The following is a 72089-nucleotide window of genomic DNA, read 5'->3' as shown; positions in this document are numbered from 1 at the left end:
AAATAGCCACCTACTAAAATCGGTGGCTAATATGTTGGTTGCAAACATATTTAGCGACCGAAAATGCATTCGGTTGCAAAAATTTGAATTTAGCCACCGAAAAATTTGGTCGCTATTTGCCACAACCATGGTAGTAGCTATTTCAGTTTCTAACTGTGACCACTTAATTCGGTCGCTAATTGCAACCCTACATATCGGTTGCTAATTTGGTCGTTATTTGTCACAATCAAGGTGGTAGCTGTTTCAGTTCCTAACTGTGACCTCTTAATTTTGTTGCTAACTGCAACGCTAAATTTTGGTTGCTAATTTTGGTCTGTAATTGTCATCATTAAGGCAGTAGTTATTTCGGTTGCTAATTGTGACCACTTAACTCAGTCGCTAATTGTAAGTCCAAATTTCATACGCTAATTTGGTTGCTAATTGGTTGTATTATGGTAGTGGCTAATTCAGTTGTTATTTTGCGTCTACCTTTTTTGGTTGCTATTTTGGTGGCTAAAATTTTTCAAATATTTGGTTGCTAAATTCAGTGGCTAAATTTAGTGGCTAACTATAATGAATAATTTTACTTTTTTAAATTATTTTTTTCAACGAGACCTATTTATATAACAAAACATGCATATATAAGACATAATATATAACAAAACCTGCTAATAGTCAAATTTTACATAGTAAAAAAATATATCTGAAGAAGTAAAATACATTTTACAATCCATAACAATACATATTTCACTCCATAACAAAAGTGTAGCTCATTTTATAAAAGGGTACAATCATTGACATAACAAATAGAGAAAGAAAGTCTTAAATCATGAATGCGGATCAATGCCATCATAAGGAGAACCAACATCATCAGCATCAACATGAGAATCATCTATTTGGGTACTAGTAGAAATTTCCAAGTGTTTAACAACTTGTTGGAGAATGATCTCAATTTTCTGTAGTTTTAAATTGGTCATTTGTAATTAGGGATGAAAACAGGTCAGGTCAGGCCAGGCTTTACTCTAAACAGGCCTGGCCTGTAACATAATTATTAGGTCTGAGCCTGACCTGTTACCTGTTAAAGGCTTTATTTTAAGCCTGGTCTGGCCTATTTAAGTGGCCTGGTCTGGCCTGAAGTCTGTTTAAAAAAATTAATATTAATAAAAATATAAATATTTTATTATTAAATTAGTTTATACATTTTTCTAATTTCTATCTATGTTCTTAATAATTATTAAATAATTATAATAATATTTATATAATTTTATAAATAATTTTTAAAATATTATTTAAGTATTAATTATAAATATTTTATATTAATAAAATTTATATTTATATTTTTTATTTATTTTTTAAAATTATATAAATAGTAAATATTTTAGTTTTATTTTAGAAACATATTTTGTTTATTTAAAGATATCTTATATTCAACAAATAAAGTTATAGTAAATACATAAAATTGATAAAAAAAAATAACATTCACACAGTTTGTTAAATCAATTAAAAGAAAATTATATGTTTTAAAAAATAAATTTAAACTTACTGCAATATATATATATATATATATATATATATATATAATGACAATAATAATAACTATTAAATTAAAAAATAATTACAAAAAATAACACTTATAAAATTTATTGAATCAGCTAAAAAAATTATTATATTTTAAAAAGTAAATAAATATCGTCATTATAAAAATTGTAGATAATAAATACTTATATTATAAAATTTATAGATGAAGAAAAATAACATATGAGCATAAGAAGAATTATTAAAATTTATATTTAAATTAAAATAACTTATATTTCTAAATTTTTATCTTAATTAAAAAAATGTGATAAAACTTAATATAAAAATTTAAACTTAGTGTACTATATATATAAAATGAAAACAATAATAACTATTAAATTAAAAAATAATTACAAAATATTTAATTTTATTTGTCTCATTAATTTGTTATTTTAAATTAATAAATAAATGTAAAATTAACTACACTATAATATTAATGTAATATAAAAAATATTACTGATACAATAAATTAAAACACATACTTATAAATTACATATAAATTGATAAATTGACTAATAATTTAATTAAAACATGTGCAAGTTATAAAAATATATATTATTATATAATTTATTTATAATTATATTATTTATATTATTTGTTACATAGTCTGATTATATATATATATATATATATATATATTATAATAAGTTTTTTATTTTATTTTGTTATTATTATTTTTATAAATTTTTACTTTAAAAAAAAATATAATTCAAATTTAAGCAATCTCTATTTATTATAAATAAAAAAAATTATAACATAATATATTAATATAATAATTAAATTAATAATAATAAAATTAAGAGTATAAAAAATATATTAATATAATTTTATTATTTTATTTTTAAATTTTATTTCGTTTAGTTTTGATTACGTCTTATTCCTGTTCAAAGACTTAACTATTTTTTAAATTGTTTAAATATAATAATTTATTATTAAATAAATTTATTATTTAAAAAGTGTAATCATGTATAAATATTTTTAATATAATATAATTTCTGTTTATTATAATTATAAATAAATAAAATTATAACATAATATATTAATTTAATAATAACTGAATTAAGAATATAAAAATATATTATGAAATAACTTTATTATTTAAATATATTTTGATAGTTCTATTTTTAAATTATATAATATATATATATATATATATATATATTTATACAGGCCGGCCTGTCAGGTTTAACAGGCTTTATAAACAGCTCAGGCCTGGCTTGTTTACTTAAACAGGCCTTAAAAAAGGCCTGTGCCTGGTTTGTTTATTAAAAAGGCCAAGCCAAAACCAGGCTAGGCCACAGGCCCCTGTCAGGCGGCCTGGCCTGTTTCCATCCCTATCTGTAATTCAGACTGCATAGTATCAATGCGTGTGTCCTTTGCTGCTAATTCTGCATTAAGATTGGCAATGATCTGCTGATAGTTAATGCTAGAACTAGGATCATACTGAGTACAAGGAGAGGATGATGTAACAAACTCTTCACCCAGTTGTCCTAACCCATACACATGACCTTTCTTGTTTTTTCCTCCAACAACTTCTAAAAAAAAATGGCATTATCAGCAGCTACATAATGGTCACTTGAGACACATTCTTCACCATGATCATCATTGTCATGCGCATGGGCTTCAGTTCGACGTCGAATAAACTCATCCTAAAAATTTAATACTCTTATTAATCATAATTTATAATAAAAGTGAGGTTAAAATTTTAAAAAGTAATATTTAGAAAGGTATATGCTGCAATGTTTTTGGCTTTGTCATTGACCCATTCTCTAGCTTTATTCTTTTTTGTCTTTCCCATTATATCAAATGCTGTGGGAACTCGCTTAAGTTGCTCAGTTTGCATAATAATACAAGTATAAAGTTCCAATGAAGGAAATTATTAAAAAAAAGATAATTTAAATAATTACCATTCTATCATGATGCACAGCAGCAGATATAGAGTCACCAATGTACAAAGATGCTCCATCATTAACAGCTCTATTTTGTTTAGCAATAGTGCTTTTCTTCTGAAACGCTTCTCCTACCCAATGAGTGTGCAACTCTTCCTTCACATCAAGAGTGATTCAAAGGCCTTTATCTTTATCCCTTCGTAACTTAGACATTATGTTCTTTAAAATCACAGAGCCTTTATGCTAAAAAATAGATCTAATGATAAGATTATGTTGAGAGAGCCATTTGTATGTTTTCTGCAAATAAAAAAAATCAAATAGAGATATACAATAACATATATAGGAGTTATTAATAACATGAAATACAATAGTAATTTTGTTAAAACTATCCCCCTCCCTCTAATATTTAAGATAATCACCCCATAAATATATATGCCTGATAATTATTTTAGAATTGCTTATATGTTAGAGACAATTGATGGGTTTAATATTTACATAACACAATGACTTTAAAATATGTTACCTTAAACTCTTCAAACCACATATTCCTCACTTCTTGTGGCACCTTGGTCCAAGTAGGCCATGGATTATCAAACTTAGACTTGGTTATTTTGGAAATAACCTTTGAAGGACCATCTAAAGGTATATAACTATTGGAAAAAAATAATGATATCATATAATTAGATAGTTATAAAAAAAAATATTTTGATATAATATGTGTATATCAAAACTAACTTACTCATGTTTGGCTCTTGGGGCAAGCCATATCTTCTTATCAGTGGAATCTGTAGTTCCAGGAATTGGTAACAATGAAGTCATACATTACTCTGACAATAATTCTCTTGAAGGAGGCTGTGTGCTGGTAGTTTCAACATCTGTATGTGATGCTGCCGAGCCAGGTGTATTACATATGCTTTGTGGAAAAGATGTTTGAACATAACCTCTAGCACGACTTCGAAATTGATTTCGACTTGGACCTCTACTGTTATTGTCTGCCATCTGTTTCCTTGAAAAAAAAACATAGGTAAATTTTATGCACATTATAAAGATGACATATAATATAATAAATAATTACCTAAGATGACAGTGAATCACTTAAGTCGATATTAATGTCACTTTCACTATAAGTTTCACTATCACATTCAGTTGAGGATTATGTATCATCATTCTGTTCATCTAAATTTTGTTGATTAAATAATTATGCAACATCAACTTCGTCCCCTTCACCACTAAGATCAGCAAGACTATCATCATAAAGATCAGAATCAATTTGCAACATTATATGAAGGTCATCAACAACATGCACTTCTTGATATGGAGTTTCAATGTTAACTTTATCAAACAAGTTATTATTTATTGTACTGCATGCCTTAGTTTTTATGACAACTACCCAATCACGATGTCCTTCTAGATATGATGTGTAACAAACTTGTTCTGCTTGTTGTGCAAAGATGAATGGGTCATATACCTTATATCTCTGTGATTGCTTAAGTTGAACAATTCCATATTGTTTATTTACTTTTGTCCCTTGATATGGAGTATTATCAAACCACTCACACTTAAAAAGTACTATCTTTTTAATGGGCATGCCAGTATACTCCAATTCAATAATATCAGTCAACATTCTATATAAGTCATCTTCTAATGCACCGCGTGTTCCTCGTACGCAGATACCATAATTAGAAGTTTTCATGCCTTCATTCCATGCTTTTGTGTGAAATTTATACCCATTTATGATGTAAATAGGCCAAGACTCAACCCTTCTTAATGGTCCCCATGCCAACGAAATTAATAATGGTTCTTCAATTTGATTTTCTGGATTTTGAACCTATTTATCAAATGTAAAATTAAACATAATAAAAAATTAAGTATAACATTACTTGAATATTATTTTGAAAAATAAAATAAAATAAGTCGTACATATCGTTTGAACTAACTAGGAATATGAGAGGTAATTTCTTGATCAATTTGAGAGTTTGAAATATCATGTTGAAGCTCTCGTAGGAGTTTAATATACATACTACAAATATCAAACAAAATGTGTTAGGAGTAATATTGAAAAAATATATAGCAAAGGTCATCTAATTGAATGTAGTAAGACATTGATCAACTTACTTTAAATATGCATCTACTTCTTCACAATTTTGTAGAACATATAGATGAGCAACTTTCAACTCACGTTCTTCTAAGTAATATTGATAGGATTTGCCACAACTGTGTCCTGGATAATTAAAAATAGAGATTAGAGGACTAGATGAACAACCTTGGCCTTCAAAATTACGTGGAATTATAGTCTTTCTTGAATATATGCTTGATGGATAGTAAAATGAAGCAAAAATAGATGTTTCTTCTACTAAATAGGCTTCACAAATGGACCCCTCTACCCTGGCCTTGTTCTTCACTTCTTCTTTCAAAGATCGCAAGAACTTAAATTTCATGCATTGTAATTTATTAAAACATTTAGTAATAAAGATAAACAAAAATATCTTTATATTAAGATGTTTTAAAACATTATACCTCTCAAATGGATATATCCAACGATACTGAACTGGACCACCAACTCGTGCTTCATGGGGCAAGTGAATTGGAAGATGTTCCATCGAATAAAAAAAAGTTGACGGAAATATTTATTCCAACTTACACAATAACACAGGGATAACATGTTCCATATCTATCAACTTCTCTATGTGCAATGTAGTGCAAGTCAATTCTCTAAAAAAGTGGCTAAGTTCAACAAGTGTTTCCAAATAGTGTTTGGTAAACTATCAAATGCAATGGGAAGTAATCACTGCATGAATACATGACAATCGTGACTTTTCAATATTCCATGCAACTTTGCTTCTTTAATATCAACACATCTACCTAAATTTGATGCATAACCATCTGGAAAATTAAGTTGTTTAATTCACTGACATACACTTATTCTTTCCAACTTGGTTAAAACATATTTAGCTTTCGATTTAATAAATTTGCCACCTCCAACATCTTTTAATTCAAGATCTTTCCTTTTGCATAATTTTGTTAAATCTAATCTTCCATTGACTGTATCTTTTGTCTTACCCTTAATATCCATAACAGTGTCAAACACATTCATAATCACATTTCTCTTAGTATGCATGACATCAATGCTATGACGAAGAAGATGTGTTTTCCAATAAGGCAACTTTCAAAATATACTTTTTTTAGTCCAATTATGATGTTTACCAAACTCGGGTAACTTCTTCCCTTGAGACTCCCATATGAATGGCAAGTGTGAAATTCTCTTCCAAATATCTTCTCCACACAAACGAGGAAGGGGAGAAGACATCTTAACACAACGCCTCTTGAAAGCATTTTTATTCCTCCTATATGGATGATCATTTGGAAGAAATTGACGGTGACAATCAAAGAATGTGTTCTTATAACTATGATTTAAATGACTTACCTTTGTATGTTCCATACATATTGGGCAAGCAAGTCTACCTGCAGTTGACCAACCTGATAACATACCATAAGCTGGAAAGTCATTAATTGTCCACATTAAAGCTGCTTTCATGTTAAAATTTTGCCTTAATGATATATCATAGGTTAGAATGCCATTATTCCACAAACTTGTCAATTCTTTTGAGAGGTTGTATGTACACATCAATCTTGCTTTTGGGATTTGTTGGATCAGGAATGAGGATTGTAAAAAACATAAACTCTCTTTTCATACACATCCAAGGTGGAGATTATATGGTGTTAGAATGACTGGCCAACATGAGTAAGCTTTACCATAATGTCCAAAAGGATTAAACTCATCTGCATATAGTCCCAATTAATAAATATAATAAGTAAATTATGTAAAAAATTTAAATTTTTATTTAACTTAAAAACAATTAATAACTTTTGTTAATATAAAATATTTTTAATTTAAATTAGTTTAAAATTTTCTTAATAAGTAAAAAATATTTAGTGAATAAGTTAAATATTTAGTAGTGAATAAATCATATCATGTTTACTGAATTAATAGAATTATATTTAAAACAATTGTAATTATTTTTTGAGAGTAAATTTACTAATTTTTATTTGAATATTTATAAAATAAAAAAATATAATAACCAATTATTTAATAATTTTAAATATTATAATTTTATAATAGTATTATGATGTTTATATTTAATTTTATATATTATTTTTTTAATAATTTTTATATTATTTAATTTTATATACTATGATAGTTGAGTTATTTTAAAACAAATAAATTATATAATAAATTGTATAATTAATTTAATTTTAATCATATATTTTTTTATATTAAAAATAAAAAAAAATGTAACTACGTAGACAGACTCGAAATCATAGTTAGAGATAAAAATATTACATCGTAAAAAAATAATTTAACAAATAATAGTTATAGTTTTAAATAATAATTATAACTATAAATTTATTCTTCATTAAATAATCATTAATTTTTTTTAATTTGAAGTAACATTTTATAAGTATAGTTTATTTATTTTTTACAATAGTTTTAATTTTTTGTTTTTAAAATATCTGAATTTTATATCATTTTTTATTCAACAAATATATTTTATGTTTTTTAAAATATTATTATTATTTTTTTAAATTATTCACACATAGATTAATTTTTATGTTTTAAAATATTAAAAAATATATATATAAACATTCATATATATTTAGATTAAAAATATAAAATAAAATTTATAAATAATTAACACCTTATGCTTTAATTTTAATAACATATTTTGAATTATATTCATAATATTTAATTAAAAAATATATATTTTTAAACAACTTTATTTTTTTATTTTAAAAATTATAAATTTTATATCATTTTTTCGTATTTGGTGTTTACATAACACTTATTATTTGTTTATTTTAGTCGCTAAATTTGGCAGCTATTTGTCATAATTTATTTCAATTGCTAAATTCGATAATTATTTGCTACGGATTTAGTTGCGAATCTTGGTTGCTATTTACAAAAAAAAAAAAAGGAATCATAAATGAAAATCGTTAAATTAGTTGGTATTTGTCACATTTTTGTTTTGGTTGCCAAACTTAGTAGCTATTTGCCACAATTTTTTTTTACTAAATTTGGTTGTTATTTGTCACTGATTTATTTCAGTTGCTAAATTATGTAGCTTTGCCACCTATTTGCTAAATTCGGTTGCTATTCGTCGCTCATTTAATTCGGTTGCTAAAATTGGTAGTTGTTTGTTACGACTTTTTTTCGTTTCTAAATTCAATTGCTATTAGTCACTGATTTAATTTGGTTGCTAAATTCTGTTGCTATTTATCACTGATTTAATTTGGTTGCTAAAATTGGTAGCTATTTGCTACGAATTTTTATTCGGTTGCTAATTCAGTTGCTATTTGCAACGGGTTTATTTCGGTCGCTAAATTAGTCACTATTTGCTACGGATTATTTTCGGTTTCTAAATTTGGTTGCTATTTGAAACTGATTAATTTCGGTCGCTACATTGGTTACTATTTGTTACAGATATATTTCGGTTGCTAAATTCGGTGACTAATCATATTTTTTCTTGTTGTGGAAGTTTGACCAACTTTTGGTCTTTACCTCTTTCTTTGAGGAATAGATTTTTTTGGTGTCATCCTGCAACCCAAACCAAAAAAGAAATTTTAGTAAAAGTCGCTTAAGCTTGTAGTTTCGCTTAAGCAAAATTATGTTGCCCTTTCTCTTCTCATTCACAATTTGTCACTTAAGCGATGCAATTTCGCTTATGCAAAAATTACAGCAGACACCAAGGTAATGTGAAAGTGACATTTTGTCCAACAACAATGTTTTCAATCAGTCCAACATGAAAATAAATGTTTAAAAATGCATCTATTATAATATAAAAGTTTTTGAAGGGTTATAAACCTATGCAAAAAATAAAAAGTTCAACAAAGGGGAAGACCTCACAATGCAATGGAAGCAATCTAAATCAAACATTGTAACAGAAGATATATAATGTTTTAGGGTTGCATATTGTACTTGAGGAAAGAATATTTTGAAGGCTTTGAAGCTTTGAAAGAGAGGATAGAGGTTTGTTCAGCTGAAGCGAGTAAACAAAGAGGTGAAGTGTGCAAATGAAATGAGAAGATTCAATTTCATGCAAAACCAAGAGTCGCCACTTTCGTTTAAGTGAAAATGCAAGCTTAAGCGAATTATTAAGCGAACATGCGCTTAAGCGAGTTTTGCAGAAGAATTAGCGCCAAATATATGTATAGTGGCGTATTTCTGAAGAAAGTTTATGAAGAAAGAGACTTTCCCTAATCTTGTAATTGATGAAACACTGACTAGATGATATTCTGAAAAGCTTTGATAAAGGAAGTTCATTGGTGAGGAAAATCTTTGACAAGTTCATAGCATTTGCAAGACATTTTAGGCAACTTTTTGGCAAACATCATCTTCAAACAAAGAAAGCGTAAAGGTACGCCTTTACTCCATAAATTTTTTTAATTTAAGATTACAAAAATCAATATTTATCATCTTTATTGTTATGTTATTGGAGTATAGAGATAGTCACAAAGATGAATGTCCTAAGGAAACCAAGTGTCAGGTTAGAGTTCGAAAGTCTTGAACAAACATGGCAACTTTGGTCTAAATATGGAAGGCTAACAAAATTTGGAGTGAGGAAACAATACTTTAACAAACCAAAAGGTAGATGATGTAATTATGGGTTGTAGATATGTTTGTTGCAAAGAGGGGCATAAAAAAAAAGATAAAATGAATCCACAAGTGACAAAGTATCGACCATAAACTCGAACTAAATGTCTAACAAGAATAACATTGTCTTTGCCAAATAATAATAAATATGTCATTTATCAGTGTTGCAACTGGGGTCACGACGGGACAACAACTGCGTAGAAAAAAGGAAGTATGCAGAAATAGAGTTATAATCAGTTTAAAAAGCTGATGACAGGGAGTCGTCACCAAAGTTTATTAAAAAAAACATTGAAAAACTTTTAATAGAAATAATCTTCGAAACCATATTTGGCTTCAGGAGTCGTTTATGCATAAGGAAAGTATTAACACCATACGACATTCGTTGATTAAAATGGTTACCTTCAAATTAATTGTATAAAAATTATTTAAACTTTAAAAATATTTATTTCACTCCAAAAGAAAATAATTAATTTTTTTTATTTTCAAATTTTTCATTATTTTTTTGTTTATTTCTAACTATTACAATTATTAAAAGGTTTTAGTTATATATATATATATATATATATATATATATATTTAAGAAATACAATTAAAAATTTATTTAAATTAAAGGAAAGAATTATTTATGAAAATTTTATTCTTTTTTTTTGTAATAAATAAATTAAATAAAATTCAACTTGATTTTTTTTTATTTTTCTTAAAGTAAAAATTTGTTTTATATTTTTTATTTTTAAATAAAGAAACATAAAATTAATTTAAATTGAGAGAAAGAATTATTTATAGAATATTATTCTTTTTTTGCATTTTTGTATTAAATAAATTTAAATAAAATTTAACTTGATTTTTTATTTTTCTTAAAGTAAAAATTCATTTTTATATTTTTTTAAAATAAAGAAACATGATTAAAAAAAATTAATTTGAATTGAGAGAAAGGATTATTCATAGAATATTTTTTTTGCATTTTTGTATTAAATAAATTTAAATAAAATTTAGCTTGATTTTAATTAAATAAAAACGTAATTGATTACTTTTAGAAATCGGATAATTTTTTTTGAATATATTGATGGTGTATAAAACTTATGGTAATGTTGGTACACATAGGTTTTGACAATTTTTAATGCATAAAAGTAGAGTTACTACATATTAGCATTATAAATTATTGTATTAATAAAATAATTTTGATGTAGATTGATTGATTAGTAAAATAGTAATTAGAAGGAGAATATATATTGATTGATTATTAAGATAATCTTTTAATTAATTATAGGTAACATATTAAAAATTTATATTACACAAAAATTTAAGTAAGGTAGACTCTATCAATTATAACACATGGTGGTAGAGAAGCTACACATTAATATTACAAATTAAAGTCATCATACAAGAAAGTAAATTTTAAAAAATATAATTAACTAATTATGAGATAAAATATGAATATAAAATTAAATTTTACTAACATGGTAAAATTATACAATACAATAAACAATAATGATGTTATAAAGAAAGACAAATAATAACAAATAATGTAAATAAATAATTTAAATGCAAACAAAAAATAAATAAAATTTAAAGGAAGCCAGCTAATGTGCGGATTGGCTAGCTAGACTTAAGGCTGAGGATGGGGCGTCTTCTTGCTGGTTTGACAAAGCCCCCTTCTCTTTGGAGCCTCTATTGAGACTTAATGCTTTGAGCTTTTCTTGCCCTAGAGTGAGCTGTTAGGTTTCTTTGTGTTTTGGGCTTAATGCCCGTTAATCAGCAAAAAAAAAAATCAACAATAAAAATTGGGCCACTAGATCAGCCCAAAACAAAAGTCAAACAAAAAACATTTGGGCCACTAGATTGGGCCAAAAAAGTTAATAGAAAAGTCAAACAAAAAAATTGCGCCATTAGATTGAGCTGAGAAAAGTCAACATTCAAATTGGACTACAGACTCGTTAAAAAAATATATATATAAAATTGCAAAATTTTTCTAGAATTTCATATTTGAGCTCTAGGGTTTTTAAAAATATAAAATGATAATTTTCAGGGGAAGATGATAGAGATTTGATGTAAATATGAGAAAAACCTTTCTTTGAATGATGGATTTATATATGAGAGGGAGAAAAAAAAAGGGATAATATAAGTGTTTTTATAGTAAATGATGATTTGGAAAAGAAGAAAAAGAATGATAGTTGGATGGTGGAAGGTGATGGTTTGGAGAAGAGAAGAGTGATGGAGGAGGGAATAATAAATTTTTTTATGGAGGCAGAGCTCTGGCAAGAACATGGTGGCCAGTGGTGGTTTTTGTAATTTTTTTAAAAATATTATGGGAGTCAGTTGATATATGAAATGCTCATTCAATAGAAGGAATATATAAAAATAAATAAATAAATTTATACAATTATAAAACTTATAAATGTTGCACTTGCTTTTGTTTTATCTCCCTTCTACTATCTTTGTCTTTTCTATATTTTTAAGAAAAAATCTTCTCTCCTCTAATTCTTAAACCCTTTTTTCATGATTCATCTCCCCATCTATTGTTATGGTATTTCATAAAATGCTAGAAATCTGAAAATTTTCTCTTTTATGTATAAAGTAACTTTGGTTTAAGAGTTTGATTATTTGTAATATTTCATTTTCCTAATTAATTTTGAAATTTTCCCATTTTATTAAAATAAAATTTTATTTTATTTCTTAAAACCCTTTGTTTCTATTCTCTTTTTGTAATATTAAGATTCAAACTTTTTTTAAAATAAAAATTTTTAAATTAAAATTGCATTGTTCACACAAATTTTTGAAACTCAAGATGCTTATCTTTTTGAGACACCTACTAATTAGTTGGCAAACACATATCTATAGTGTTTCTATCCAAGTGACTACTATAATTTCTAGTTTATTTTCTAAATGAATCAAGTTGACAATCAATTTTACATTGTTCATCTTCATTAGGCACTATCCTTGTCAAATAATTATATAGTCCATGCTTATTTTCAAGATCAACCTTAAATTAGGGCTATAATGCATCTTAGGGTTAAGAAAATAGCTTACAACATGAAAAGTCCTATAAAAATCTTTGTCCCATCTTTAATTTATAAAATATTCCATATAAGTACATAACTGATAAAGAGTAAGCAAAAAAGAAGGAAATAAATTAAATTAATTATATATAAAAATTCAGTATACAATATAGATCACAAAATTTCAACTAATTTAATGTTTAATTTTAGTAGTTACCTTTTCTTAACACCATTGAAAGTGATTAGAATATTATCTTTAACTTAAATCATTGTCTCAAAGAAATTTCATATTTTTTTCATTTAAATCAATCATTCAAAGAACTTAATAAGAGGAGAGCCTTCAAGCAAGTTATAATATCCTTCCAAAACTCTTTATCTAAAACCAATTGTTCTATAACTCTCCTATCTCTTCTCTTAGCAAACTTGGAGGACTTTCATTCATTATATGTGAACATTATTATCAAAGTAACTCTATTTTCTTGAAGGTACCCTAGAGTCAAATAAGATGTGGTGAAATGAGTAATTTCTAGCCTCACCAAATCTTTGTCTTTGGTAAAATATTGTAATAAAGAAATAAGAATCGTCTTTAAATAGATATATGTTGTAATTTTTCTATCTTTTACAATTATCTTTTTATGAATGAGTATTTTCTTCTTAAAGTCCTCTAATATTAAATCAATGCAATGTGTTGCACAAAAGGGTCCAATACAAGCGTTTCCTTTTCTACATCAATATCTCCTTTGGAACTTTGTAATTTGTTGCATTATCAGTCACAACTTGGACTACATTTTTCTTATCAATCTATTCAACAATATCATCAAGAATTTTAAAGATTTTATCAACTATTTTTTCTATATAAGATGCATCAATAAAGTTAAAAAAATTGTTCATTTATGACTATTTACCCTGTAAGTTTAATATTGTTCTCCTCCTCTTGTCAATTCACATATTAGTCATTAACGTGCATCCAACATTGTTCCATTTAGCTTTATGTTTTTCCAACCTCTACCTTGTCAACTCTATTTCCTTATTTAAATACTTTACTCTAATCTTATGTTAGCTTGGTGGTTTAAATCCAAGACCATGACTAGCAATTAAATCACACATAATAGAAAATTCATCACTTCTTGCTACATGGAATGGTATGACATTATTATAGAAAAACCTCCTAATTGCTTGGCAAGCCTTATCTCTTATAGTCTTGTTGAACATGTTGATTGTTGTTTAGGTGTTTGCACCCTTTCTTTGAAAAATATTTTCTCCTCCAGACATCTTATTCTTTTTAGATTTTCTTTCATTTCCACTACTTGTATCTAAAATCCCCCTTTCAATCTCTTGGGCAACAACACTAGATTTGATTTTTTTTTAATTCATTTTTCTTACTTACTTACAAGTCCATCCTACATTTCCTTCCTCGAACACATTTGCATGCTCCAACATCTTTGGTTGTTTGAACTAAGTGATGCTTCAACCAATAAGCACTTCCACTTATTGTCTTTTAACAATATTTGCATTAAATTCTTCTTGCACTTTCAATTGATTTCATGTTGCCATGCTACGTTACTCTTGTTTTCTAGTGCATTATTTGGCAATGACTTAGAAGGGGCTTGACTAGAATTACAATTAAAGTCATTTTGTTGAAAGAAACACCACAACAATAGCTAAATAACTCCCACAAACACAATCACCCACCTACAATTGAAGTCTTATGCAAGGACAATGTCCAATGACAAAGTAGCAAAAGATGAAGAATAAAATAGAGAGGAGAACAATTATAGAACAGAAAACCTAAAACTGAGAAGAGGTCACACAAAACAATAGAAGTATACCAGCATAATAGAGATCGCGTTACAGAACAAAAGCACCATAGTAGAATAAGGTCGCCAGAGCATAACAAAGTCACTGGAATAAAATGAGGTTGTTGAAGCATATCTGAGTCACCAAAACAAAATGAGGTTGTTGATGTGAAGTGAAAGAAATCACAGAGGGAACTAAACGGAGAGCAAATTTTGAACAATTGTGATTAATTTTGTTTCAATAGGTTTTTACCAACCTAGGTCACAAAATAGGTTGAGTCACTAAGTAAAAATTGAAGTTTTTCAACACAATGAGATTGATTGTGCCTAAAAATTCTACGATTCCACATGAAGATTCCATTAATCTTACTATTATCTGATCTTGCAACTAAGCTAGCATGGAGAAAGTGATGAGGATAGTAAAATTGTGAATATCTTATGAGTTAGCATGCAATTTTGATGGACGTCATACATCAATTGAATCAATAAATTAAAAAATTAGACCAAATCAATCTTCCATAGCTAAATTCACATGTAAAAAATGATAACATAATCACAATTTCAACCAAAAAGATAGTGAGAATAAAAGTCATAATCCATCATTGCTGAGAAATTATGGAGAATCCACTCATATTCCAACACACATCAATCATTCCATTATATATAACATCATGAATTTTACTAATGTGAAAACATGTAATAACACCTTAGACTTTGCAAAACATTAAATTCTTTCAAAAACATCTATCCTAGGACTTAATGGGACAACTTAAAGACTATTTTTTTTCATACTTCAAAAACAATAAAAAACAATCTTAGACTTTCTATTCTCTCTCCAAGATGAGGTAGAAATATATAAACTTTGAGAGATCTTGAGAAAATAAAGAGAAATATTGAGAATTATAAGACAAAAATGTCTAATATAAGAAAAATCATGAATAATGAGAAAGATAAAAAGGAAGTTTTGATGATCATATGCTATTGAATACATTCCATGACAAACCCTTTCTAAAATGACTAGTATTAATGTTTGACAGAAACACATGTAGAGAGGTAAGATCACATGTTACCAACTCCATAATAAATTTATTCACACCATAAATATTATTAATGTTTATTGAATCAATGTCATTGAATTACTTATCTATAAAAGTCAAATTGATTGTTATTACTAATATAGGTATAGTGAGAAAGGAAGTAACTTTCACCACTATTAGCATAGAAAAATCCATAGCCTCAATAATGAAGTACAAAAGAAGAGAAAGTGATCCAAAACCCTTCATCAATAGCCAAAAAATGATAAAAGAAATAATCTTATGTTGCACTAAGAGATAAGGATGGAAAAAAATCCTAAAGAGTTACATAGACCATTGCCAAAACATTTGACAATATCTCAAATAGACACTTGAAGGTAATTATCAAATGGGTTGCATTACATGACTTTTTATATAAGGTTACAACATGATTAAGACAAATCTTATTTGTCATATTGAATGATGAACACAATAGCAATATAATCGTAAAACATAATGAACCCTTGTTTATCTCAACAATTATTGGTTGCACATACAAAAAAATATGAAGATTTTAAATTGTGCAGTTGGGATGATTGATATTATAAATCACACAATGCGGATGACAAATACTTGCATGACTTTTAAAGTTGATTTTGAGAAACTACACATGATCTAAACTTGCATTTTACACTTATAAGATGTATAATGAATTTTTAAACTTGTTAATGATTTAGGCTTAAAATTTAAGCCCCCACATAATAAGTTAGTAGGTTTAAATGAATTGATTTGATTAGACTTTCCATTTAGCTTGCTATAGGTTAGAGTTTTATATATTACATGCTAATTTTGTGAGAAATAGACAAGTTAGATAAGAGCTTGCCTATTTTTTTTTTTCAAACACTCAATCTCAGTCAAGTTAGCCTAACATTTGAACTTCTAAAGGTAATCAATAAAAGGATCTTTTAGCTACATAAAAATAATATTTAATGTTTAATTATTTCTATTATCATACATGGATCATACTTTAATGATTCAAAAACTTTTCATATATAATTTATAGTATTTAAAATCTATATCTTAATAATTGAAGAACTTTCTATAAATAATTTAGGAACATTCATAAAATTAATTGTTATGTGATAAATATGAAATAGTCTTAGTTTTTGGCAACACAAAGGCCAATTAATCATAAAGTAATATATATATATATATATATATATATATATATATATATATATATCACTCTACTTAAAGGTGGAGATATTTGTCTCTTAAAAGTAACAAACTCTTACAAATTATATTATTTAATTTTTTTTACCTTTTTATTTTTTAAAATACTACGATAGATTCTTTAGCTATTCACTAAACTACAAAAAAATTTCTTCGAAGAAAACAAAGAGGGAGATAAACAAATAGCAGGATAAACAACTAGCATAGATAAACTAAAAAGATGTTTGCAAGACAAACAATAAAAGTAATTTGAAAATAAAATATTTGTTAATATAGTCATGCTTAGAAAATATAGATGAAGAATTTTTGTAAAATAAGTTCTTATGAAAAATGATATTATTTGTTAAATCAATTTATTTATCTTATGCAAACTTACATATGATAAGGCTTATTAATTATGTCCTTTTAACTAATATATTTAGTAATTAATTACTTTAATATTTATCTCTTATTTATTGTTTTTCTCATTTTCAATAATCATTTCATTTTTCACTAAAATACTCTTATAACTAGTAATATAAATTCCTTTTGTCTGTGCCAGTGTACTAATATATGCTCTTAACATGTTTTTATTCCTAGTATATTAAAAACGTGTATAATAGATAACATGTTTAATTAATAATAATTATTAAATTTTTAACATCATATTAATTTCATATAGTATATAATAGTTATTATACAATTATTTAAAAAATTGTATTTAGTAATATATATATTTTTAACAAAAAGTATCTATATTATAAAAAAATTATAGAATATAAAAGTGTACAAAAATATAATGCAAAAAATATTTTTACAATCCAAAAGTCCATGTAATAGCCATTTGTAAATGATATTTAATAAACTATTCTAAAAATCTAACATATATTATATATGACAACAAAATAAAGAAACATGTCTAATATTTTTATCTAAAAAAGGATGAGAAACATTCTAGGATCGTATACAAAAGGCATGTTTTATGAAACATTTTAATTGCAATTGTTTGTGTCATTCATGGATCTTGGTTAGTAATAATTATCTTTGGAGGTTATTTCATAATAGTAACAAAAGTCTGCATGGTAATAAGTCCTATCATCAAAGGTATACATTGAATTACTATTTTTAAAAATATGAAAGTAAAAATTTATCTTCAAGAAAAAGAGAGATATATGTCGATGTAACTTTCATTAATTATTGAAGTCATAGCTTCATTTTAATGGAGTGCACTACTAAACAATATTGTCTTGCCATGATTGTTATTGTAAGAGTTCACCTTGTAGGAAATATCAAATGTAACAACATATCAATAATACAATTCAAAGCAACGAGGCGGTGACCGAAAAATATGATTTAGTTTTTATTGTCCATCAACAATAAATGCATATTGGAAGCAAGAGTTTTCATCCTTGGAGACCGTACCATATGTAGTTGATAGATCTATAGAATAAAATGAAACAAAGAGTTAAGTATGTAAAGCTCTCTTTTTTTAATTATGTTCCTTTGTTTTATATATAATTTTTAATAAAATTTAATTAAAATAGGTAAAAAATATGAATAGTTTTAGAAAATTTTACATTTATATAAATCTAAGACTAATTTAAGTTAGTAAAATTTTTGAAACTTTACACATAAGTATCATTCACAGTAAAGATAAAAATTGATCTTCGTAATTTAAATTCTTAACTACAGTCAAATGTAAATTGCAAGTAAAATAAGTACCTATTAAATATTACAAATACATTTCAAATCTATTATTTACCAGAAGGTTTATTAAAATATTATAAATTTTAAAATTGACATTAAAATATTTACATACCATTGTCAACTTTAGATGAGAACTTGATCAAAATTATTACAATCCTTAGAATAATTTAAATCTTAGTAGAGTAAAACTTCCTTACAATCCACCTTAGAATATGATCCTAGGATGGATCAATCTTCTTTTTATTTCTTTATTTTACTTCTTGAAAAATCGTTGTAAGGATAAGTATTACTGCTCCACCTAATCCTCATTTTATAAAACAATCAAACAATATAGAAAACATTAATCCAGTATAGTATGTACTAAAATAAGAATAACTCATTCATAAAAATTTCATCCAAAATTACTAAGACATAAAATTTCACACTCAACCAAATGCAATTATACAATTCTTAAACTCATGCCACTTTGATCATTCCAGCTTCGATGGATCCATCATTTATTGGTGCTTACAGTACTCAGGCCCCTAAATCGCTGCCAAAATGTGTTTCCTAGTCATGAAGGAGCCAACATGGATAGTTGTCGATTAGTTACCACACACGAATACAACGTGTGCGTTATACGATCCCATAGCAAAGTATAGTCACGAAACAAATGTGAGACCAAGTGATGTTTTCGCTTATATCATGTACACATACAAAAACATTCATCACCCTCATTTCTCCCATATTTCTCCAAAATTGACTCCAAACTCTATACCTCTAGTGTATTTCTATAACTATCCATATAGTAAACTTAGCAGTGGCAATACTTTCTCAGATATTCAAACTATCATATTTCACAAATCAGTTCAATATGTAGTAGGTCAGACACTTTTGAACTCAACCCAATCATACAATTTTAAACTACATTAACTTAAAACCATGTACCAAAGATATATTGCTGGAGATCACACTCTCTCGGTCTTAATAAAAATCACACATCCTAAAGTTTAGTATTTCTTATTTTCATGTTTCAAAATATACATTGTTCAAAATTAATAGTTCACATATATGATAATTAATAACAAAAATCATGAAAACTTCTTAAAATATTGTTTTACTTATAGTCCTTACTATAAAGTTCTGTTTTAGGTGAATCTTGAACCTAACCATAGGTTTTTATACCCAAAGAATATATATTTAACATTATAACTTTAAGAAAATATATAGATCTATTATTTCAAATGGATATTTTGAGTTTTTCAAGCTAAAACATATACATAAGACTTAGGATTTTGAATAAACTCCCCTTAACTAAAAATAGGTCTCGTGAAATCAAAGAGATGAGAGACAATGTCTATAAGGCCAGGTTCTCTTCAAGATCCAAAAGAAGGTGCAATGTTTTGGTGGAAGATATCGTCTGAAGACCATGATCTCCCTATATATTTAAAGTGGGAGGAGGCAAAAATGGAGAAATAACAGTGAACTAAAAAGATTAAACTATGAGGAACTTACTTGAGATAAAAAGAATAAAAATATCTAAGCTCGGATTCAAAACAGGTTTAGAGAATAATAAGGTTTTCTATTTAGAAGGAGTGAGAGAATGTAGATAGATGAAAATGATTACTTGCTTTAAAAACATATATTTTTAGAATGTCATAGTCACCTAAATACCCTTTATTTCTCAAGGATTTTTGCTTGAGTAATGGTATTCTCGCTTGAGTGAGAAAACAAACAAAATTTACTACTCTTTGTTGATGTTTTCGCTTGAGTAAAAATCTACTAAAGAGCTACACATTTTTGTCACCTATTTTCGCTTAACCGATAAAGTTTTCATTTGAGCAAAAATACAGACAAGAAATTATGATATATTCTTGCTTGAGTTAAACAATTTCACTTGAGCTAAAAGAGTTTTTATTTTTTTTAGGAAACTCTTTTATCTTGAAAACAAGAAAATATAATTGAAAATTATGGTGTTATAATACTAAATCATAAAATTTATTTCGTATCTCACATAAGACAATACCACTAAAAAAAAAACATACTTAATTAACTACCAAATTAAAAAGTAGGCATTAGATAGTTAAAAAAATAAAGAAGGAATGCAAATTTTTATTAGAATTACAACAATAATTATTCTATGAATATCTTTTTAGCAGCAAAGTTAGACATTGTAACGTTTAAAATTTTAACTGTCTGTTTTATGTTATTAATTGATTTTCTCGATTAATTTACATGAATAAGGTTAATAAGGAACTAATTGAATATTTATTAGAATTCAAATTTATGTTGATTAGGTAGACTAAAATTAGAAATTTAAAGTAGAACTTAAGTAAATGCCAATGAGAAATTGAGTGAATAAAAGATCTTCATTGAGAAACCGATATAGTTTTAGTAATTTAACTTATCATAATAAAATAATATTAATTGTCCTAGATCTAAGGGTGGAGAAGCTGTAACGCCTTATATTTCTTTCCTCAATATATGATAAATTTTTATAAAAATTTAAATGGTAAAATAAATTTTCTTTCAAAACTCTCTAATAAGAAAGAGACATTGAAATGATATAAGGTTCATAGAGTAAAATTTCATTAATTCATAAGTACTTTAGAAAAACAAAGATTCTAGAATTTTCATCAGCAATAAAAAGAAATAGTAGTTTTACAACTGTTTCAAAAGAATGCTCTACAACTGAAAACATTCATTACATAACTCAAAATAACTAAGTCCTATAGCAGTTCTCATCCATCCATGCACTGTGTGCCTAGTACTATTCATCCTGGTTTCCTGAAAAATATTGTGTAAGGGTGAGTCTCTACCCTACCACTCATACATAACATATACATTCTTCACAAAACACATCTTATCATGATTAAAGAAAACATCATGGCATTACATATCACAGTGTCATATAAACCATATTCTCATCTCAACACGTATTACATTACACAGATTCACAATTTCTTTTACTTTTATCCGCGCTTACCGCGCCTTGTGGTACAGTTATCTGATGCCTCTATCTCGAGGTCTTACACATTCATGTAAATAGTCGCCGGATGGCCCAATGCAATACGGATACAACGCATGCAATAGACGGCCCCTTAGCAAAGGTAATGGTTAGGAGTCAAGTCGAGAAATGAGTGTGTGGCCATGTGGTACATTCGACACAATATTCTGTGCATAATCCCGAATGTCACTCACCACCCTACATTTCCCCAAGATATACCATATCGTCTCCATCTTCCACTCTCCAGTGTATCTCTATAACTATTTACATCATATCCTTTTTCCATCTCATAGTCTTTCGAGTATGTTCACATATGCCATTTCTCATGTTCACACATATTTTTCATCATATTTCCACATACTTTTCATCATATACATCAAACCATGGCATATTCACAATACACATCATTTTTACATGAAACACAATATATTCAAACATGAAACATCCATCTCTTTGTATATTTCATATCACAAAGTCATATAATCATATCAACCATCCTCAATATACCTTATCATGCCCTATTTGAACATAATATCACATTTTCACCATGTATTCATTATAAAATCACATAAATAATCAATTATTCTCACTTTTCACCGATTATTTTTCATAAAACAAGGATTATTCCACATATAATCACATACATGACAAGATCTATGGGAATACGAGTAATAAGCATAACAAAATGATAAAGTAGAGCCCCTCTTACCTCAAAACAGAGCTTTTACAAGGATTTAACCGAAGATTTAACTCTAGAACGGAGTTTTTTTCCTAAGAACATCATGAACATCTATAAAAAAAAGAAGAAGAAGAAGAGAAACAAACGGTAAATCTAACTTCAAACTTAGAGAAACTTGAAATCCTTTAGAACTGACGTAGAATCACAGATCTGAAGAGAAATCTAAGTTTAGGAGGTTTAGTATGGGAGAAAATGACGAGATATGACCTTAGAACCTTCGAGAACCTTCGGTAGTAGTGAAGAAATGAAAATTTCATGTGAAGCCCCCTATTTATAGAAATTTTTTTTGAAGATGTCAGCGTTAACGTGATGTAAGTGATGATGTCAGCATTATGCAAGAGATGATGTCATGATGCAAGCAATGATGTCAGCGTGATGTCGCCAATGACATCAGCGTGATGTCGCCGATGACATCAGCATGATGTCATTGCTGACATCAGCATGATGTCATTGCTGACATCAGGGGCTACTGTACATACACAGTTTCTTTCTACTCACAAAGTACTACATATTTTTCTCAATGATATACTATAGGCATGACACAAGGCATAGGATGTTACAGAAGCCATCCACCACACCTTGATCTAATGTCTCATAATTAATCTTGTGGCTCATTTGAGACCACAAGATTTATGAACCAATCAAAACTAGTCAAGTAACTCCATTCATCATGACCACTTGGATATTTGCTCTCCCTCATCCCTTTATAAATTTGTCACTTCTCTCTGTCATTCTCTTCTCCATTTTTCTCCTTTTCTTACTTCCATAAACATTTCTCTCAAGCTCACCTACACTTGCAAGTTAGAAAATGTCACGACCCCTTTTATAAGGAACTAAGAATATTATTTCTACACCACTTACTTATTTAAGATAGATAAATAATAGAGAATATAAGTATAAAATTCACTTCTCATTCAAAATAAAACAAAGTTCCTTACAATAAATATTCAACAGAATAACATAATATTACATTTAGTTCATAATTCTCAAAATAGACAAAATTATACTACATAACTCTCTATATGAGGTCTCAAAATATAAAGAAAAGGACTTTAATGCAAAATTACTCAATTCCAACCTTCTAACACTTCTTCACTGGTCTCTCAGCCTGTGAAGTAGATACAACACTTGCTATATCTGCTCACGTACCAAATACAATCATCGTAGTACACACACTCACAACAGCAGAGACAGAAATAAAAGGGTGAGCTTACAAAAGAAAAATCATATATATATATATATATATATATATATATATATATATATATATAAAGAGAGAGAGAGAGAGCAAAATATTAGTCACAGCAGTAGCCCCATACATTCTCAGTCCATCTAATGCACATCATAAAAATGATTCCAACTGGTTTCACAATCTAAGTAATCTATAAGGAACCGAGCTGGTCCGGGAGTGACCTATTTCGGTATCTGGATCCACACAGCACAACACAACTTAGCTTAGCATGCTCTATCATTACAAGTCTATCCACCTAAACGTGTAACTCAGCTTTATAATGATGCAAGACATATATCTCAGTATGGTGTAGTATAGATAAAATCAAATTCTCAATAGCTCAGCTAAAATAATTCATAATATTTTAGTCAAATCTCAGCATTTTAAATCAATTAACAGTAGTCACAGCATAAAAAATAGCTTTTATGCAAGAGATCTAAGAAAATCATCTCAAAACTTCTTGTAATAACATACCAAATCGTTTCAAATATCATTTAATAGTTAAAGTAAGCTCCCCTTACCTTAGAACAATGATTCACACCAGATCTACAAGTTTTGAGGCAAAATCCACCGAAGATTTAGCTCTACAATGAAGTTTCTCTTACGATATCATTAACTATCTATAAGAAAGAGAAGAAGAAGAGAAACGAACAGTAAATCTTACTTCAAACTTATAGAAACTTACTTCAAATCCTTCAGAACAGGCGTAAAATTTTATATCTGGTGAGAAATCTAAGTTTAAGAGGGTTTAGTATGAGAGAAAATAGTGGTATATACCCTTGGATTTCTCTAGAACTTTTGAGAAGTGTAAAGAACTGAAAATTTCGTACAAGGCCCCCTATTTGTAGGCAAATTTTTTTTTAAAAAAATTGATATTGTTCACAACAAAGTTACTGTTCATGTCAGATTTACTGTTCACTTTTTTTTTTTAAAAATAATTTCAAACTCCATCTAAATCTATTCTAATTCTAAATAATCCTTTAATTAACATTTAACAAATACAAAACATTACAGGTTACTCAAGAATAAATTTACAGGCTTGACAGAAAACATCTTTTGGAGTCAATTTGGTGCTCAAATAGGTAGGGTTCTATCCTTGTTGGTATGTTTATGTAGAGGTGTGTGGCTGTATAATTTATGTTTTGAATCCTTTAATCCATGATATATATGGGTGGTGTTGTTTTTATGATGTATACTTGGATTAATGGTGGGTTGGGTGAATTGAAGGTAGATCAAGTAGAAAAACCAAGAAAAGAAAGAATACAACAAGTCTGAAAACAAAATTCTCTAGGGCTTCTGCATAAATACACTATGTGGACAGAATATTTCACTGTTTAAATATTATGAAAATATTTTTAGTTTAAAATAGACATCTAGATCTTTCCATACATATAAATTATTAAGCCATTGGATTAGTATAGAATTAGTTATGAATTTTTGAAGTTTTTCCTAAGTTTCAAATTTTGATTTTGGGCAAGTAAGCTTGCGTAAGACATAACTCATCCCACATAACCTGGATTGCGGTGAAACAAAATTTTTTAAGAAGATAATATCTATTAATTTATACCATAAAAACTTCAGAGTCAAATTCAATTTGAGTAATTCTCAAAGTTATGCCTAGTGTTGTTGAATAAAAAACAAAACAATCTATAACAATCAACTTTAGAACCTTATAACTTGAGTTCTATTTAACCAAATGAAATGAAACTTTTTGAATATTAAAATTTCATCCCTTAACTTTAAAATGACATGGATATGGTAATCATACACTTAGAGTTCAAATTTTAGTGGATTTTAATATTTTTGAGTGTTGTTCTGAATAATCACAAGACAGGTCATAGTAAAAAGCTAAAATCTTAAGTTGTAGTTGTCAAAATTGAGCTCGGTCCTAATAAGTAGGCTATTGCCCAGGAGTCTTATGGCCAAGAACCCCCAGGGGACCAAGGATAAGAACTTATATGAGAATTAAGCATATCATTATGTGATTTAAAGTATTTTAATTAATAATAGTTTATTTTTATCTTGCTTTCAATTACAACTTTAATTAATGTTAAGTCGCATGTATGATTAATGTTGGGTCTTTTCAACAATTTACTTAATTACTTACATATGTGCATCATAATTATTATGATCTTATGTATTACTAGTATTAAACATAACATTTATCTTTGCTTCAAACCATGTTTTCAATAATCATAATTGAAAGATTTATCTTATTAGTTTACCAACCCTTTATTTAAATAAAAACTGAAACAACTGAGAATGAACACGATGTCAATATAGAAGTACACAGCCCTATTGAGAATTTTAAAAATTATCACACTATTTAGTTTCCTCATTCTCATATATGCACAATGGACACGACAACAATGATCCACATTGAGTTCCCAGATATGTAGCTACATTATGATCTTACCTTTGACTCCCTATATATAGTTGGCTTATGTCATTTTAATAGGGACTTTTTTGTACCTCTTTTTCATTTTTCCTTCGACCCTGGTACTCTATATTTTGCATTATCGCTGTGTGTGACACATCCTACACATGTAGATTATTCAAAACATATATTTGTTTCGCCTTTGTGAGTGATCCCCGGAGATCCGCTTGACACCGAGAGTGACCCATCAGAAGCTACAGATTTAGTATCATCCTCCCCTGGACTTGACAACTATACTTTTGTTGAGCCTAATATGGCCAATAGAATATAACCGGAGATCTTTTATTCACCCTGATGAAGCGTGTTTTTGTATTTAAAAGATTTGTCGTAAATCCTCATCAAAATTTAAATAATTTAATGTAGTACTAGGGTTACCCTAGATTATCTCCCGTGAACATTGGCTATTAATCTTCATTAAACATGTTGAAGGCATTAATTGAACAAGCAATTAAAATGGGGGGGGTTTGTGGTTTCAAATCAAAATAAAGAGTAACAAACAAACGAGTTTAATTAATTCAAACAATAGAAAGCAGCAATCCTTAGTTCATCCACAAAGGTTCTATCCTCATTCCACTCAAGATTTAACATTCATCCTCTCTCCCATGAATTAGGTTAATTTAACAAGCGAAAATCAACCTTATGATCCCAACGAAATTATGCAATTTGTTAGGCTCTAATCTCTCATCCCAAAGTTACGCAACCTTAGAATTAAATCTAGGATTAAGCAATCCCTAATTTAGAATCTCCTTAAACGAATTAGGGTTAATTAAACAATACCCCCTCATTCACCATTAATTCAATTCAAGAGACAAGGAAGAAGTAATTCATGAGAAGAAAGGAATTATATTATCATTAAATTCAAGGAACTTAAGAATCTATGTGAACTTACTAAGGATTACACAAAGTTTAGCCCTCCATAGAAATGGGGGTCAAAAATGCAGTTGGAAAATGCAGAAAATTCATTAACATTAATGTGAAAGCAAGAGAAATGAGAAATCAAACCCTAGGTTAGACCCTTGGCTGTCACCCAAGGTTGCTCTAAGCTCTGGAAAATATCCTAAATTTAGTAAAGAAGAGAAAAGGTTCAAAAAACGTAAGAACTCTCTACCCTAATTGGGTAAAAATCTATTTATACTAAAGCTGACGCCCTCCAAAGTAGTTACTCTCATTCTTTCATAGTAAACACGCGCAGCATCAGTTGGGTTTTGCCTCTCTGGAGTGATTACTATGAATATTCATAGTAATCACGCGCAACACTGGGACATTTTGGACTCTCTGAAGTTGTCACTATGAATTTTGATAGTAACTACGCGTAGCACCTTCAATTCTGCATGCTCTGGAGTGACTACTATGAATATTCATAGTAACCACGCGTAGGTTTAGTGGATTCTGGGTTGCTGTAGTTATCACTATCAATTTTGAAAGTAGTTACTTTCACCTCAAATTCCTCAAAATCCAATAATTCTTCAAAATAAGCTTAGGGATTCCTGCCACATTATTCAAATGATCAAAACATGTAAATAAACTATATAAATTAATGTAAATTAACTAAAAACTAAGAAACCTATATTATTTAGCCTAATTGGAATATTCATCTTATTTACACTAAGTCTATTCTTTTCTATAAAAAATAATAAATGATGTATAAAAATTTAGTAAAATGTGGATTCATCACACCTAATTTTTTATTAGTATTTACTTAAGTTTAACTTTCAATTTTTAATTTTAGTTTACCTAATTAACATAGATTTAAAATCTAATAAATATTTAATTAGTCTCTTATTAACCTTATTTGATTAATAACATAAAACATACCGTTAAAATTTTAGACGTTACACAAACCTTTAATTGATAAGGAAAACCACTCAAAACTTATTACACATAAGATACGAGAGACAACATAAACTAACACATACTCAATAACCTAAATCAACATCCTAGTATGTGAATATCTGTATTAAACAATATCTTTATCTTGAATCATAACTTACACCAAATTAGAGAAAATTTGACATGTGGCAATAATCAAGTAGACATTAAGTAGAATAAGATATTAAGTGTGGCCCTATGGTGTGGATAAAAGGAAAGGAGGGAGGACAAGTCCAAAACATTTAACACTCACACACTCACTCTGTCTTTTTCTCAGAATCAATTAGAATGTCTCATTGTCACTTTGATTCTAATAAGTTACACTATAAAATATGAAACAGATGTAATATAGAAATATAACTACTGGCCATCAAAAAACTTTTACAATTTCCAATTTGTAGCTAAAGTAAACTACGGATTAAAAATTTTCAAATGATTAAAGTATACACATTGTAATACTAAATTGTCTTCACAGAGAAAATTCACAAGAGCAAACACCATTCATTCATAAACTAGAATTTTTAGATAGCAAAACAGAAAATTTTCCAATTATCAGAACTCTAGATAAAAACTACTAGTTTTGGGTTAAAAAATAGAAATAGCAAATGGAACTTAAACAAGCAATTTTTTTTTTTGTAGTAGAATAGAAATTTTGACAGCAAGTAATATTTAAATAGAAATAGAATTAGAACAGTAAAACAGAATTCTAGAACCAATAATAAAGCTTAAGAACATGCATAAATTTGAACATGCCTTACTCCATGAAATTTGACCAATACTATTTCAATAAAGGATAAAACTCATTAAATACACCTATTCCAATTTGTTAATGAGCAAAACATGAATTAAAAATAACCTATTCTAGTTTGATGTTCCTTTTTATAGTAACTTTTGTGTATTGTAAAGTAGAGAGAACTTATAAATTTGGCAAATGGCAAATGGCATGGGAAGTAAATTATGTGAGATTTAACCTTTGTAATAATTGTTATAACATGCATCTACTACTGCCTATCTATGAGTAATAGAAGAAGAATTCACTATGCATTACTTTGATAAGTTCTTAAATATTACACTTCAAAGACAAAGGTAATTTGTATTTAACAAGTATAGAAAATAATGTACGATTCTTTGACTTCTTTTTAATACAAGAAATAGGATGTGAATCAAAGATAGTAATCCACCTATCTATATTCCTGAAAAACTAGAAAATTACCTTTATAATTTAACAAGTTAAGACACATGGACACCTTCACATTTCATCTAATATATTTTGTTCATGAATTTTAGACACGTCAAAAAAACTTTGGTTTCACCATGAATCTAGATTGAAAATCAAACGCACAACATTCCCAATGGTTTCTCAAAATAAAACAAATTAAGAATCAATAATGACGTGATGCTCTCTATTTAAATAAAGTCCTAGGAAATTACTTTTGTCTTATTGCTATTTATCTAGGAATTAGAATTTCAAATCTCTTTTTACTCTTTCAACAATGACATGCAATAGAAATAAAGAGATAAAGAATATTCTGCAAACTAAATTAGAGATCTAAATAAATAAATTCGCAAGCACAGCAAGAGGCTCATTTTAACTACAGTGAAACATAACAACAGTTAAAAATTACTAGTGGCAAAAATATCACAGATAGCGAGCGAGGCTTTACTGGAAGTGAAGCTGCTTACAAGATTGAGCCTGACCAATAATAAAAATGTAGAGATTAAATCACTAGATTTCACAACATTAGGGTTTTAAGAATAAAAAAAAATCATAAAGATTATTATAAATTGTGAGTAAGCAATAGAAGAGATGAGAGTTTGTAGAATGCTGAACTATAGAAGAGGAGAGAATCAGAGAGGTTTGTGCTTGATGGAGAGTTAAAGACTGAATGAATTAAGAAGTAGACATTAGGAATCACTAATAAAGCAATGTTATGTTGGGGCATTTTGAATTAGCTAGGAGAAATGAAGAAAGAAAGATAAGAGTCTTTTAAAATGTTTAAAATATTTAAAAAATGAAAAAAAAAGAATTTTATAGTAATTAAATAACTTGAAAAAATCAAATTAAATTATAAAAAATATATCAATTTGTAACACTTGCATAACTTGCCATAAATTATTATATGAGTTGTGGCACTTTTCATTAATCGCTAGAAATAAATTGCCAATAAAATACATTTCTTAGGTAGTGAATAAGAGGTTGATCCTACGAGTATTCAATGATTTCACTACTTCAATCTTTTTGTGAGGCAAAGAGAGATAAGACGTAATAAGAATTGATGAAGAATAAGTGAGGAATAGGTTGAAGAATATATCCTTAAGAAAAAGATATATAATAAGGTAAGATTAGAAATGTAAGATAAGAAAATCATAAAATATAGATAAGAAATACATAATAAAACAAGAGATATCTCCAATGCAAGATCATGAAATTAAATAAAATAAAAGATATCAAACTTCAATTTAAATATCAAAATTAGAATTGAACACAACTATGCTAGCTCTAAGTTCTCTTAAAATGGCTTAAATTTGAATTCTTCTACTCCTAAAACCAAACTTTAGTCTCTTTATCTATTTGTGTCAAAATAGAAAAAAAATAGATAAAATGAATCAACTAATGAAATTAAATAATTAATAATTCACCTAAAATTCTATAAATAAACTTGTAAAATAATAATTTATCAAATGTACTAAACACAAATTATTTGTTGTGTTAATAGCAAAAAATCTTAAGAACTCCTTATCCAAATTTTTCTTATTCCTTTTTTTCTTTAACTTGTGGATACATTCATAGCCTCTCTGAATAGGGATGGAGACAAGCTAGACCGCTTGACAAGACCTACGGTCTAGCCTGGTTTAGATTTGGCCTGACCTTTTTTAATAAACAAATAAGATTTAGGCATTTTTTTAAGATCTCTTTAAGTAAAAAATCCAGGCCTAAGCTGCTTACAAAGCCTGTTACACTTGACAGTGTAACACCTTAATTTGAATCTTAGTTAAAATAATAATTTCGCAAATTGGATAACCAAATTTACATAAAAGATTTCAAAATAAGTGAAGTGATACAAATTAATATCAATTAACTGCTATAGGACTAATTCAATTACAACATTTTCAAAATAACATCTAAGTCTCATAGCAGTTCATCCGTCCCTTCACTGAGTCCGGCGCTAATCGTCTTGATTACCTGAAAAATGAATGTAAGGGTGAGTACACTACACTACCCAAAAACACACAATCAACGTAGAGTTTCCCCTCCAGAACATTTCCAACACATTAAACAAACACAATCACAAGCAGCAATTCACATCCATAAGCACAATTCATAAACCCATGTATATGCACGCCAACCATACTCATTGTGGCACTGTGATCACAGATTTACACCATGAATGGTCGCCGGTTACCCCTGCCTCACAGATACCACGTGGACAGTCACGGGTCACTCAACAAGGATAGTAGTCAGAGGTCTAGTTAGGAAAAGAGTGTGTGGCCTGTGGTGCACCCGTTCCGCAGTCGGTGTCAACACCACTCCCTCTTTCCAAGGTATTTCTACCGTCCTCATCTCCCACATCTCCAGTGTATCGCTAAACCATTCACAGCACATTACAACGGTGCTAACACACCCATTCACACATATTTCATTCACGCGTGCAATAGTCATGCTTACACACGGCACACGGCCCACATGGCACTCAAATACACGGCACTAGGCCCATATTCATTTTATATTACACGGCACATAGCCCACATTTATTCACAATATTATTAATTCACCAATCAATGACATTCCATCACACACAATCACCCTTATGGGATCCAATTATTCTATCACACATCACATTGCATATCAATTTCCATCAAACACACAATTTCTATCTTCTATCTCAGCCACATTGCATTAATCATCAAAACACACAAGAATTATAATACATTGAGATAGGGTAGAGTCCCCCTTACCTTGGATTAAAGACCCATACGCTAAATCCACCAAGAAGTGCTCCCTCTCACGGATTTCGTCCTAAACACATGGAGAGATTTCATGAGAACCCAGGGAAACCACGAAAACAGAGAAAGGGGATAAAAAATCAAAACCCTAACCATTAAAACTCACCTCCAAGTGTTCCCCACGCGGATTTAACCTTCAATCAATCTCCCGAACGGCTTTGGAGGCAATTAATCGGTGGAATAGAGCTTTGAGTCGAGAGGATTGAAGAGATTTGGGATGGAATTTGAGAAATGAATCTCAAATCCCTAAACCCTTTTTTAAAACCTCTCAGATCATGACACTTTCATTACAGCGAGAAATTCTCGCTGAAGCAACGCCCTCTGTCGCCACAGCAAAAAAATCAAAGAAAACTACACTTTGGTTTCTGCAGAATCTCGCTATAGCGAGACCCTCTCGCTATAGCGAAACTGCACCCAGAAATGCACCCCGAACTGTCGCTCTCTCCCAGCAGCGAGACGTCTCTCGCTACAGCGAGAAGGTGACAGTTTCAGTCCTTTCTCCCAGGGTCCTCTCTCTATTGCGAGAATCCTCTCCCTGCAGCGAGAACAGCCCACTATTACGCCCTACACTTAGCCCATTTCAGCCCTATCCAGTCATGCATACACATAAATACACACATCCACGTACTTAATACACATAAACATCATTATCAAATGAATCAACACACACATAGATATATATACATATATATATAATAATAATAATAATAATAATTTATATTACCAAAATTCGAGGCGTTACAACTTTCCCCACCTTTAAGGAATTTCGTCCCCGAAATTCAATCCAACACATACTAGTTACAAGAATAAACCTGGATACAATTCTCTCATTCTACTCTCTGTTTCCCATGTGGCATCTCCTTCATCACTTGAGCTCCATATTACCTTCACCAATGAGATGTCCTTGCCTCTCAGTTGCTTAACATGGTGATCTACAATCCTCACCAGGTACACATCATACGACAAGTGTTCTCTTACTTGAATCGGGTCAAGATCAATCATATGGGAAGGATACGACACATACTGCCTAAGCTGTGACACATGGAACACCGGATGTAGATTTGAGAGGTTTGGAGGCAATGCTATCTGATATGCAGCAGGACCAATTCTACTCAGCACTTCGAACGGCTCAATAAACTTAGGAGACAGCTTCCGGGACTTCAGAGCTCTCCCTACTCCGGTTACAGGTGAGACCTTAAGAAATACGTGGTCACCCACCTAAAACTCCAACGGCTTCCGCCTTCTATCATAATAGCTCTTTTGCTTGTCTTACGCAGCCTTCATTTTCTCTTTGATCATTTTGATCTGCTCATTCTGCATTTGGATCATATCTGGTGCACACAGAGTCGCCTCTCTGGTTTCATACCAACACAACGGAGTCCTGCAACTCTGCCCATACAAGGCCTCAAATGGCACTATTCCAATACTGGCATGGTAACTGTTGTTGTATGTGAATTTCACTAGCGGCAAGCACTCTTCCCAAGTTTCCTGCCGTTCAAGCACACAAGCCCTCAACAAGTCCTCCAGGGACTGGATGGTCTGCTCAGTATGACCGTCAGTCTGTGGGTGATAAGCCGAGCTCAGTCTCAACTTGGTCCCCAACGCCCGTTGTAGGCTCTCCCAAAACCTTGAGGTAAACCTCGGATCTCTATCTGACACTACACTCGTTGGCACTGCATGCAGTCTGACTATCTCCCGCACATATAACTCTGCAAGTCTTTCCAACTTATACTTCATGTTGATCGGAAGAAAGTGTGCAGCCTTGGTTAACCGGTCCACTATCACCTAGATGGCATCATGATTGTTCTTGGCCTTAGGCAACCCAGAAACAAAGTTCATGGAGATACTATCCCATTTCCACTCAGGGATCTCCAGCGGCTGTAACAACCCAAGTGGACACTGGTATTTTACCTTCGCCTTCTGGCAAGTTAAGCATCTAGCCACATATTCAACCACGTCCCTCTTCATTCCATTCCACCAAAAACTCTTCTGAAGATTCTAATACATTTTAGTTGCACTAGGGTGAAAACTCATCTTGCTCTTATGCGCTTCCTCAAGCAGCATTTGTCTCAGCTCATCCACCTGAGAAATGCACACTCGGTTCCGGAACTTAACCACCTTATTCTCATCACGGTGGAATTCCAAGTCCTTTCCCTCATCCTTCTGTCTCATCATGTCTTGCGGGAAAGCATCGCCCTATTGAGCATCTCGAACGTACACCAGAAAGTTGTTGTGAATCGTCGTCGCTCCGAGATATAAACTCCCCAGCCTCACTTCCATGGCCAAATTCATATCCCGAAATTCCTCAATTAACTCCATTTCCTTCACCATCATTGCTGCCACGTGCAATGATTTCCCGCTCAAAGCATCGACTACCATATTTGCCTTGCCAGGGTGGTAAGACAATGTGAAGTCGTAGTCCTTGAGGAATTCTATCCATCTCCTTTGCCGCATATTCAGCTCTTTCTGATCAAACAGACACTTCAAACTCTTATAAACTCTTATGATCACTGAACACTTCAAACATCGCCCCATACAGGTAGTGCCTCCATACCTTAAGAGAAAAAACCACCGTGGCTAACTTCAGATCGTGAGTTGGATAGTTGACTTCATGCGGGCGTAACTGCCTCGAGACATAGGCGACTACTCGCCCGTCTTGCATCAAAATACAACCAAGTCCTTGTCTGGATGCATCACAACATACATCAAACTTCTGCTTCGAGTCAGGTAGAGCTAACACCGGCGCTGAAGTTAGTCTTATGTTCAACTCTAAGAAACTAGCTTCACACCCCTTAGTCCACTTGAACTCCTTTCCCTTACAGGTCAGCTTCGTTAAGGGCAACGCTATCTTAGAAAACCCCTCGATGAATTTTCTATAATAGCCCGTCAATCCTAGAAAACTACAGACTTTAGTCACATTCATCGGCCTCGGCCACTCAGCCATTGCTTCCACTTTTGCAGGGTCTATCATGATTCCTTCCTTTGACACTACATGTCCCAGAAATTGGATCTCTGGCAACCAAAACTCACATTTGGAGAATTTCACATATAGCTGTCTCTCCCTCAGAATTTGCAGGACAATCCTCAAGTGCTTAGCATGCTCTTCCTGAGTCTTTGAATAAATTAGGATGTCGTCAATGAACACCACCACAAACTTATCCAAAAACTCGTGGAATATCCTGTTCATGTACTCCATGAACACCGCAGGCGCGTTGGTCACCCCAAACGGCATCACCAAATACTCATAGTGACCATACTGCGTCCTGAATGTCGTCTTAGGCACATATGCATCCTTCACTCGAATTTGATGGTACCCTGACCTCAGGTCAATCTTTGGGAACACTGTTACTTCTCTCAATTGGTCCATCAAATCGTCAATCCTTGGAAGCAGATACCTGTTCTTGACTATTACCTTGTTCAACTGCCGATAATCCACACACATCCTCACACTTCCATCTTTCTTCTTCACCAAGAGCACTGGTGCTCCCCACGGTGACACACTCGGTCTCACAAACCGTTTCTATAACAAATCTTCTACTTGCTTCTTGACTTTTGCCAACTCCACTAGTGACATCCGGTAAGGTGCCACGGAAATCGGACTTGCTCCAAGAATAAGATCAATAACAAACTCTATCTCCCTCTCAGGCGGTAGCTCAGAAATATCCTCGGGGAAAACCTCCAAGAAATCCCTCACCACCGGAATATATTCTGCCTCCACCGCGCTTTCGGCCTCCATCGAAAACATTACCATAAAGGTCTTGGCGTTCACCATGCTCTCCCATGCACTGTGGCTCATAAGTCTTGGAACCTCTATCATTGTCGCATCGAAGATCAAGGTCTTTGCCCTACAGTCCAGCAACACATGATTGGCAGCAAGCCAATTCATTCCCACAATTACATCCAGTTGAGAAAGAGGTAAACAAATTAAGTCCACCTCAAACTCCCTACCGTGTACCATCATTGCACACCCCAAACACACACATAACGTCACAACCAGCTTACCTGTACGGGTAGTCACCACAACATTGCACGGCAATTTTGTCACATACAGATTCAGACTCTTCACACAGTCCACAGATATAAAGGAGTGCATAGCACCCGAATCAAACAGCACATCAAGTAATCGACCCTTAATAATGCATTTACCTCGGATCAGCTCCTCTGACTGTGAAGCCTGTGCCCCACTCATAGCAAAGACTCTACCAGGAATGCTCGACTTCTGCCCCGTACTTGGCCCTGTACTTCCTCTTGATTTCGGCCTCTTAGCTGCACTTGTACTGCCTCCCCTCTTGGCGGCCCAGCACTCATTGGCAATGTGCCCCAACTTCCCACAGTTGCTACAAGTTATCCTCGGCTGTGGGCAGTCCTTCACCATGTGTGGCCCTCCACACCTGAAGCACTTAAGCGATCCTCTGAAAGAACTCGTTCCAGAGCCACTCTCACTACTCCTCTCTGGAGAACTATTTTGAGCCTGAATACGGTCCCCTTGAGAACCTAGGGGGTCTCCTATCTTGCCTCACCGGACCAGCTCCCCTAGTGTCCACTGTATTCCTCCTTGAGTTGGCTTCAAAGATTCTGCTCTTGCTCACCAGAGTGGGCAAGTCCGTCAGTTGAAACACAGTGACTGCAGCCCGAATGTCTGGCCTCAATCCATGCTCAAACTGAGCACACAAATCCTTCTCTCCATCACCATGCTGATAATGAGGCCAGTACTTCATCAGCTCTTGGAACTTAACTGCATATTCTCCTACAGTCATACTTCCTTGCTTCATCTCAAGGAACTCCCTAGCTTTCTGCTTCCTTAGGTCCCAGGGAAAGTAGTTCCCTAGGAAGATGGTATTGAATGCTTCCCACTGTATATAACCATCTTCTTGTGGCAAGGTCTGCCTGGCAAACCTCCAAAAGTCCTCAGCCTCCCCACACAGTAAATAGGTGGCATAGGCAACCTTATTCTCTTCACGGCACCCCATTGCATTGAAGATCTTCTCCACATCAGTCACCCACCATTGAGCTCCTTTAGGGTTGAACTCACCCTCAAACTTTGGAGGATCATGTCTAGTGAAGGCAAACAACCCTCGATACTCAGCCGGTTCTCCGCCTTGATTGTGCACCATGGCTTCCAGAATCTGAGCCATGCGTTCCATGAGATCATTAGTGCCTCTAGTTCCTCTACCTCTACCAAACATATTCAATCTAGCTACAACAAGTCAGCAATCACATTCCAGCATATTAGATCAATTTATACATTATGATTCAGACAAACAAAACAATCAACACTTATCTTGGATGCTTCAGCCCAATACCCCAGTTTGGTTTAGATGAACTGCTCTGATACCAAAATTGTAACACCTTAATTTGAATCCTAGTTAAAATAATAATTTCGCAAATCGGATAACCAAATTTTAATAAAAGATTTCGAAATAAGTGAAGTGTTACAAATTAATATCAATTAACTGCTACAGGACTAATTCAATTACAACATTTTCAAAATAAAATCTAAGTCTCATAGCAGTTAATCCGTTCCTTCACTGAGTCCGGCGCTGATCGTCTAGATTACCTGAAAAATGAATATAAGGGTGAGTACACTACACTACCTAAAAACACACAATCAACGTAGAGTCTCCCCTCCAGAACATTTCCAACACATTAAACAAATACAATCACAAGCAGCATTTTACATCCATAAGCACAATTCATAAACCCATGCATATGCACGCCAGCCACACTCATTGTGGCACTGTGATCACAAATTTACACCATGAATGGTCGCCGGTTACCCTGCCTCACAATTACACTTTTAAAATAATAAATTATCATAGTTGTTACATTTAAACAAGTTAAGAAGTGGTTAAGTCTTTGAACAAGAACAAGAAGCAATCAAAACTAAATAAAATAAAATTTAAAAATAAAATAATAATATTATATTAATATTTTTTATATTCTTAATTTTATTATTATTAATATTTAATTATTATATTATTTTTTATTTTTTTATTTATAATAAATAGAAATTGCTTAAATATAAATTATATTTTATTTGAAACTAAAATTTTATTAAAAAAATGATAGAAAAATAAAATAAAAAATTTAATATACAATATATATATATATATATATAATAGTACCATATAGTAAATAATATAAATACTATAATTTTAAATAAATTATATATAATAATATATACCTTTTGTAACTTGTACGTATTTTATTTTTATTTGTATAAATTTTTTGAGTAAGGTGCCTATAAAAAAAAATTTAGATACTAGGTCCATAGCATACAATCACACACCTAAATATAAATATGTAAAATTTTAAATAATTATTTTTAATAAATTTGACATAGATGTAGATAGATTTTTTTCTTACAAAAAAATAGTTGTTAATATACATTTGAAATTTAATAATTAATAAATATTTACATAAACAAAAAAGTATAAATAAGAAATTAAATTATTAATTAATTTATCAATTTATATATAATATATAAATATATGTTTTAATGTATTGTATCTGTAATATTTTTTATATTATATTATTATAGTGTAGTTAATTTTAAGTATATTTGTTAATTTAAAATAACAAATTAATGAAACAAATAAAATTAAATATTTTATAATATTATTGGACTGTTGTTATTGATTGTAAAATTTTGCTATATTGTTGAACTTTGTTTGAATTGACACACTTATTTTTTATCCTTGTTTTATTATTATTTATAGTTATTGTGAATATAAATATAAGATAAATTATTATATTTATTTGTACAAATTGAAAAGTAACCAAGTCTTCAAACAAAATTAGAACGCAATCAAAATTAAAAAAATTAAAATTTAAAAATGAACTAATAATATTATAATTTATTTTTTATTTTATTATTATTAATATTTAATCATTATATTAATATATTATGTTATAATTATTTTTATTTATAATAAATAAAAATTATATTATATTATGATTATACATGTTTAAATAATAAATTTATTTAATAATAAATTATTATATTTATTACATTTAAATAAGATGAAGAACGTTTAAATTTTTAAACAGGAACATAACACAGTCAAAACTAAATGAATTAAAATTTAAATAAAATAATAATATTATATTAATATATTTTTTCATATTTTTAATTTTATTATTATTATATTAATATATTATGTTATAATACGTTTTATTTATAATAAATAAAAATTATTGAAATATGAATTATATTTTATTCGAAAGTAAAAAATTATAAAAAATAAAATAAAGTAAAAAATTTAATATATATATATATACATAATAGGACCATGTAATAAATAATATTAATAATATAATTTAAAATAAATTATATATAATAATATATATTTTTGTAATTTATCACGTGTCTTATTTTTTTTATAAATTTTTTAGTTACAGTATTCATAAAAAAAATTTAGGATACCACAGTATACATCTAAATATAGATATATAGAATTTTAAATAATTATTTTTAACAAATTTGACATAAATGTAGATAAATTTTTTATTAAAAAAATAGTTATTAACATATATTTAAAATTTAATAATTTACAAATATTTACATAAATAAAAAATATATATAAAAAAATTAAATTATTAATTAATTTATCAATTTATATGTAATATATAAGTATATATTTTAATTTATTATATCGGTAATATTTTTCTATATTACATTAATGTTATAGGGTCGTTAATTTTATGTGTATTATTATTAATTTAAATTAACAAATTAATGAAGTAAATAAAATTAAATATTTTATAATTATTTTATTTTATTTTAATTTAATAGTTATTATTATTATTATTATTATTATTATTATTATATATATATTGTATTGAGTTTAAATTTATTTATTTTTTAAAACATAATAATTTTCTTTTAGCTGATTCAAGAAATTATGAATGTTATTTTTTATGATCAATTTTATGTATTCGCTATAACTTTATTTATTGAATATAAGATGTCTTTAATAAATAAAATATGATCCTAAAAAAATTAAAATATTTAATACTTTAATAATTTTTTTAAAATAAATAAAAAAATAAAAAAATTAATATGAAATATTTATAATTAATGCTTAAATAATACTTTAAAAATTATTTATAAAATTATGTAAAAATTATTATAATTATTTAATAATTATCAATAATACAGATAAAAATTAAAAAATATGTAAACTAATTTGATAATAAAATATTTATATTTTTATTAATATTAAGATATTTTTTTATAGTAAACTTTGTTAATAAGCTTTAGCTAAATTAAATTAAAAATAAAACTTTTTATAAATAAAAAACTAAGCTCATAATCAAGCCTAATAATTATATTTTCGAACCTGTTTAAAATAAAGTATAACCGGGACGGCGTATTTCCGTTTTTACTTCTGAATCTCGTCCTTTTCACTTTAACATCAATAAGTTGAAATTTGCAACGCCAACGGCCCCACTTGAGGGGAGGGGATCTTCTGAAATATAGTTTATGTCATTTCTGTTAGTTTCTTACCTGTAGTTGATTAGTTTTTTTTTTTTTTTTTTTTCCTTTTCCCTCCTTTCAATATGTATAAAGTAATTAATCACCTTTTGTATTCTTTGTACAATAATGAATACTTTCTAGTCATTTTATAATATACAACATCACATGAACCTCTTAGAAAATCTTAAATATTACCTATTCTTAGTGAACTAATATGTTATTATTCTTAGTCTTAGTCCGTCGTAGAAACATTGGTTGGAGATAGAGCTTGGATTTTAACTCCTTTTTCTTCCATTTATTTTTTCATAGCATTATAAGGATCCTTAAAACTCATCAAACAAATAATTTTCTACCATACATGAACATCTACAAGATTCTCCGATATCACTTCAGTTCGCTAACAACTAATGCTGCTCTTTGTTGACTTGTATTATGGGTCGGATCCAAGTAATACACCATAGAGATAGTCTTCCATTTGAAGAATTATGCTTAAAGTTACAACTTTGTCCAAAATTTTTAAGAAAATTTGAGGTTGTGCATCTCTTGCTTACTTATATTCTCTTTATTTCTCCTATTTTCAACTAATATGAGACTTCTTTATCTTCTATCACTGTCCCTCAAATACAATTGATTCAGTTTAGTCGAGTTGTTACTTACCTTCAACTTAGGTTTACACTTACAAGTTTGAACCCCATAGACCACAAGTCCATCTTCATTTGTTGCTTTAACTTATTATCCCTCTCTCTCTCTCTGAGTCTTACGAGTCTATAGGTTTGCAACATTTTTATGAAAGTCTTTATATGTATATATGAAATTGTTTTAGTTTCTTTATTTCTTCTTCTTTTCATTGGGCTTTAGGTCTTGGGTCACACGTCTTTTTTCTCGTACCATAAATGAGCCATGAGGCCATGTAAACTCTGATATCATTTTTGCTTTTATAGACGGGCCAGATTCAAGCAGTACACCGCAGGGAGAGCAATCTAGTTAAAGAATTAAGCTTGAGGTTATACCTTTGTTTAAAATACTTAAGACAGTTGAATTTGTGCATTTTCAGGCAATGTGACATTTCTTTAACTTCTTATACACTTGCGATAAAATCAATGTTAGATTGGAATTCTTTTATGTGCAAGGATTCAAATTTATCCCTTATGATATTGATGACTAATTAGATATATATATATATATATTATCATATCAATAATATACTTAGATATACGATTGGCATTGTGATATTGACGATTAATTATATACATGAATTTTATATATATAACGCATTCTAGCAATTCATGAACAATACTTCTGTAAAATGTTCATAACTTTTTATAAAGCCAGGATAACAATTTTTGCAAGACTAGCATGTTTATGAATTGAAGAGTGAGAATTGTATTGGAGTTTAATTCACTTGAACTCTTAAAGAAGTAATTTGTCAATAAATCTGTGTGCGCATACATAGGTTATATAATTAAGAAAGAAAGAAAGAAAAAAATGGTTCATAAAGTATCCGAGAAAGGTAAACCTGAGAACATTAATCTTGGTATGAAAGAGTTACTATAATGTATTATATATGATTTTTGCCAAACTATTTTTATAAAATTTTGTTTACTAATATGCGTACATACATACATATCGTAAAAAGTTACATATTGCGTGTAATTAATTTGTTATACAACTGCTAGAATTTGGTCAATGAGGCATGTTTAGAAATCACAAAAAACTGTTGCGTTGAACATTTGTTAAGGGCTATACCATGCCCTTTTTTTTTATTATTATTATTAAAATAAGTGAGTGACAATCAACAGTTTTGAAAAAAAAAAAAAAAACAAACAAACAAACAAAATAGAATAAAGGTAAACGCTTCCCCAACATATATACGTTTGGATGCAAATGAAGAAAATTGCTTCGCTCACAGTCATTGATGGCATCCTGCTCCTTCAAGACTTGTTTAGCAAAGCTAGCTCGTAAGATTTTGATCTCCACCTTTTCAATTCACAGAAGCTACACTTTAGTTTCTACTAGATAGCTTGTATTCCAACATTATAATAAGAGCCATATAAAAAGAAAAGGAATAAAGGATATTAACCTGTATATATTTTCAGCGGTACCAAACTTGACGGCTGAATTTACATAACCTAATATTCCAATTTAAAAGAAGAAAAAAAAAAAAAAAAGGAAAGAAGATTGTCTAAGAGTTTATGCAAACTAGGTTTTACTTCTATTGACACAGTTTTATTTTTGTATCAAAAGCGGAACTAAACTAGGGTTTCCCAATTGATGTAACTGGCAGAAGACAATGTGCCAGTTTATGTGGAAAAGAAGCTTCAAAAGGGAGTGTATATTTGCATCTGACTCAAAATGTGCTCAAAGTTGTCTGTTGTCTTCTCAATTGGGTGGGTGTGCACTCCCTCATAAGTGGTCACCACTACCCCTTCATCTTTGGTTAAGCGTTGGACTTGCTTTTTCACATTGCATCCTTGATGCGTGCACCGGTAATAGCTCCTGCAAATAAGAGAACCAATTCAGTCCACGTATTTGGCTCCACATTAATTTAACCATGAATTTCATATGGAGAGGGAATCAGATTTTTTATGGTATTAGATACAAAGTACCAGCTCTATTATTTCAACTACTAAAAATTAATACAGTATGTAATAATAGTATTACATCATTATTTTCAGTTCTTACATACTTTTTATCTTTTTTATCTACATGTATCGTTAAATATTATTTCAAATATAGAAAAGACACCCCTTTCTAGTAGCTAGTACAGGAAATATTATTGAGATAGTATATCATGTATGTGCATAATTACAATTCAAGCTTCAAACTTCTAGGCATTAATGATGGCCTAAAGTCTTGACATGTGCTATATATTCCATCTTTTAGCTACTGTTTTGAATATAAGAAAGCAAGCAATAATGAAAAGAAAAACAGTAAAACAAAAATGAAGACTAATAAAAAATATCACGCATGATACAAGTTATCCCAATGGTGGAGGAATATCAGATATGCTGCTGCTGCTATGGCATAAAATCATCGTCCCGATGTGCAGCGTATGGAGACAAAAGTGTATATGTGGATTTGTTGATGATTTCAATGATCGATCATCATCCACCATGTGTAGCTCCATTGAGTTTGGATTGGACTATTATTACAATAAACAAAAAATATCCAGAAAATTTAAATGGTCGCCAAAATAACCATTCATCTCGTTTAGATCTTTCTTTTTGTCCAGTTACATAATAGATCATGAAAGCATTTGAAATAGTTCATGATTTCTCATAAAAAAAATAGTTTAAAATTTTTATACATTCCTTTTAATTTATTTTTAAAAAATGTACAATCAAATTTATGTTATAAATTTTCATATGATAACAGTGTTTAATTATTAAATTATCTATTCAAACATGATATTCACTCTATTGCGTGCACGCAGGAATGCATACACATGCTTCCTTCTTCTATTCCTGTTCCTTTTGATTTGACGTACACATGTGCAGCACATTAGAAAATAAAGACAGAGAAGGGAATCTAGAGGAATGGAGAAAACAAAAACCCAACAAAGGGAACAAAAAGAAGATCATGTTAGTATTTTCATTTACCGGTTAGAAAATATCGATCCTCAGCCAACAATCCCAACGAAACAATTGAACCAAGACTTCTAGAAAGCCTAGTATGAACTCAACAAGAACCTCTTTTTTGTTTTAATTCACAATTATAATTCAACGGGATAAGAACTATATAGTATATACATGGTGGGGTCTCGTCATATTCTTAGTAAAATTGTGCACGTATATTCCAAGTCAAACATATCAGGCGCCAATGGCCATTGCCACATGGAAAAAGAAGACGAAGTATTAATTAGAATCAAGAGAGGAAAAAACCACAGAAACATTAAAATTTGGAACTAACCTTGGGAATTTGTTGTTCTTAACAGCTTTTTGGCCATACTTCCTCCATCGATACCCATCATCAAGTATATCAACTTGGCTCCTTGTTTGAAAAGCATATCTAGGCTTTCTAACCTTTTTCTCCCCTTTCTTTTTATTGTTCCCTGAACCACCTAACTCATCACTCACATTAATGCTCCCACTGAACTGAGACATTAAACCATCTCTACCACCTTCTCCTTTGTTCACCAACTTCTCATCAAGATGATCACTACTTTCATTTGTAGGCCTCAAACCCAGAAATGCGTTGTTAGAGCTTTGACCACTAAAACCATGCTGAGAGCTTCCTAGAACACTTGCTGAAGCCGGGTAGCTAGAAGAATTTGGACAGGGGAACAACATGGAATAATTCTCCATTGAAACCAACCAAACTCAAATATTCTTTGTCACTATATAGATATGTGTGTAGCTAGAAATTAAGAAAAAAAAAAAAAAAGATGTAGCTTAGGAGCTAGAGGAGGGTGAAGGAAAAGTGAAGAAAAATTTTATGTGGTAAAAAGATGAAGAAGAGGAAATATAAATGGTGGGGGCGGCGCTTAATCTAAACGTGGTTGATATAGTGGATACATACACCGAATGTGAGGAAAGAGAAAAGAAAGTCCAAAGAGATATATATACAGTGCCCCCAGTGTCGTAAACGGCACGAAAATTGTCGAGTGTATATGTTGTGAATATTGAGCTTTATTTATTTTGAGCAGCGTAGAGGGTTTAATTGGAATAAGAGGGCGCTCAAGTCTATGGTGGAATTCTGAGGCGGCTCCATCATTAGGATAAAGACATTACTGTATTGTTTGGTGAGTATTTCTGAAACCACATAGCCAATAAGATCTATGGATTATCATTTTAAATTTGAATGTATATATATCTATTAAAGGGAAATCAAATCACATGTTCACCCTTCAATTTAAAATATTACTTTGGTTAAAAAGTTATCAATTAAAAAATATCACTTTTTAAATACGTATCATTTTTTAATTGAAGAAACGAGAACGACAAAAAATAAAAATATTCTTTGTATCATTAAAACTAGATGATTTTTTTTGTTTACTTTTGGAAAACTGTTTTTGAGACCCTATGAAAAATAAGAGATAGAAATAATTCTCTCTATATATACATAAAATAAAATGAAGAAACTTAAAATCATATAAGAAAGAGGATAACTGTGTCTACGCTGTAGGCTATTATAGTTATTAGCAAGACAATAAATTACCGGAGTTTAATTTAAGTAATATTTGTTTGATTCCTTTTAAGGTGTAGTTTTAGATTAATTTAAATTTTATGAAAAGAAAAAACTTTCACTGAAAAAGGTATTCCATCGTATTGTAAATATTTTTGGCTCAAATAAGGTTATTTTTATAAAAAAAATAGTTTATTTGTAGTCTAGATAAAAAAAATTTAATAAAATGATAAAAAATAATTCAGATTTCAAAGATCTGTGTAGGTGACGGTAAGGGGTCATCGTTTGTGAATGTGGTTTGTGTTTTGTTCGAGGTAGTCTTGGCGAAGACTAGAACCAGTTTTGTTTGGACTTATAAATAAATATGAGGGTTATGGTCACAGATCACACGTGTATAAGGTCATTTATCGTAATAAAGTTTTGATCAGGGAGAGAGAATGGGTGGGTGCAAAGTTTTGAACGTAGCAGCTTCCATGAAATATCTAGCTGCCCTAATAAACGATAAGTCTAGATTCCAGAAGGTTGCCTCCATTATATTTGTAAAAGTTTATCTAAAGTGATTTGGGTATATGAACATTTAATGGAATATATATTTCATGACAAATGTTAATGAGTGATTTAAGATTATTTCTTAAGAAATTTAAAATATTATATAAATTATAAAAAATGTAATTAATAGTTTTTAAAATTTTTTTATGTAATCTAGCATATTTTTTTTAAATTTCTTTTTTAATTTGATTTCGTAATCTGTGTTCTAAAAATATTGGTAACCAAGACTTGTTTTATTGAATAATTTTAAATCGTCCTATTTTATATCCATACGAATTTTCTAAACTATAAAATAAATAAATTATAATAGCAAAAAAATTATTAAATAATTTGTATGTTTTAAAATAATAAATGTATGTATTTTTTTATTTAATATATTTTTAAAATAGTAGGAGGACTATTAAAAAATATCGTTTTATTTGTTGCTTAATTAATTAAGTAATGAAAGAAAAACTTTACTTTTGAAAATGTATATTTGTAATGTTAATCAAGTCACATTATACATACGACAGTAATATTACATATCACAAAAATAATATCAACAAAATAATTGAATGAAGAATTTTCATGCGCTATAGTATTAAACAACACTCATGTGTTATCTTTCTTCTGTTATTTGTAATCCTTTTTTTCTTTTGAGAAAAATTGTAATTTCTCAGTAGCAGTTTTCATAAGAAACTATAAAAAGAAAATTCAATTTAATTTTTTTGTACCTTCTTTTCTCTTTGCAAAGGAGGTCTTGTAAAAATAATTGTTAACGAATAACTACAACCATTAGACTTTGTATTTCCTAAACAAGGATTGTGGTTATACTATTTTCACCCAGCCGAATGCATATGAGATGTTTGTAGGTTAAGAACTTTTAGAAGCTTTCATGTGTGAAATTTAACTTAAGCAAAAGCAATGGTACGAATGCAAAAAGGTGGCCAATACTAGGCCTGCCACATACAAGTTTAACCAAATATAAGCCTTAGTATTCAATATTTGCGCAAGGCAAACATGTTTGAAAATGGTTGGTAACATGTTTATATCTAGTATGGTGAATGATTTAACGTGATAAAAAACTTAAAATAGTAATGAATATTAAGTGTTTAAAATTAAAATTAAGTTAAAACATATGTAAATATCAGTTGGGCGAAACTTAAAATATTTGTTTGCATGGGCATTACGTCAGTCAACGAAGGTAGAATCAAATGCTCAGGTAAATATAGACGCGTGAGAACAAAGTATTGTTAAGAAGATTAATCCACGACAGAAGAGACACAGTTTTCTGAATTAGTGGCTATATGAGATTGACTACCGAGAGAAGTGTACACGATACAATAACTCAAGAGTTAAAGGCATAGAATAGTTATTTTAAGCAGCAGATATCCTTGGTGGTATTAATAACACTTTAGGTACAACAAAGTAATTAAAACTATACTTAAATTTGAACACATTTATTTGTTTTATTTCGATATAATGAGTAAACATTTAATGTTAATATTTAATATATGACTTATCAAAGTAGATTAAATTAATGTGTTCAAATTTGAGTATATTTAAGATGAAGTTGTTTAATCTTATTTTTACTTGCCTTAATAAGGTTGGTTTTCACTTGATACCCGCATATTTTACATATTAATAGTCCTAGAGAGGCTCATGGTTCAAAAAAAAGAGTCCAAAGACAAACTCTAGTGAAGGCAATAGGTGTGTAGTGAATATTAAGCTAAGTAAAGACGCAATCAAAAAACAAGATTGGATGATTATATACAAAATTTCAACAAAAAGAATACGTACTGGGCATCTCTGCATTTGAAACGTACCCAGGCATTTTATCGAGCTATTAACTTAATCTCAGTTTTCTGGTTGGATACTCTATAAATTTAATAACCAAGCCTAACCTTAACCGAGGTTGACTATATGGATCGCACAACGATATTGAGTTTAGTTAAAAACTATATTTTATAATTCAATTAATTAAAAAATCTTTTTTAATAATATTGTTTAGATCTCCCTTAACTCCTTTTTATCGAATTAAGAGTCATGCAATTCACTCTTCCTATTAACGTTTTTATAGGTCTTCTTTACACGTCATCAAATTACCTTAGATGATTTTCAATCATTTTTTCTATTATAGGTACTCCAATATTCTCTTGTGTAGTATCATTTTTTCTCCTGTCTTTTTTCATGTGTCTACCCATCTACTTTAACATTTTTATTTCTATCACTCTCACTTTTGTTTTTGTTGTTCCTTCGAGGCTCAATACTCACTACTATATAGGATATGTGGTCGTAATGCAATACAATAAAACATTCCTTTCAATTTAATAGGTATTTTACGATCACAAATATCTATTGATTTCTTTCTCCACTTTAATTACTCACTTTACATTTTGTAAGTAACATTTTCATTAATTTTCATTATAATCAATTCCAAGTACCTAAAATTAGAAACTTATAGTATAATATTATCTCTGATTTTAACTTTCGATACATGATCTTCATAATTTTTATTTTTATTTTTGCTAAACTTACAAAACATATACTCTATCTTCTACTCAAGTAGAAACTAGTAGATTCTAAAAATTTTCTCCATAAGTCAAGTTCATCATTGACATCTTTTTTCGAGTTCTTAACCAACATTATATCATTTGTAAAGAACATGCACTAAGGGATTAATCTTTTGTATGTCATTAGACTAGATTAAATAAGAACTCAAAGTGAAGGCTTAATGTAAACTTATTCTAATTGAGAAGTTCTTAAATACGCCTTCAAAAGTTCTCACGCATACAATTATCCCCTCATACATATTTTATACACTCCATATATATGTTACATGAACCTTTTTCTTTTCTAAAACCTTTCATAACACTTTTCTTGATATTCGATCATATGTTTTTTCCAAGTCAATAAAAGTTATGTGTAAGTCAATTTTTTTGTAGCAATATATTTTCACTATCTTTTGTGAAAGATATATAACTTCTATTGTAGACCTTCCTAGCATAAAACCAAATTGATTTATCTCTCAATTTTCTCCTATATTTTATGTTTAATCACATTTTCTTGCAACTTCATAGTATAACTTATGAGTTTAATCTTTCTATACTTCTCATAATTTTAAATATCACCCTTATTCTTATACATATATAGGAACTAAAGTACTCTTCTTCCGTTCTACCACATTCTTATATTTCAAATCTCATTAAAGAACTTAGTGAATAACTCCAGTCTTTATTTTTTTCTAAAATTTTTCAAACTTCTATAAAGATATTATTAGGACCAGTCACTTTATCATTCTTTATTCTTTTAAAAAAAATTTCTCCAACTCAAATCCTACGATAATGTGTTAAATTTATATCATTAGCTTACACTTCTAATCTTACTAAAATTTTATTTGCTCCTTATCCCTCATTAAAAAGTTTATAAAAATATTTCTTCCATTAGTCTTTGATGTCTTGATCTGAAATCAAAACTTTTTTATTTTTATCTTTAATACAACTAACTTGATTAATTTATAATTTTAAATGACTTGATTAACAATTATATAATTTGATTTTAATGCACAAGCATGATCATCATCTTGGAAAAGAATAGAAGTATCCTTGTACTTTGCATAATTAAATATTTTTCTTAAAAAATAAAAATAAATATAAATATAAATATAGATTTACGAATTGATGGATATGCTTCTGTCAAAAACCTCATGGGCATAGAGAAATATTTCCCCTTATAGTCATTCACAGTTGGTCCACTTCTGATAATAATATAATTGGTAGTTATTATATATATATATATATATATATATATATATATATATATATATATATATATATATATATAAGTACATAAGTAATTATGAGGTGAATCATGTAAGAAAGTTTTTCTAATTATTCTCGCACTTGACTCTGATTTTTTCATACACGAAGATTTAATAATAAAATAACCCAATAAATATTATAATGGCCACCAACAAGTCAATTATTTTCATCATGGACTCCATCGATCATCAATCATTAATATTGATAATGAAAAATGAATATAAGCCATGGTGGTGATATTGATTAAGAGTGTGTTGCGGTAGCTAAAATTTTATACCAATAAAAAGAGACATGTGATAAGTTAAAAAAATATTATATATAATTTATTTAAAATTATATTATTTATATTATTTGTTATATGATTTTATTATATATATATATATTATATTAAATTTTTTATTTTTTTAATAAATTTTTAGTTTTGAATAAAATATAATTTATATTTAAGCAATTATTATAAATAAAAAATTATAATATAATATATTAATATAATAATTATATAATTGAATATTAATAATAATAAAATAAAAAATATAAAAAATATATTAATATAATATTATTATTTTATTTTTAAATTTTTGTTCATTTAGTATTAATTGTATTTTATTCTTATTTAAAGATTTCATCGCTCTTTAACTTATTTAGATGTAACAAATATAATAATTTATTATTAAATAAATTTATTATTTAAATATATATATATAAATATTTTTAATTTTAAAAAAAAGTATAATTTTTATTTATTATAAATAACAATAATTATAATACAATATATTAATATAATAATTAAATATTAATAATATTATTTTATTTTTAAATTTTAATTTTTTTAGTTTTAATTGTGACCTATTTGAAGAGTTAACTGTTATTTAATTTATTTAAATGTATCAAATATAATAATTTATTATTAAATAAATAAATTATTTAAATACGTATCTAAATATTATTAATTAAAATTTTAATATAAGATATTCTAAAAATTTCTAAGCACACTGCAGAATTTACCTATTATTGGCACATTTTCTTACATGTACGTATTTACGTATTAACTTTCTCCTCTGCATGATTTCATTGAGATGATAAGATATTGAAAATATAATGATTATGGTTTTAACATTTCAATATCATATAATAAAATACATGATAATATATTTCTCTCATATTAAATATTTTACATGGCCTTTTCCATGTAAAAGGTATTTTTCACCCTTCATTGACATTCACAAAGCAAAAGTGATGAGTCTTACAACTAAATTAAAGCAATACATCTAGAGCTAATTATGATATATTTTAACTTCCATTAGCAAGGAAAATACTTGTACTATAAACATGAGTGATAAATACTTTAGGCAATAAATACTTTGGTTAAGCAATAAAAAGTCATAATCCATTGACATTTTACATTTTTTAGCATTTTCCACTATAATGTTTTCCGATTCCTTGTCTTGTTAAGTAGCAAATTATTTCATGTTGTTTATAAGAAAAGAAGAACGTGGAATCATCACCCTAATTTTCTCTAGCCTATAAATATTGTAAAATATTCCCAATCCAAAAATAAATTTTCATAATCCATTAGAATGACCGAGGGCATCAGAACATGTCACAAATACATGAATGACTAAATTTTCTTTTGTTTTTCATGAAATGGCTAATTTGGCTAAAATATGTAAAACATGCATAGCATGCAATCACTTCCCGATAGATAGACCTTCTTTAACTAAGTATGTATTCCTTAATTCCTTACAAATATTTCAATTCTTTTTACAACTTGCTAATGAACTAAAGCAATATTACTCTTGATGTGTTCCTTGTATTCCTAGTGGAAATCAAAGATAATATTTGGTTATGCACAAGTCTTAATGAAAACTAACAAATTTCTTACATACGAAATCTCTTTCAATATTTTCATTCTTAAAATATTTGTGCCATATTACATGGGACTAAGCTTGTCTCCATTTTAAAATGGAATAGGATAATAAGAAAATTATTTTTCCAGTCTAAACAGTAATATTTTATATCAATGAACTTAAATTCTTTTTTCTGAATATAGTCTTTGACAAGATGATGTCTAATTTTTATATGTTTTATTTTAAATGTCTATATTTTTTTTAGAAAGGTCAGCATTATCTTATAAAATAGATATATGATGGTCAAAGATAAAATAATCTTCTGACTAGTATTTTATCCAGAGAAATTGTGAAAAATAAATATATGCAAATATATATATATATATATATATATATATATATATATCAAACTTATATTCTTGAAAAAGTAATTAAGCTCCGATTCTTGTTAAACTAGGAAATCGTCTTTGTGTGACATTGTCCACTCATGCATCTTATTTCTACTAATTCCTAAGCATAGTTAGTGTAAAATATCCTCCTAACCTAAAATCTCCACTTTTCTTATAAAGCAAGTCAAGGTTAGTGGTTCCACTTAAATACCTAAAAATGCATCTGACTACCTTTAGATGTGATTCATGAGAATTAAATTGAAATTTGGCACACAAGTATACACTAAATATAATGTAATGCCAAGTGGTCCTAAAATACAAAAAAGAACCTATCATGCCTTTCCTTTTGTCTCTTGCATTATTTATGGTCTAATAAAAAACTTTAGCTTACCAGTTATGCTCATTTTAATTTTTATAGAAAATTGGATAGACATAGATAAGTTTCCGAATGATTAAGGAATAAAAGAAAAAATAGAATAAAAGTTACAGAAAAACGTCTAAACTTAAACACAAAAAAATTAAAAAATGAAAAAATAACTATATTCAAATTGGCTCACATATCATTTATCTATAAAGTTGAGTCTTTTTTAGCGTTATGACACCGGTCATAAACATTGGAGCGCTTGTATGTCTTGATAAAGAGTCTATATACATACATATATATATATATATATATATATATATATATATATATAAAGATTGCATTTGATTAAAAAAATAATAATAATATCAAACTTCGCAAAAACGACACATTTCGCGCCAAAGAAATAAGCAAAATTTTAACATTTTAACTTCTCAACTGTATCTGTTTTAAAATTACTTCTTTTTGTTAGTTTTTCAAATAAAATAAAAACTTCTAATTTATCTAACTAACTTGAAAATATATTTAAAAAAATTAAATATGTTTATGAAAGAATTTATTTTAGTAGCATGCAGTATTTTTCATCACTTTTTCGAAGACTATTTACTGCCAAAAAATTGTAGCATTTATATTTCCTAATCTGATTTTTTTTTTATATTTTAATGATCATTATTTTATAATATATCCTTATTAACCTTCTTAATTTCATAAAAAATTTAGAGACACGTTGCCTCTGTCATGTTTTTAAATTTTTTTATAACAAAAATATTTAAATTAAAATATAAATAACTTAAATTATGTGTTTTTATTTAATACAAATATTTATAAATGTGAAAAAAAAATAGTATCCTATTCTTTTAGATAATAATTTATTTAAAATAAATGTAAATATATAAAATTATTATTATTATTTAAAAATACTTATCAACTTCTTTATTATAAATGAGAGAATTCTATCTAGAAAACGAGACATTTAGTAGAAATACTGTCTTTTATAGTTAACTATGTGTAATTTTAGGATTGAAGTTAACTCAAAATGATGTGTGAACTACATTATATCTTATTGTAATTAGTTTAATTTTTACTTATTTTTTTGATTTATTTTATTTTAAATTTTGAGATAAAAATTATTACTTCATTTCTTATTATTACCTTGTATAAACATATAGATTTTTCATAAATACTTATATTTACATTTATGAAAGTTTTTTATTTATTTTATATTCCATGGTTACAAAATTAAGTAAAAATAATATATATATATATATATAATTATAAAATTTTATTTTTAGTTATTAAAATATATATTTATAATCACTAGTGAGACATTTAATAGAGCTCAACATATATTTTTTAGAATTAAAATTGATTGATAACGTGTGAATTGCTCTCTCTCTCTGTAACTTGTTTAATATTTACCTACTTTTTTTTATTGTATTTATCATAAATTTTGGAGATAAAAGTTATTACTTTATTTTTTATTATTATCTTGTATAAACTTTTAAATTTTTCGTAAATACTTTTATTTATAAAATTTCTTATTATTTTATATTTTATGGTTAAAAAATTAAATAAAATTAATTTTTAAAAATAATTTTACTATGCATATATATAATTATTTTAAAAATATATAATTTTATTTTTAAAATGTATATTTATTTTAAATAAATATTTATATATTGCACATCCTACTAACCAGTGATTATTGAGTTTTAGGCTAAACATAAGTAATTATCGAAGTATATTAATTTTTTACGTCAATATTTCGCTGATTTAAGTATTAAAGTAATTTTGTAAGTAAACCCCTGCAACGAAGCTGATGAAGAGGAAGGTTACATACAAGAATTAAAGTATAAAAGATATGTGACAAAGTTTCTAACACACTTTTTAACAATTTATACAAAGGTTTTAGATTGCGTTACACAATCGTCGTAGTGTTAGGATCTTAAAAGTTATCGTACCAATAACCCGGTTGCACTTATGGCTGCAATAATAATTATGTTTATTTTATAATTATTGATGACTTTTAACCACAATTAGAAATCTGACTTGTATCGTGTAAAATAGTAAAACATAAATGCCGATTTGAGTTTTCTTCCTTGGGAGGTCTTGTTTGAAGAATACTTTTTGAACACGCTGACTCATCATTGAGGGTGACTAAAATGTCATTAACCCACAAAAGCCAAACATAGTAGACTGGTCAAGAATTGGCGAAAAGGCCCGAAGGTGAAATTTTTCAATCTATGTCGTTAATATTTAATTTCCTTGCCATGTTTTCTTCATCAGCCAAACCCCAATATATATATATTAATATCAAATTCAAAGCACAATTACAAAATATATTTTGACAAATTTTGATTTTCCTAAAAAATAGATAACGTACGTCTTTCTAATATTCAGTCTTTTTCAGATTGTTCTTAATTTTGGTGGTCATCATCATAGGAATGGTAGATGCACCATAATCTATGCAAAGATATATGTATGTGACCGTATGTACACGTGGATTGATATTGTACGTGGGATTGATAAAGACAAGAGAAGCATGAGGATTTGAAGTTTGAAAAACGGAGAGGAGTGCAGAGATTAAAATAGAAATAGGAGTTATGTTAGGTCCGCGCAGCCTCGTTTCACCCTCTCATAATACATTTGAAAAGCAGGCTTCAAACCGCAGATTATTCAAACTCATTTTGAAACGTCAAATGCATGGTCACATGCCACATTATTATTCTTCATGAAACATATGTAGGTGCTAAAGGACCCAATTAACCCCTATATATGATTCCTAACTTCCCATCATGAATTTTCTTTCCAAACATCACGATCAAGTTTCTCCGAAATTGTCTTTAATCTTACGTAAGAGTAGAGAAAATTCCATGCACCAAGTTAAGATCAATTTTAATTTCCTTGCATTTGGTCCACCTTCTCCCCGCGTTCTGTGTGCCACAATTCAGGGTGGAATTTGTGATGGAATCTCGACCCATATCCTTGCAAGTTTTGTTAAGTGTTTCCCATTTGTTGAACCAAATTATCGTTTTTCATCTTTTACTTGCATTCATAATTAGGCAGAGTACGGACGTAGTGATGTGCCAGAAAAACTAGTTTATTCGCTGCTTAAACAATGATATGTGCTTTTGACCTTGCATCTGTCTTCTAATATTCTTGGTCGCTCTGAATACATACAATCCAAAAGAAAAAAGGAATTGAACATTTATAAGAATAATTTATAACCTTCTTATATGTAGATTATTTTCACTTTACTGAAAAAATCTTTACAGATATTTTTTGATAAAATTTAATTTTATCAATCAGCTTTTGAATTTAAAGTTGTCATAAAATATATTAATTTTATAAAATTTTACACAAACTTAAAATTAATGGATACTATATTGCCTTATTTCATTTCATGGTATGGTATGTTATATATATATATATATCATTCTTATTACGCACAATCTATATCAGTACTAGCAAATTTAACGACTACCTGTTATTACTGAAATTACTTACTAGATCGCAGTTAATGAGATCAATCAGATTGAAAATGTCTTCATCTAATTGCAAGGCTCTACTTTTCTTGTACATATTGGGTGACAGATACAATTGTAAAAACAAAAGAAAAATGGGATGTTGATCTCACAATTAAACTCTCCTGTCGTAAATGTCAAAAGCATCCACACAGGCACAAGTATGGCTCCTCGGAGGAAAAATTCAAGGAATTTAATGAAAAATTCTTTGCAAGAATATGAAAAGAATAAAAAAATAATTAAGTTTTTATTATAAATTTATTGATAAAATTAATATGAATATATGTTTTACCTTTAGTCTTATCCCTATACCAAATTAATTAGTACTTAGGGATGAATGTTCTTAATAGTTTATGAATATTCTTTAAATTAATCTAATTACATGAATAATTATGTAAATAAATGCAATTATTATATATTTCTTTGTTGCAATAAGTTTATATATATTTTTAGATCGGGAAGATCTTTTGACATAAAACCAACAAGGTTAAAATTGATTATTATTATTAATGTATTCCAAAACCTCACATATGTTTCTAGCTTAGGAAGTATAAGACGCAGGAGCTTGAGTGTGGTGAACTAGGATTGCCCCTCTTCTTTGTGATGATATCATCTCTTCTTTTGATTTTTTTTTTTTCTTTATTTTAAAGGAATCTATAGACCTTGATTTTTTTTTGAAGAAAATGACTTTCTTTGTTTCTTTTTCCCCTTATAAATGTCTAATAAATTTACTGCTTAGAGCTATTACATCTGAAGACTTCGCTCTTGATTTTATATATTTGCCTATTGTAATATGTCGATTGGACAATTTTACCCTCCGTGTTTCCAAATTGAATTCAAGCACTGGCTTTACTTATTAAAAAAATAAAATAAATGATACTTTCTAGGAATATATATATATATATATATATATATATATAATGAGTTTCATGAATATAAGCAATATAATTCATGAATTATGAAAATTGTGGCGCTATGATGAAAATCATGAAAATGTCATTGGTGGTGAGTAATTTTATTAAATAAATTAATGTTGTTATTTTAGCTGTAAGCCCAGTCAAAGTTGGAAAACTACAAGGATGTGTGATTTTTTCAATGTAGTACAATATATATTTGTGTGTGTATAGAGACATTTATGTATTAGATGTGGATTGAAAAGTAAGCCATTTCTTGTTCTCAGAATTAGTCCAAGCACAATTTTCCACAATAGAATATTGAACAAAATCATAGTCAGTAACACATGAAATGCAAGAAAGTACAAGTTCAAACTTAATAAAACATTATTTTACAAATAATGAAAAATATAAATAAAAAACATACATACTCGAAATTCTAAATTTTGAAAATTAGTTTAAATTTTTAATTTGAGTAAGAATTATAATAATCTAAAAGTTTACTTTCTTGATTTAACAACCAACTTCTAAAAAAAAGAGAAAAAATTCATAATCAAGAAAGTAAACATAGATATGTTATTTTACAACAAATAAAAATCAAATTTATAATATAAAAAAAATTCTAACAAATTTACTTTAAAAAAATCATATGTTGAAACTAGATATCATTCAAATACGGTTATTACAAGTAACTTTCCATTCTAGCTTAACTAGACATTCCACCAAGGACTGAGGGACAACATCTCACAGTTGCCATTAGTTACTTTCTTCAGTTTATTATTCTCAATATTTTAAAATTTAAATCAATTATTAAATCGATAAAAATATTATTACATGCTCAACCGTGAGCATATAAATTTTTGTCTATATATATATATATTGCATAATATGTTAAATAATAAAATAATACAAAATTATCATCAAATAATGAATAATAATACATTTATGCTTAATAATAAATATGATATTTATAATTTTATAAATATATTATTGAAATTGTGTTAAATCATATATATATATATATATATATATATATATATATATATATATATATATATGTGTGTGTGTGTGTGTGTGTACATGTGTATATAGATATATTAACGACAAATAGATGATGCAATGATTAAGTATTGGTGTTTCTTTTACAATATCTAGAGTTTGAGTCTCGCAAACAACACTTTTTTCTATATAGTTTTAGTAGGCAATACAAGAAAAGATAAAAAGCAATTAAAAATAAAAATGGTAAGAAAAACATGGATTTAATTTTGGCATAATGCATCTCTGATGGCTCGAGTGAGGGTTAGGTGAACTTATGCCCTAACTTGCTTTTATGCATTGTGAACTTTTTTGTTTTGTTCTGTTAATTGATTTGATTATTTTTTAATAAATCCGCTGCAATCTAATTAGGTTTGGTTTAATTTTCATCATTGTTATCAAACCTATCATTCAAAATTGTTAGTTCAAATAATAACTATAAACTTGTGAGCGGATAATTGAATATAATCTTCATGGTACAGAAACTTGCAAATGAAACTACCTCATTCATTTATGGGTCAAACTTGTAAGGATTGCATTTAGATGATAAATTGATTTTTAAATCTTTTAATTTTAGCTGTACATGTATGATTGCATGATTCATATTTGTTATTCTCATTCTCATATAAAAATAACTTGTATTGTTAAATACACCATAAAGTGATTTATTAATTAAGCATCGATTTGTTTTACATGTATGATGACTTATGTCGTAAATTTAACAGTTAAAGTTATTGAAATAAGCTAAACTTTATTTATTTTGAAAAACCATATCAAAAAGTTTATTAAAACACGATTAAAATAGCTTATAAAAGACGTATATTTTGTATGTCTTGTTTAGATAAATTTTTTGGAAAGTAGAAACAACTTATATTTATTATTATTTAAAGTAATATTTCCAACACAAATCAACTACCAAAGTAGAATAAACTGTATTGACATGAGAGAAATATGTCGAATAATTAAACTTAACTAGATAGAGAAAATATGCAACCACTTAGGCGTGGGTAATCAAGACAACCATTCATATATACTAGCTCTGCTATACTCCAAGTCTCAGTTAATGAAGCACTAGCCAGCAAAATGTTAAACTCTGAGCAAGGATATTTTAGTTAATTACAACACGAGGAATTAAGGAGTATATTGGTAACCAAATATAGGCTTAAGTAAACCAAAATTAGACGTTAATTAGGTGAGGATCCACAATTATGTTACAGAAGTAGGATTAAGACGTTACACATCCCAATCAAATGTTAAATGATGCTTAATTTGCACTCGCAATTTATTAATTTGACTTGTACAAACCAAACCTCAAAGAAAATAAAAAGTTAATGGACCATGCTAATCACCAGAGATTTTATTCACTCCCACTTTATCTAATCATAATCGTTTTCCTCATTATCAAATTACATAATTAATTACAATAACATATATATAAAATACTGAAATACAATTGTTAAACCAACTAATTTTAAGTTATATATAATTTTAAGAAATAATATTATTTAAAATATTTTATTACATGTATAATTAACTTTATAATATAAATAAAAATCTATTATTTTAACAGTTAGTAAAGTTACTCTCATATACGGTCTGTAACATATACATTTTAAGAATGAAATTGATTAAAAATAATACATAAATTACACTTTTTCATGCTACAATAATTTTACTTTTTATTTATATATCTATAAATTCAGGTTCTTTCCACTCTAACAGTTATTATATATCTATAAATTCAGTCAGAGTGGTTTAAGTCAAAATCTTTATTCAAATTCAAATAATAAATTTTCTCCAAATCATATATTGTGCACTTACGTTTTAGTTAACTGTAACATTAGCATGTATTTATACATCACATAAAATCATAGGAAGTAGAGTCCATCTAGCAGCGTGTGTATGAGGGGCAGAGAGATAGGGATGAAAATAGGTAGAGTATTATAATATCAATCTTCATATTCACGATTTAAAAAAAATACTCGTACTCAATCATATATCCGTGTGGGTATGAATATTAATTCCCGTACCCCTATCCTTTCGGTACCTGTATGCTCTCATCTTGTACCCATTACTCACGTTGTTTGAGAAAAAAATATTTATAAAGAAAAAAATATTTATATAACTTCACATAAGTAGTATAATAATAGAAAAATTTAATATTTAATTGTCGAATAAGGTACAAATATAGATAAACAAATAAATATTCAAAGATTACAAGTATTAAATATATCTTAATATAATAATTTTTTAAACTAAAATTCTTAGAAACAATAAGCGAAACTAAACATACAAGTTATTTATCGGTGATAACTTTATCTTAAGTGAGATTCGATCAATCGGCAACGTTAGAGCGACAACAAAATAAATCTGCACAATGGGTGACCTTTATGTGGGATCACTTGATGATCTCTTGTGGCGGCATTGAGAACTAACTCTAATGAATAACATTTCATAGTTGTTAGGTTTTAATGAAAACAAGTACTAACAACCAAAAGTAGATATATAAAATATTTTTTAACTTTTGATTTTAAAATTATAAGAAAAATAATAGATTTAATTAAAATAATATAATATAATTAATATATATATATATATATATATATATATATATATTAATACTATTATTTTTAACTTATATACTATACGAAAGTATTTTGTCAAAAATACAAATTTTTGAAAAATTATCTTAATGAATTAAATATTTATAATGTATATAAATTTTAAAAGAAAGAATTTGAATAAAAGATAAATGGTCACAATAAAATTTTATAATAAAGAAATATATGTGTATATAAAAAAAATTATACTTTTTTATCTGAAGAAAAAATTAACAAATAAAAAGTAACAATAATTTTTTATATTTTATATCTTTTCAAAAACTTCTTTAAACATAAATAAATAATAAGAATAATATTATTTAAATTCAATATATTATAATTATGCTTGTAATACATATGTTGGATAGAAAAATATTATTTTAAATTTAAATATAAAAAATAAAATTTAAATATTATCAATAAATAATAAGTTTACGGTAATAGTAGATGATTGTAAAATTTATAAAATATTCACTTTATGATTTAAATATCAATATGATTTTATTAACAAAAATATTTATGTGAAAAATATTTTATGTGTGTCATATATAAATAATATTTTTAAAAAAGTCAATCTTATATCAACTATGTAATAATTAAATTGTATTAGCCTAATTAAATAATATAAAATAGTAAATAAATTTTTCTATTAAAAATATAAATTAAAATAATTTTTTTGGTTTATTTTAATATTAAATATATTTTTATATTAATCTTATATAATTTCACATAAGTAATATAATAATACAAAAATTTAATGCATAGTTGTAAAACAAAATTCAAACATATATATATATATATATATATATATATATATATATATGTGTAGGTATGGGACAGGTGGATACTTAGATATCTATAACAAAAATAAATGTTGCTCAATATATTTATTTTACATTCGGAAATAAGATGAATTATGAATAAATGTATTTTTACTTAATAATAGTGGTGCTATTATTTGTAAGAAAGTGCTGCTTTTCTCATCTGATGTTCCCCCTTTATATCAAATATGATTTGACTGTTAGCCACCTATTTTGTCTTTTAAGATTGATTTTACGTCAAATGTGATCTGATTGTTAGCCACCTAACCAGAGTTGCCTATGTTATATTTGAAGATTGATTTTAAAACCTGGAATCACGATATGAAAACCATTATTTGCTTTAGGTTTTAGTAATAATTTTATAATTATTCATAAGAACAATATTTACTTAATGGTAATTTAATTTTTTTTATTGTTTAAATTTAAAACACATTCATTTTATAAGAAGTTTAAAATAAAATAAATTAAACACGTGTTGTATTCATAAATGTGATTGGGAATGATTATTCAAAAGTATGTATATATTTTTTTAAATATTATGATCTAATTTAAATAAATTTTACGTAAATACTTATAAAAAATAAAAAAATATTATTTTACAAACAAAGTGATGTAATAATAGCAATGACTTATTACAAATAGTACTCAAGCCCTCTAAAAAAAATAAATTTTTATTAAGACAATTATGTCATGAAACAAAATAAAATAACTTCTAAAATAATAAAGAGCAATAAAAGTTAATTTTAATTTACAGCACGAATTTAATTTCTTTGTGCAATACTTAAAATATCTAAATTTTTTGGGGTACATTAAAATAACTTATTCTAAAGTCATGTCTATACACTCACAGCTTAATAATTATATTCAGTCTGAAAAAATAGATGTTGATACAAGTAGTAAGGACCAAACACACGCATGATAGGATTCTTTCCTATTTGTATATTATTAGTAGCTACTTTAACTGTTAATTAGTGGAACAGACAATACTTAACTGAAGATCTGGGTTTTAACTTGTGCAGCATCAAGTTTGACCAAATAAGCAAAACGTATACGCTGCTATGTTGGTAACCATTAATGTTATGGCTAGGAATTGCCATGGTCTCATCCTGCAACGCCTTCTCTGTGCAGGAATTGCATGGCTATTTAAGGTGTGATTGATGATCTCATCTCTTAATTTCTTTTATTATTGTTATATAGTTTTTTTCTTTTTCTTTTTCTTTTTACTTCCCTCTCTTCTTCTCAGCTTATGTGAGTCTGTGACCAGTCTCACGATTTTAGAAGTCAAGAAAAGCAACCTCATTGCAGGCCGTAAGCAGTGACGACAACAGAATAATCCAATATGGCTAATATCTTTTTTTTCAACTTAACTTATTTCGTTTATCTTTTGAAATCGTACACATTTTTGACATAATATTATTCTTTTTGAGTTAACAATACTTACAGGTATAATGGAATTATTTTTTTAATTAACAACTATTTTATTCATTAAGTTTTAACCGAAGATTTTGATTACAAAATTAAGTACATGCTACTTGAATTAACTCTAATTAGTCACCTACATGTGTTAAAATATGTTGATATCAGATTTTAAATTTGTATGATTATCATACTTAATAAACTTTTATAAGATAAGAGATTAATCAATTTAACACCGTTGATTTTAAGGTTTTTATTCAGTAGATTAATTTTATAAAAAAATTATTAAATATTTTATAATATTATTTTAATTCAATAAATAATATATTAAGTTAATTTTTTTAATTTTTTTTTACTTTTTTCAATATGACTTAACAAAGCCTAAAAACAAGAAGAAAACTAATTACAAAACTTAGGCCAGGCAAAGCTAAAAGAGTCCAGCCTTAACAAGGGCTCTAAAGAGGAAGGAGTATAATCCGGCCAGCAGTATGGCCTCCCATCCTCGTGCTCAAGTTGAGCCACCCAATTAACACATTGATTGACCTCCTAAAAGACATAGTTAAACTTAACAAATTTAATATTTTTAAGGAGAGTCCTAATTTCCCTAATCACCATAGTCAAATGGTGGTTATTACACTAGATTTAGTAATTAAACAGATAGCTTCTTTACAATCACATTCAATATAAATAATGTAAATATTTTTAGCTATAACTAGTTTGAGGCTCCAAGCAATAGCCCAAAGTTTAGTAGCAACCAAAGAGCAAAGCTATATGGAATTATGGAAACCAGCTATGAAAGCTCCTATGTGATCCTGGATGAGCGCCCCACAACTAGCAGCCCTCAACTCATGCTCGACAAAGCCATCAGTATTAAACTTGAATTGGTTTTTTAGAGGAGGTTTCCATTTGACCATACTTTGAGGCTTTAACTGCTTGGTAGCTAACAACACCTTACTCCTACTACAAGAGAAAAAGTAGTCAAACTCATAAACAATCCTTTTCAACATATCTTCAATACTTAAAGCAGAAAACTGAAAAATGGCACAGTTTCTATTATTCCACAAATGGTAGGCTACAAAACCAAATAAAGAAGGTCAAAAAGGATACATGAGAAAAAACAATTATGTTAAACAACAACAAATTATCTAGACCAAGGCTAAAGAACACAGCCGATTTATCAAGTGGGATGATCTTATTCCAGAGCTGATTAGCCATATAGCAGTCTCTAAGGGCATGCATCACAGTCTTAGGGGCCCTCATTACATCTACATCAATCAAAGAAATTACTCATTCGGTGATGGAACTGCTCCATATTAGTTAAAAGCCTCCCATGGAAAACTTTCCATAAAACACAAAAATTTTAGGGGGACTCTTCCATTTCTAGATTAAATCAAAGTTCTTATTAGTAGAATTATTATTTTGATTACTAGCAGAAGTGAGATTATAAGCTGAGCTTGTTGATAAAATACCATTTCTGGTGTCTTTCCAGAAAACCTGATCAGGCTCATTAGAAAAAACAAGAGGGCTAGTAAGGGCTGTTTCTTCACAAATGGCCCTAGGGAGAACCTGCCTAATTTTCCTCCAATTTCACCTACCTTGGTCAAAGAAAAGTAAAAAGAGCAAAGTTAGAAAGGCTTGGGTATTAAGGGAGCTAATTGTCCTATCAGAATTTCACAGTCATACCATTTTCTAAAATTCAACCAAGACCTGAAGAGAAACTATCCCGAACAGCAGTCATACCTTTCCACAAAGGGGAAACATAATGACTCTTAGTAACCCTAGGATTTTTCTTAACGCAAAGCTATACTTATGACAACTAACCTGAGACCATAATTCATTAGGAGATGCAATAAGCCTCCAACAGAGCTTTATTATGAAGGCTTTGTTGATTCTATGAATGTCCCTAAACCCTAATCCCCTCCTACACTTAGGTTGGCAAATAGTCTTCTAACTTATCAGATGACACTTTTTCCCTTCCAAAGAACCTCAAATAAAGTTTTTACATATTTGATCAATTTTTTTGCAAACAGATTTAAGAATAAAGCCTGCCTACATAAAATAGTTGAGAATACTCAAAATACAAGATTGGGCCAACACAATTCTGCCAACCATAGATAAGGAATTCATCTACCAACTAGAAAGTTTCTTTCTAACTTTATCTATGATAAAACTAAAATCATTCCTAGTCAGATTAAGGTGACTAATCAGTATACCAAGATATTTCTCAAATTTAGGGGAGCTCCTAATTCCTAGCCCTTTACTCAGCTCTTGGATCAGGGCAGGGTCACACCTTTTAGAAAAAAAAAACACAAATGAGTTTTTCTTATTAATAAAAAGGCCAGAGATAGAGCAGAAAGTATTTAACACCTAAAATATAGTTTCAACATTCTATTTATCTGCTTTGGTGACTGAAATAATATTATGAACAAAGAGGAGGTGAGATATTTTGGGTCTAGAATTTTTGAAAGAGAAAGGAACCCATTTTCCCTCATTATGCCTATCTTGAATTAAATGAGCTAAGCACTCAATACACATAACAAAAAGGTAAAGGGAGATGGGGTCACCTTACCTAATGCCCCTACTAGCCTCAAAGGATTCAATTCTACTATTATTCCAATTGATAGTCATAGAAAAAGAAGAGATACAATTATTTATTAAAGCAGAGAATTTAGGGCCAAATCCTATTACCTAAAAAGTGTCCTCAATGAAACTCTAGCTGAGCCTATCGTAGGCCTTCTCAAGATCAATTTTAATAATCATGTAATTACTCCTACGGTTAAGATTATTAAAGGAATGGACCTACTCTTGAAGAATTAGGGTATTATCAATACCCTGCCTACCTCGGATGAAACTAGTTTAGTTTTCAGAGATTAGGTTAGGAAGAAATCCCCTAATTCTATTGGCAAGAATTTTTGTGATAATTTTATAACTAATATTACAAAGGGAAATGGGCCTAAATTGTTTAATATACTGAGGAGCATCAACTTTCGGGATTAAGGAAATAACAATGCTATTAACCTCAAAAATCTTACGGGGGTTATTGAAAACCTCTAAAACAAAACTGAATATGAAAGGAGTAAGAAAATTTCATTGGTTTTTAAAGAAATGGCATGCAGCCCATTTGGGTCAGGGGATTTAAAGTTCCCTATGCTAAATAAAGCATCTCTAACCTCTTCAATTCTAGGATCAACATTAATTAGAACAAAATTTGATTCCTTAAGGGGAGGGAAACTGGAAACTGTCACGACCTATTTTTATAAAGGATCGGTGATCATGTATTATTGCTCCCAGAACATATTTATTTATAAAATAAAATAATTATAAGGCAAAAGAAAAAATTTCCAGAAATTTAATTTCAACATTCAACATAATAGTAAAGTCACAAGACCTTTTTCATACAACCCAAAAATTGTGTGATTCATGAATAATAGTTACATTTCTGAATACTGTAACTAGATAGTCTAGACCTGTCACTAAGACCTACACTAACAAAATGACTAAAGCTACAATCTTTCCAAAAGAGAAAGTGTGGCGACTTCAAAGTTCCTCAATTAGACCCTCCAGCATGAGAAGTGGATGCATTTCCTGTCACATTTGCTCTCGTACTACCGTACGATCATCGTAGCATGCACACACGCTAACACAAATAAAAGCAAGGGTGAGCTTATGTAACTAGCAGTCATCACTATAGATATGGAAATGTTAGAAATTTTAAACAACTCAAACAGTCCTCAGCAATTTAACATAATAGTTTAGCCCATTCTCAGCCCATCTAATGCAAATGCAACATTGCAGTCCCAACTAGTTTCACAGACTAAGCAATCTAGAGGAACTATTTATAGTCTGGGAGTGACTCATCCTAGTATTTGGATCCAAATACAGAATAGTTCAATATATCTATCATTACATGTCTAACCACCTAAACATGTAACTTGCCTCTAGAATGAGGGAAATTAACATGATACAACACAGCTATATACTCCTTCAGAATAAAACTAATCAACTCACAACATAAATCAAATATTTCAATAAGTCATTTTCTACCACAACATTCAAACAATCATCAAACAATAGAGAAATCTCCTCAGCTATACATGCTCTGGGCTCTAACCTAAGGTTTGTGCATATAGCAAGACATTCTCAACTAAAACAAAGTTATCTATGTAAATATCTTGGCATTTATTGAGTGAACAAAGCTGACTCAGGTAAGCTCCCCTAACCTAAAATGGATATTCTTAGTTTTGAATCTTTGTGAGTTCCAACTAGCAAGGTTTGGGGTTTCAAGTCTCCTTAATATCACACAATAAGAGACTTTTGAGGAAGAAAATTAAGAAACAAGGAGTAAAGTAGGAGAACCATGTCCTAGGAACTCACCTAGATCTGTACTTAATGGATGTTTTCACTTGGATCAAGAGAAAGTTTAGCTTTAGGAAGATTTTTTCCTAAAGGATGAAGGTGAAAGAACATAGAGAAAACGAGAGGGGAAGGTTGTTTGGTGAGAAAATAAATGTTTCTCTACATTGGGGGTTCCTTAAATACCCCTCCAGAGATATTGGGTTCAAAAAGCTACCTATTTTTCCTGTGACTCCTCACCTAAGCGAACTTCTCTTGAGCAAAGTCACCTCTTGTCTGAGCGAGATCCCTTCTTGCCTGAGCAAGAGGACAGTTGGAGAGGTCTTATCTTGTCTCGGTTGAGCGAAAATTATCTCGCCTAAGCGAGAATGCTCTAGAATGCTCAATTTTGCATGACTCAATCTCGCTTGAGCGAGAACTACTTCGCCTGAGCGAGACATCTTGTATCTAGAACTTTTAATTCTTCCTAAAATGAGGCAATACAAGTTCTCAGCTACAATCCTTAGGTTATTATACATCTAATACACTCAATGATATTAAACACAACAACCACTCCACACTACAATTATTCAACTCTTAAATCAACAATCATTTAGCTTTTGCATTCATATTTCAACATATGAAATTTATACATTTCAAGCATATACAACACCATTCAAAGGAAATAATACATATATGAAAATACACCAATCTAATAGAGACAATCAAGAGGGGACTACTATTAAGGCAAGGGTTAGCATATAAATCCTTAAAGTACTAGACAACGATGTCTTAGAGTTTAAAAGGTTCAAATTACCAGCTACCCATGTCATTTCTAAGAGTCTCAATTTGATTACTTTTCCTAAAAATAACAATAACCTTCTGAAAAAAACTATTATTCCTATCTCCTAGTTTGATCCAACTAGCTTTATAATGATGAAACTAGTAAACTTCTTTAGAGTCCAAAATACTCTGATATTCAGTCCATAGCAATTTCATGAAATTAAGCAAATAGGGAGTTTCCTTAATAGCTAATTTAGCATAAATTCCTCTAAGTTTATTTAGCAATCTCTTCTTCTTTTTAAAAATATTTCTAAACACATTTAAGTTCCAGTCAGGAATATTAGTCCTGAAATTATTAATATTTTCATACCAAGAATTAAAGCTTATCTAATAATTATGAACCTGATTTCTGAAATCATCATGAGACATCCAAGGGACCAAGAATTTAAAGGACTTAGGACACTGCCAAGTACTATCCTTGCTTCTAATTTTTAACCACAGACCAAGATGATCAGACTTTAACAAAAGAATATAGATGACTGAGCTGTTTTAAAATATCATCCTCCAAGAGTTGTTGGCCACAACTCTTTCAATCCTCTCCCTGATATTTCCTCTTTGCCAGGTAAAGAGGTACAATAATTAAGGCAATAAGCAAATTGATTAAAGAGACTAAGGTTAGCAGGAATGAAATTTTAAAATAGAATGGAATTAAAGTCCCCTACTACACACCAGAGATAATTAATGGTATTACTAAACCTAGTGAAGGACTCCCAACATTAGACTCTAGTACCTTCCTAAAGGCTAGCATAGGCAAAAGAGAGGACCTAATCCCCCTGACCACTACTAATCCTAAGGTGTATAAAGTACTTATTTTTATCTAAGACAGTAACCTTAATTTTCTTGGTGTTCTAGCAACACCAAATACCCACAGTAAAGCCTATTGCTTCAATCTTAATAGAACCATCTAAGTTGAATTTCTTAATAACCAACTCAGCCCTATTCATATTAATTCTAGGTTAAAAAGAGCAATGAAGTCTAAGCTATGAACTTTAATTAGATTATTAATAAGCCTAGAAAAGAACTTACTCCCAGCTCCCCTACATTTCCAGAATAAGTAATTCATAGTATCAATTAAAGATAGAAGGAGCACCCTCATGAAGAAATTCTACCTCATTAACCTCTATGTTACACTTAGAGCCAATAGAATTATCATTGTTATTTCTTTTAACAGGATTTATTTGAATTGGAAACTCTGAAGGTTTGTCAGTAGGATCCAAAGCAGGGGAATCTTGGTCCTTCCAAGGAAGCCCAGAGTTAAGACTTATGAGGTCTTGAATAGAATGACTTAAGTTCATCTTATCTTATAAAGCTTGTTGGTAAAACTTTATTAGCATAAAGGTTTCTTTATTATCCTGACTTAAATCCCTTTTCTGAATTTCTTGCTCATTATTACTATCACTAGGCTTGTCTGGCTGATAAGCCATACTTTTACCCTTTCCTACATTACTTGGTCTAGGATTAAGTTTGGGCTTTGGTCCTTTCCTAGCAGGGTCAACAATTTTGCTAGTAATTAGGGGTTTATTGGATTGCTTAATTGACACTGGAGTCTTAGGGCTAGAGGTCTTACTCTGGAGGGTCTATTGTACTATAAGCTTTAACATCTACATCTTGTTCCATGTCCTAGAATACCAAATCTAGATCCTGAAGTAGCTTCTTTGTTTATCATATTTTTGAAAGGTATTTCAGTGTTCAAAAAATGGTTAGGTTTTCTCCTAATATATTTTTTCACTAGCATCCAAGGTCTAAATTGGTCCTCTTTTAGTTTAATCTCATTATTAGCATAATCTAGAAACATATCTTGACTTATACTAGAATAAGTCTCCACATAAATCTTATTTCTTACAAAGCAATTAGGAGTATTATCCTCAGTTTTCCTCACCTCTTGAAAATGTTTAGGATTCTCAACACAATGTTCCTAGTGATGACCATACTTACCACAATTAAAATAAATTAGATGTAATCCCTCATACACCACCTTGAATTCCTGACCAAGGGTTAAATGCAGGGACTAGTGTTTTCCTAAGATCTATTTCAATGCAAATTTTTACAAAAATTTCCTTGGTTTTTCCTAAGATCTATTTCAATGCAAATTTAAAAAAAAATTTCCTTGAATTGTAGGGATGTATAAGGGTCCACTTTTAACATAAACCCTAGGCAAGATCCAACCTGCCAAAGAAACTTATTGTTGTAGTGTTCAATTGGTAAGTTAGGGATCCTAACCTATGCCGTAATCTTTCTAAGTAATGATCCAGAATCAACCATGGCCCTTCAAATAGGACCAATTTGTAATCTTCCATACTATCAAATTTAACTAAAAGGAATTTGTTATTTAAGTCCAAGACTAACAACGACCCATTTTTTCCCTAAAGACTACATAGCTTCTGGTTTAGGTAATTAAAGCTAATTGTTTTACTTAAGAATTTTACTATCAGGGTGTACCTCCAAGGAGTACACCAACCCTCATAGTCCTCTAGAGGGATCCTAATGTCAGGACACAGGTTTTGAGTAGTACTATGTATTTCTTCATTATCTTTATGTTTAGATAAAATATTAAACTCTTCTAGCACCGATTTAATGATTTCATTATCATCTAAAACTAAATCCATGTCCTTTGATCCTAGTACTTTCTCTTTATACAAGCAAGAATCAAGAAATCTAGGATTAGAAAGCAGTTGGTCCGACAACTGTTGTACAGGTCTATAATCTTCATGCATGCTTTCCCTTTATGGCTTTAACAAGATCTTTGAATTGCGTTTTACCTTCTTTGTGCTTCGGTCTTTCAAATCCAGCTCCTCCTTGGATCTTTTCTCTTCTTCGCTTCTCTCCATCCTACACGCCTTTGCTAAGATGCAACTTAGATTCACCTTGCAATACCTCTTATACACTCACTTTTAACTTCACTAGGCTCACTCAAGTATGAATTTGCTCGAGAAGTTTCACATGACATCTTATTCATTTTTCTGCCTCAATTATTCATAATGTTTCACTTTCTATTTTTCCTAAACAATTGTTTGGTGTTCTCTTATGTTCCTCGTGTGATCCTTCAACTATCTCTTTTGGTGTTCATGTTGTAATACCCTCAATTTTATTACTATTAGATAGGAAAAATAGGAATTTAGATAAAGGATATCTTGCTTAAACGAGATCGATCTCGCTCAAGTGATGTAGGATTTCCTATAATAGAATGTTTTGGAATCCCTCGCTCAAGCGAGCATGAGATAAAGTTGGCCCAACTGTCCTCTCGCCTAAGCGAGAGAGGGGTCTCGCTCAGGCTGGGAGCATCAGGTGAGAGTATTCTCGCTTGGGCGAGAATATCAGAAAAAAATGGATAGTTTTGCTAACTGGTTGTCTCGCTCAGGCGAGAATGGAAGCTTGGTCAAGCAAGAATTGTATCGCTCAAGCGAGATCACGCGAGTTTAGAAGGATATTTAAGGAATCTTAACCTCAAAAATATTCATTTCTTACCAAACGACCTTCTCTCTAGATTTTCTCTGTTTTCTCTCATTTCCCTCTTTAGAAAGAACTCTCTTAGACTTTGAATTTCTTCCAGATCAGAGCTTAAACATCGATTCCATTTAGATCTAAGTAAGTTTCTCGAAGTTCATATCTCTATTTTATTCCTTTTCTTTGGTCTTCTTCTCATATTAAGACATCTATCTTGGAATACTTAGAAAACTACATCTTTTAGATGATATCTCCGTAGATATCATGGAATCTTTCCGTAGATCTCTCAGAAAACTAGTTTGAGGAACTGTTACCAGGTAAAAGGAGTATTTCTGAGCTTTAAGTTTTATATACATAGATAGTAATCTTAGAATAATTTGAATAGCCTATTTTAGTAAAATTCTATAACTTTTATGAAATTATATGGTAAAAATGTATTGAGTATAAAGAAAGGCTTGAGTTTATTTGAAACTAATGAAATCAGATTAAAAAAAAAAGATATGGACTAGAATAGCTTTAAGAAGTCTTAAAATTAAATTTCTTAGAGAG

General features: G+C 28.9%; 4 protein-coding genes across 5 annotated transcripts; all 4 read right to left on the bottom strand.

Moving 5' to 3' along the window:
* Positions 1 to 35603: 35603 nt before the first annotated feature.
* Positions 35604 to 36458, bottom strand: LOC113862276. Its single transcript, XM_027495365.1, has one exon. The coding sequence runs from the start codon at positions 36456 to 36458 to the stop codon at positions 35604 to 35606; it is 855 nt and encodes a 284-aa protein (XP_027351166.1).
* An 85-nt stretch (positions 36459 to 36543) lies between these two features.
* LOC113862275 lies at positions 36544 to 37269 on the bottom strand. Its single transcript, XM_027495364.1, has one exon. The coding sequence runs from the start codon at positions 37267 to 37269 to the stop codon at positions 36544 to 36546; it is 726 nt and encodes a 241-aa protein (XP_027351165.1).
* Positions 37270 to 42288: 5019 nt separating this feature from the next.
* Positions 42289 to 45093, bottom strand: LOC113862893 (probable WRKY transcription factor 75). 2 transcript variants are annotated; one of them, XR_003504502.1, is made up of 3 exons: positions 44472 to 45093; positions 42643 to 43058; positions 42289 to 42539 (listed from the first exon to the last, which is right to left on the bottom strand). XR_003504502.1 is itself a non-coding variant. In XM_027496177.1 (2 exons), exons 1-2 carry the CDS (start codon positions 44864 to 44866, stop codon positions 42881 to 42883), a joined length of 573 nt encoding a protein of 190 aa, XP_027351978.1. In that variant the 5' UTR covers positions 44867 to 45093; the 3' UTR covers positions 42402 to 42880. The 2 variants fall into 2 exon arrangements, 1 of the variants encoding a protein (XP_027351978.1); XM_027496177.1 differs by having other exon boundaries at positions 42402 to 43058.
* Positions 45094 to 63688: 18595 nt separating this feature from the next.
* Positions 63689 to 64181, bottom strand: LOC113862273. The gene is made up of 2 exons (XM_027495363.1): positions 64073 to 64181; positions 63689 to 63993 (listed from the first exon to the last, which is right to left on the bottom strand). Exons 1-2 carry the CDS (start codon positions 64179 to 64181, stop codon positions 63689 to 63691), a joined length of 414 nt encoding a protein of 137 aa, XP_027351164.1.
* Between the last annotated feature and the right edge of the window lie 7908 nt (positions 64182 to 72089).

This window comes from Abrus precatorius, unplaced genomic scaffold (assembly GCF_003935025.1).
Source record: "Abrus precatorius isolate BTA unplaced genomic scaffold, Abrus_2018 Scaffold3, whole genome shotgun sequence".
Lineage (NCBI taxonomy): Eukaryota > Viridiplantae > Streptophyta > Magnoliopsida > Fabales > Fabaceae > Abrus > Abrus precatorius.
This window is presented reverse-complemented; position numbering and strand designations above follow the sequence as displayed.

What these genes read in the sequence shown, in the direction of transcription:
- LOC113862273 (XM_027495363.1), bottom strand. Translation starts at nt 64,181, where the DNA reads ATGAGGGCCCCTAAGACTGTGATGCATGCCCTTAGAGACTGCTATATG. An exon ending in GGCTGTGTTCTTTAGCCTTG is followed by an intron (nt 63,994 to 64,072) that starts GTCTAGATAATT and finishes TTGGTTTTGTAG; the next exon opens with CCTACCATTTGTGGAATAAT.
- LOC113862276 (XM_027495365.1), bottom strand. Translation starts at nt 36,458, where the DNA reads ATGGTGAAGGACTGCCCACAGCCGAGGATAACTTGTAGCAACTGTGGG.
- LOC113862893 (XM_027496177.1), bottom strand. Translation starts at nt 44,866, where the DNA reads ATGGAGAATTATTCCATGTTGTTCCCCTGTCCAAATTCTTCTAGCTAC. An exon ending in AAGAACAACAAATTCCCAAG is followed by an intron (nt 43,059 to 44,471) that starts GTTAGTTCCAAA and finishes TCTTATTTGCAG; the next exon opens with GAGCTATTACCGGTGCACGC.
- LOC113862275 (XM_027495364.1), bottom strand. Translation starts at nt 37,269, where the DNA reads ATGTTTGGTAGAGGTAGAGGAACTAGAGGCACTAATGATCTCATGGAA.